Source organism: Piliocolobus tephrosceles, chromosome 7, assembly GCF_002776525.5.
Source record: "Piliocolobus tephrosceles isolate RC106 chromosome 7, ASM277652v3, whole genome shotgun sequence".
In the NCBI taxonomy this organism is placed as follows: Eukaryota; Metazoa; Chordata; class Mammalia; order Primates; family Cercopithecidae; genus Piliocolobus; species Piliocolobus tephrosceles.
Genome location: NC_045440.1, coordinates 41,154,525 through 41,226,271, shown reverse-complemented (window position 1 = coordinate 41,226,271; position 71,747 = coordinate 41,154,525). Strand labels below are relative to the sequence as shown.

Sequence of the window (71,747 nt, the reverse complement as noted above, 5' to 3'; positions counted from 1 at the left end):
GGTTCTTCAGCCCTCTCAATGATTCTTTAGGACATTAAATGTTCAATGAACTACTATTTCATGTCATTCACTATGAAAGAAAAACAGCTGCCAATTTAATTATGATAAAATGCCTTCTTAGGCTGGGTGTGGTGGTTCATGCCTGTAATGCCAACACTTTGGGAGGCCAAGGCAGGTGGATCATGAGGTCACGAGTTCAAGATTAGCCTGGCCAAGATGGTGAAACCCCGTCTCCACTAAAAATACACGTGTTTTGAAAAATTAGCTGGGCGTGTTGGCAGGCACCTGTAATCCCAGCTAATCAGGAGGATGAGGCAGGAGAATCACTTGAACCTTGGCGGCAGAGGTTGCAGTGAGCCAAAATCATGCCACTGCACTCCAGCCTGGGTGACAGAGACTCTGTCTCGAAAAAAAAAAAAAAAAAATGACTGGGCGCGGTGGCTCACGCCTGTAATCCCAGCAGTTTGGGAAGCCAAGGTGGGCTCTACTAAAAATACAAAATTAGCTGGGAGTGGTGGCACATGCCTGTAATCCCAGCTAGTCAGGAGGCTGAGGCAGGAGAATCGCTTGAACCTGGGAGGCAGAGGTTGCAGTGAGCCGAGATCGTGGATTGCACTGAGCAACAAGAGCAAAACTCCATCTCAGAAAAAAAAAAAAAAACAAGGCTTCTTATTACCAGGAATTTTTAACTTATATATTCATCAAAAGTATTTTTAGACTTATTTAGACATAAGGCCTTATCATGTATCACTTGTGGAAACATAAAAATATTATCAAAATAGGCCAGGCGCAGTGGCTCACGCCTGTAATGCCAGCACCTTGGGAGGTTGAGTTGGGCAGATCACCTGAGGTCAGGAGTCTGAGACTAGCTTGGCCAAGATGGTGAAATGCTGTCTCTACTAAAAATACAAAAATTAGCTGGGCATGGTGGCACGCACCTGTAATCCCAGCTACTTGGGAGGCTGAGGCAGGAAAATCGCTTGAGGCAGAGATTGTAGTGAGCTGAGATTGCGCCATTGCACTCCAGCCTGGCTGACAAGAGCAAAACTCGGTCTCAAAACAAAACTATATATATATATAATCAAAATAAATTATACAGTTTCAAATAAATAGAAGGAGGGTATTGAAACTTCCCAAAACAAGGATGTGATAAAGGTTTGAGATGAAGGATATGCTAATTACCCTGATCTGATCACTATACATTCTATGTACTGAAACATCAGCTGGGCGTGGTGGCTCAGGCCTGTAATTCCAGCACTTTGGGAGGCCAAGGCGGGTGGATCACGAGGTCAGCAGATGGAGGCCATCCTGGCTAACACAGTGAAACCCGTCTCCACTAAAAATATAAAAAAACTTAGCCAGGCATGGTGGCACACACCTGTAGTGTCAGCTACTCAGGAGGCTGAGGCAGGAGAATCACTTGAACCCAGGAGGCAGAGGTTGTAGTGAGCCAAGTTTGCGCCACTGCACTCCAGCCTGAGCAACAGAGGAAGACTCTGTCTCAAAACAAACAAATAAATAAAAATAAATAAATAAATTTATGACTAAGTAAAACAAATTAAGTTAAAAAAAAAAAAACAGCAAAATAAAATAAAACAAGGCTGGACGAAGTGGCTCAGGCCTGTGGTCCCAGCTACTTGGAAGGCTGGAGGGGAAGGATCACCTGAGCCTGGGAGGTCAAGACTGCAGTGAGCTATGATGGTGCCACTGCACTCCAGCCTGGGTGACAGAGTGAGACCCTATCTCAAAAAACATATAAAAACAAAATAAAATAAAAACAAATTGCCTAAGGCCTAATGGGTTCTTAAAACTTCTCCCCATTCAGAGTATTTTTTTTTTTTTTTTTTTTTGAGACAGAGTCTAGCTCTGTCGCCCAGGCTGAAGGGCAGTGATGCGATCTCGGCTCACTGCAACCTCTACCTCCCAGGTTCAAGAGATTCTCCTGCCTCAGTATCCAGAGAAGCTGGGATTACAGGTGCCTGCAACCATGCCCAGCTAATTTTTTTGCATTTTTAGTAGAGACAGGGTTTCACTGTGTTGGCCAGGCTGGTCTCGAACTCCTGATTCAGAGTATGATTTTTAAGAGTCCTTAACAAACATTTTTTACCCATACAACATTGTTCTCTGTGTTATTAAGAACTTGGGTGATGCAGCGTTTATTAAAAGAGCCTGGGCAACATAGGAAGAGTCCATCACTACAAATTTTTTTTTTTTTTTAATTTCCTGAGCATGATGGTGCACACTCATAGTCCCAGCTACTTGGGAGGCTGAGGAAGGAGAACTGCTTGAGCCCAGGAGGTTGAGGCCGCAGTGATCGCTGATGGCTCCACTGCACTCTAGCCTTGGCCACAGAGTGAGACCCTGTCTCTAAAAACAAAGATATAAATAAATAAATAATAAAATAATGTTCTACTATTGTCTCCTGAAGTTTCTTCCAAGTCCCTGATAGCAACTATTTAAGTTGTGATAGTAACACTTTCTTGATCTTACTATAAGGTGTTAAGAGAAGATTCTCAGACAAAATCCAGGACTCATGCTCTTTCCTCAAATAGACCTTAAAATGGCTTCTTGGCAGAGCCATCCAGGGCTGCAGTTTTTCATCCTGCCAATTGGAAAATCAACCAAGTTCGCATACATTGATAGCATATGGCAACTGTCATGACTGTACCTGGCCAACAGCAGTGACAAGGCATCCTCTATTGGAAGATGCTTCTGATTTCAAAAGATGTTAACAGTGTAAAAAAAAAAAAAGTGTGTTAAAGAATCAGTGAAACATGGGCATTTCTTTATGTGTGTAAGTTACCCAGATCTGATTTCTGTTCACCAAGAACCTTGACTGGTACACTTCCTAACTTACACATTCAAATTTAACATTCAGAATATATAAGGTCCTAAAATCAAAGTCATTTAGGGACCAGGTGCTCAGGAGGCTCTACAGTGTGCCCACCCCATCCCTTCTCCATTCTACCATCTAAGGCAGGACTCCTGGTTGTCAGCTGGGTCCTCTTCTCCATCTCAAGGGGACCCTGTGAAGCCAGGTCACCGCTCAGCTTGCTCAGACAGATGCCTCAAATGGCCCTGCCAGCTGATGAGGCACAGGGGGTTTGGGCTTCTTACCTACATTCTCATCTAGGGAGTTTTGGGAAAATTTCAATAATTGATCAACTTCTGGCTTGGGACAATTGCTGGATACTGAGTGATAACCATTGACTAGTTCCTCTGTCACTTTTTGTTTGAAACTCTGATTCTTTCCTGACTTTTGGAACGTCTAGAAAAATCATGACTCATGTTTTCCCTTGGGGGCCTGATGGCAGCACTAGGTCAGAGTAAGCCATTTGGACAGCCAAGTGTCTTATGTCCATATCATCTGATACAAGATGGCTGGAGGGTTAGCACTTGCTCATCCTGGGACTGCTGGCCGTACTGCTATGATATAGGACACTGACGATCAAGGCAAAGGCTGTTTAACACTTTAACAACATACTTACAGCTAGGTCATTTGATCGTTCTCACCAATAGAAAGGCAACCACACAGAATGTAATTAATGCATATGCACTGGATGAGATAGCTCATTTTGCTATCATTTTATCCTAAGAGCGATCTAGACAAATGCTTCTGATTAGAAGAGGCTCATGATGCTTCTCCGTGGGTCAAGATTTGTAAGTAGCTCTTCGTTTTTTATTTTTCAGATGGAGTCTCACTCTGTTGCCGGGCTGGAGTGCAGTGGTGTGATCTTGGCTCACTGCAACCTCCGACTCCCTGGTTCAAGCGATTCTTCTGCCTCAGCCTCCCAAGTTGCTGGGATTACAGGCATGTGCCACCATGCCTAGCTAATTTTTTTTTTTTTCTTTTTTCTTTGTATTTTTAGTAGAGACGGGGTTTCACCATGTTGGCTGGGATGGTCTTGATCTCCTGACCATGTGATCCACCCACCTCAGCCTCCCGAAGTGCTGGGATCACAGGTGTGAACCACTGCACCTCACCTCTTCTTTCATTTATTAATCTTCTAGAAATACATGGTGACTATTTTATTCTCATCAGTTCATATCAACAGTAAGAGTAGCCCGGGCATGGTGGCTCACACTGGTAATCCCAGTGCTTTGGGAGGCCAAGGCAGGAGGATTATTCAAGGCCAGGAGTTCAAGACCAGCCTGGGCAACATCGTGGGACCCCACCTCCACAAAAAGTTTTAAAAAATTAGCTGGGCATGATGGCGCACACCTGTAATCTGAGCTACTCAGGAAACCAAAGTAAAAGGATCACTTGAGCCCAGGAGTTTGAGGCTGCAGTGAACTGTGATCACATCACTGCACTCCAGCCTGAAAAAGCCCAGTAAGTATAGTTGCTGTAAGTAACTATGGTTAGGCTGAGTTTTACATTTTCTTAGTGAAAAAGCCTGCTATTTATGAATTTCAGCTACTTAGTCCTCCTTGAACAGATTTTTCTGTAATCTGGGAAGAATCACCTATTGTGTATTAGGTAAATGTGTGCAGATAGGTACTGTATGCAAAGAGGAAACATGTCTGTGTTTTTGGTTTGACTAGGTTGCCCTGTGACAGAATTTTTTTTTTTTTTTTAAAGAAACTGGTAGATAAGAAAGAGGTAAATAGATCTGTATAAAGACCAGGGATTTTCCCGCAAGGTAAGAGACTAAAACCCGGGCCCTTTCTCTTTCTCTCTTTAAAAATAAACTTTTTAATTTCAGAATAATTTTAGATGTATAGAAAATTTGGCCGGGCTCACATCTGTAATCCCAGCACTTTGTTTTTTTTTGTTTTTGTTTTTTTTTTGAGACGGAGTCTTGCTCTGTCGCCCGAGCTGGAGTGCAGTGGCCAGATCTCAGCTCACTGCAAGCTCCGCCTTCCGGGTTTACGCCATTCTCCTGCCTCAGCCTCCGGAGTAGCTGGGACTACAGGCGCCCGCCACCTCGCCCGGCTAGTTTTTTGTATTTTTAGTAGAGACGGGGTTTCACCGTGTTAGCCAGGATGGTCTCGATCTCCTGACCTCGTGATCCGCCCGTCTCGGCCTCCCAAAGTGCTGGGATTACAGGCTTGAGCCACCGCGCCCGGCCAATCCCAGCACTTTGGGAGGCCAAGGCAGGAGGATTATTCGAGGCCAGGAGTTCAAGACCAGCCTGGGCAACATAGTGAAACTCCATCTCTACAAAAAAATAAAATAAAAACAAAAAACTTAGCTGGGTGTGGTGATGTGCATCTGTGGTCCTAGCTACTTCAAAGGCCAAGGCAGAAGGATCTCTTGAGCCCAGGAGTTTGTGACAAGCCTGAGCAACAGAGTGAGACCCTGTCTCTACAAAAATAAAAAAAAGGAGGGAAGGAAGGAGAAAGAAAAAGAAAAAGAGGAAGGAAAGTAGGAAGGGGAAAGAAAGAAAGGAAGGAAGAAAAAAAGGAAGTGAGGGAGGGAGGGAGAAAGAACATTTGTGAAGTTGCTGTATATTTCCCATCCAGTTTCAGTTTCCTTTAATGATTTCAGTTTCCTTTAATGAGGAGCAGGGTAGCTTTGTCAAAACTAAGCGACCAACACTACTACATTACTCTTAACTAAATTCCCAACTGTATTCTGAGGTCACTGCTGTTCCCCTTAGAGTCCTTTTCCTGTTCTGGGAACCCCACTGCGTTCTGTCCTCACACCAGACTTTGTTTTTCACGACCTTGGCAGTTTCAGGAGAACTATGGACTCCTTCCCCTTGGAGACCCAACAGTATCAGAACTTCTTGAGGGACCGAGTGCCGTCTATAGGCAGGGAAAGCCCCAAGGGCTTCTCCAGGGAAGCGCAGTCTGAAGAAGGGAGCCCAGGCCTGGTGAGAGAGAGCCCACCCAGGGCAGTGGGTGAAAGTCCCGCTTCATCTTCCTCCACCTTAGAGGGGTGTGCTTGGGTGGCATCACACCCAGCCAGCGCGAGTGTGAACTCAAGTGCACGACTGGGCTGCAGCTGAGTGAGGGGTCACCGTGCAGTGGCTGTGATGGGGGGTGGTCCTCGCTGTGGGGTCACAGAGGAGCAGGGGCCAGTGCTGTGCTGTGGCTGCCCCAGGGCAGTTAGTACTGACTTGGCTTCCCCACCCCTTCCCCTGCAGGCTGTTTGCACTGCAGCTTTGGCGCCTGCCTGCATCTGATTCTTACTTTGCGACAGGAGCCCAAGAGAAAGATCACGGACTGACGTGCACGTGGTGAGTTGAGTGATCACTCAGAAATAAACATGAGGTGGGGTGATTTAAGTCATCCTGGTGAAACGGGCCGCACAGCTGCCATTTATGAGGTGCCTGCTGCTACACTGCAGCCTTGTGATAACCTCGTGAAGCAAGTGTTAATATTAACCCTCCAGAATCATAGACAAGCTGAGGGGAGACCAGTCCAGGTGACTCCAGAGGGCAACAGCCTATTTGGCAAGAAGCTGACCAGCAGGCCCTACACACGGAAACTGGAGGCTGCATCTGGAGGTCCCTCATTCTAAAAAGGCCATTTCCTAGTATTGGAGGTTCCCATAGTTATGGCTTCACTCAAGTGTTCCCTCTGCACCCCCTAGCCCTCCACATATTATGTTAATATGGGAGGGATGTCCCCTACTGGACGCTTGCATGGTGAGTCCAACTAGCTCAGCCCATTTTGTGTTGCTATAAAAGAATACTTGAGACTGGGTAATTTATGAAGAAAAGAGGTTTGTTTAGCTCATAATTCTGCTGGTCGAGAAGTTCAGGGGCATGGCCCTGGCTTCTGGTGAGGGCTTTTGTGCCACGTCACAACATGGCAGAGACGGTCAAAGGGAACTGGACACCAGTGAAGAAGGGGAAAGCTGAGGAGTCTCCTGGCTTTACAGTAACCCAATCTCATGGGAAAAAATCCATTCCCATGGGAACTAATCCAGTCTCAGAGAGCCAGAACTCACTACCCCAAGAGAAGCAACAAGCCATTCCTGAGGGATCTGGAGCCCAAACATCTCCCACCAGGCCCCCCACCTCTCAAACACCACTACACTGGGGATCCAATTTCAACACGAGCTTTGGGTGGGGACAAACCAACCATATCCAGACCATGGCACTAGCCACCCCTGCCCAACCCAGCTTGTAGGTGGCACAAGGACAGGGAATCTTTGGAGTCTGTGGTCTTTCTCCCTGTGAGTTTCCAGATAAACACTATTCTTCTTGTATACCTCATGGCCCCAGTAATGGGTGGATCTATGACCCTTTTCCACGAAGGACTCACAGAGAGAGGTTCATGAACTTACCCAGGTCTCACAGTTAGCAAATGGGATTTGAATGTGTGTTCCAAATATCAAATTTCCTCATCCTTTTTTTTTTGTGTGTGTGATGGAGTCACGCTCTGTTTCCAGGCTGGAGTGCAGTGGCACGATCTTGGCTCACTGCAACTTTGGCTCACTGCAACCTCTGCTTCCTGGGTTCAAGCGGGTCTCCTATCTCAGCCTCCCGAGTAGCTAGGACTACAGGAGTGCACCACCACACCCAGCTAATTTTTTTTTTTTTTTTTTTTTGAGAAGGAGTTTTGCTCTTGTTGCCCAGATTGGAATGCAATGGCACAATGTTGGCTCCCCGCAACCTCTGCCTCCTGGGTTAAAGCGATTCTCCTGCCTCAGCCTCCCGAGTAGCTGGGATTACAGGCATGTGCCACCACGCCTGGCTAATTTTGTATTTTTAGTAGAGATGGGGTTTCTCCATGTTGGTCAGGCTGGTCTCAAACTCCCGATCTCAGGTGATCCACCCACCCTGGCCTCCCAAAGTGCTGGGATTACAGGTATGAGCCATCACGCCCGGCCAAATTTTTTTTGTTTTTTTTTAGTAGAGACGGAGTTTCACCGTGTTGGCCAGGATGGTCTTGATCTCCTGACCTCATGATCCACCTGCCTCGGCCTCCAAAAGTGCTAGGATTACAGGTGTGAGCCACCACGCCCAGCCTCCTGATTCTTTCAGATGCCATCAGCTGCCCACTGCCTCTTATTTTTGCAAAAAAAGCATAACACAATTTCTTATACTTTACAACATTTCTTCTTTCCAAGCCGGGATGTTGCTGAAATGTTGATATTACACAAAGCACCTAAGTGGCCCTTCAGAACAGCATGAACAGATTAAAGGCCATAGTGAGTAGCTGTGACAAGTGAAATCACCTGCTGTTTTATGCCTTCTTGCCTTTGATAGGTTCTCCAGCAGCAGGGCAATGCCTCTGACCTTTGTGGTCTCCTAGTAGACCTGACTATCTCCTCCTCAGTGCTCCCTTGAGCTGTGTGTAGACTTTTTGTCAGGCTACCTGTAGTATGTTACTGAACTTAGTTGTTTATCTGGCTGGCTGTCTTTTTCTTTTTTCTTTTTCTTTTTTTTTTTTTTTGAGACAGAGTCTCGCTCTGTCACCCCGGCAGTGGCACGATCTCAGCTCACTGCACCCTCCAACTCCCGGATTCAAACAATTCTCCGGCCTCGGCTCCCCAAGCAGCTGGGACTATAGGCATGTGCCACCACGCCCAGCTAAATTTTTTGTATTTTTAGTAGAGATGGGGTTTCACCATATTGGCCAGGCTGGTCTCGAACTCCTGACCTTGTGATCCACCTGCCTCGACCTCGCAAAGTGCTGGGATTACAGGTGTGAGCCACCGCCCCTGGCCATCTGGCTGTCTTTCTCTACAAAACTTGATACTTGAAAAGGAAGTCAAGTTTTATTCACCTTAGTCCCCTACCAGAGTGCACAGCACACAGTAGGCATTCAACAGTTAAACTGTTGAGAAAAGTTATCCAAAACATGGAAATAAGGCAAAGGATGACTGCACGTCCCTTCCATGCCATGCCAGAGCACATCTAATGGGCCCCCTCAAAGACTGTTAAGTTCTCTAAGAAATTGTACCTTTTGTTTAATTTATTATTTACTCTTGATTCAAGACTAACAGTCTTTGAAGTTGCATGCTAACTGGCAGATTTTTGTGAGTATGGATGCATACGATTTATGTTCAGTAAAAGAGATAACTCTAAAGGTTGCAGTTTTATCACCAGTAGGATATTAATCTGTTTCATTTCTAATGGAGCCATTGTATACCAGCATGTCTTTCAAACACTCTGAACCAGCCATTTTTTTTTTGAGATGGAGTCTCGCTGTGTTGCCTAGGCTAGAGTGCAGTGGCGCTATCTCGGCTCGCTGCAAGCTCTGCCTCCCGGGTTCAGGCCATTCTTCTGCCTTAGCCTCCCAAGTAGCTGGAACTATCGGCGCCTGTAACCATGCCTGGCTAATTTTTTGTATTTTCAGTAGAGACGGGGTTTCACCGTGTTAGCCAGGATGGTCTCTATCTGCAGACCTCGTGATCCGCCCACCTTGGCCTCCCAAAGTATTGGGATTACAGATGTGAGCCACTGAGCCCGGCCTGAACCAGCTTTATCATCCTACTGGTACCCTCATGAACAAGTTAAACAATCTTTGACATATGCTCACTTTATATTAATGTGAAAGTCATGCTTTAATTAAAAAAAAAAAATGACCCCAGGCAACATAGCAAGTCCCCATCTATACGAAAAATAAAAATTAACCAAGCATGGTGGTGCACGTCTATAGTCACAGCTACTTGGGAGGCTGAGGTGGGAGGACTGCTTGAGCCTAGGTAGGAGTTTGAGGCTGCAGTGAGCTATGATTGTGCCATTGCACTCCAGCGGGCACAACAGAGACCCTGTTTCTAAAAAATAAGTGAATGAATAAATAAGTAAATATTTTGACAGGTTTTTTTTGACAGTTTTGGAGGCCCCACCAGAATGTTCACGTGGATTTATCTGTCAGAATCAATTAAACTGTGGTGCCCAAGAAATGTACGTCATGGATTGTTTAGCCCTGGGCACATCTTTCTTTAGCTTCCAGAATGAATCCCAAGTGGAAATAGAACTTGTCCTTCATTGACTCTCTGTTTTTTACTTTGTTTATGGTTCTTGGTCAAGTCTGTTAGTCCTTTAATGGTTTGGGCTCTGATCCTTTTCACAGCTGGGTCCAGGGAATGGTGTATCGTGGACCACTGTACATCAGCCTCTGTAAGTAGAATGAGAACATTCTACATTTATATAACTATAGTTTGGACATGGCAAACAAATTATTCCTCAGTGGCAGCAGCAATATCTGACAATCTATTTTATGTTCTGACCATTTGGTAATCTCTGTTGAGATGCTGGTATCTATTCTCTCATGGATAAGACATAACAGATACTATGTTTTTGTTTATTTGTTCATCTACTTGTGACTCCAAATTAATTATGAAGATATCTTGTCATTTAGACTGAGTTTTTGTTTGTTTACTTTTTTGTTTTTTTCTTGTTTTTTGTTTGTTTGTTTGTTTTTTTTTTTTTGAAACAGGATCTGGCTCTGTCACATAAGCTGGAGTGCAGTTGTGTGATCTCCTCTCCCTGCAGTCTCTGCCCCCTAGGCTCAAGTGATCCTCCCATCTCAGCCTCCCAAGTAGCTGGGGCTACAGACATGCCACCACGCCTGGCTTTTTTCTTTTTCTTTTTTTTTACTTTTGTAGAGATGGAGTCTTGCTATGTTACCCCGGCTGTTCTCAAATTCCTGACCTCAAGTGATCCTCCTGCCTCAGCCTCCCAAAGTGCTGGAATTCCAGGCATGAGCCAGCATGCCCGGCCCCTCTTTCTTTACTTCTGACCTGTGACTGATGCTGTAAAATTGAAGCTGTGATAACTCTGGGTATTTGGCTGTAAAGGAGAAAAGTCCTTACTTTTCTTTATGTGTGTGAAATATTTTCCTACCTCTGAAACATATTCAGAAATTAGGTTGACAGTCTCTTAAAACTGGGGTTCTGGCTGGCCATGGTGGCTTACACCTGTAATCCCAGCATTTTGGGAGGCCTAGGCAGGCAGATCACTTGAGGTGAGGAGTTCGAGACCAGCCTGGCCAACATGGTGAAACCCTGTCTCTACTAAAAACACAAAAATTATCTGGTCATGTCAGCACAGACCTGTAGTCCCAGCTACTCAGAAGGCAGAGGTGGGAGAATCCTTTGAACCCAGGAGGTTGAGGCTGCAGTGAGCCGAAATCGTGCCACTGCACTCCAGCCTGGGCAACAGAGTGAGACCCTGTCTCAAAACACAAAATAAACAAATTGGCTGGGCGTGGTGGCTCACGCCTGTAATCCCAGCACTTTGGGAGGCTGAGGTCAGGAGATCGAGACCATCCTGGCTAACATGGTGAAACCCCGTTTCTACTAGAAATACACAAAAATTAGCCCAGCATCGTGGCAGGCACCTGTAGTCCCAGCTACTCGGAAGGTTGAGATGGGAGGAGAACGGTGTGAACCCAGGAGGCGGGGCTTGCAGTGAGCTGAGATCGCGCCACTGCAGCCTGGGCGACAGAGCGAGACTCTGTCTCAAAAATAAATAAATAAATAAACAAACAAGCAAACAAACAAAACAGGAGTTCTCCTCTGATTTGTTTGTAGAGACTGATTAAGCACTTCCATAAATCTACTGTGCCCAGAATTCCCAGCAAATAAACAGAACTTCTAACATGTTAAACACCTTTTAAGAAAGCCTTTTAACTGACGGGCGCAGTGGCTCACACCTGTAATCCCAGCACTTTGGGACACTGAGGTGGGAGGATCACCTGAGGTCAGGAGTTCGAGACCAGCCTGACCAACATGGAGAAACCCTGTCTCTACTAAAAACACAAAAAATTAGCCGGGCGTGGTGGTGGGCATCTGTAATCCCAGCTACTCAGGAGGCTGAGGCAGGAGAATGGCGTGAACCCGGGAGTTGAAGCTTGCAGTGAGCTGAGATTGTGTCACTACACTCCAGCCTGGGCGACGGAGCGAGACTCCGTCCAAAAAAACCCAAAAAACCTGCTAACTCAGAAGCAATTTTCTATAAGAAAACAAGTTCACGTAATCAAGGTGAATCCTTGGATAAATCAGGCTGGTTTAACATCTCATTCAGAGAAGCAAGTCTTTTTTCTTATTTCTGACCCATAATACAGTAGATTATGCATTTATAATGTGAAATGAAGCAATTTTTAAATATTCTCACTGACCTCTCAGAATGCAGGACAAAATATTTCTACTGAATCTTTTAGTAAGAGAATGTATCCCAATTTATTTGGTTGATATACCATAACCAGACAAAACTGCAAGAAAATTACATACTAAGCTCACTCATTCTGAGCTATTAAACAAAATTTATCCTAAAAATGCAGGGAAGTTTCTTCTTGGGAAGAAATCTATAATGTGCCAGGCACAGGGGTGCATGCCTATAGTTCCAGCTACTTGGGAGGTTGAAGCAAAAGAATCAGGAGTTTGAGTCTGGCCTGGGCAACACTTGTGAGACTCCGTCTCTGGAAGAAAAAAACGCAACAAACTATAATGTAACTCACTAGATTAGTAGAATAAAGGAGACCAAATAGAACTGTCATTATCTGCAAGGTCAAAAAGATAGTTTTTGTTTTGTTTTGAGACAGGGTCTCATTCTGTCATCCAGGCTGGAGTGCAGTGGCACCATCTCAGTTCACTGCAACCTCCGTCTCCTGGGTTCAAGCGATTCTCCTGCCTCAGCCTCCCAAGTAGCTGGGATTACAGGTGCATGCCACCATGCCCGGCTAATTTTTATATTTTTAATAGAGACGGGGTTTCACCGTGTTGCCCAGGCTGGTCTCAAACTCCTGACCTCAGGCAATCCGCCTGCCTCGGCCTCCCAAAGTGCTAGAATTACAGGGGTGAGCCACCACACCCTACCAAGAGTATTTCTTAATAAGATCAAGGGCTATACATGGGTGCTGATTTTCACCATTTCTATTCAATACTCAATTAGGTCCTAAATAGCATAATAAGGTAAGAAAAATAAAGGAAATGAGTTTGAAAGGAAATAAAGAATGTCAAAATTCATAGAAAATGATTGTTTTCATAGAAAATCCAAAATAATTACAAATAAAGTGTTGGGGGTTAATGAAATAATTTAACAATGTTGATGGACACAAAATCAAAATTAAAAATGAGTTGCATTAATATAGTACAGTTAAGGTATCAAAAAATTAGTTAGGAAATGTCATTTTGGCCAGGCCCAGTAATGGATTACACCTGTAATCCCAGCACTTCAGGAGGCTGAGGCGGGTGGATCACTAGAGGTTAGGAGTTGAGACTAGCCTGGCCAACTTGGCAAAACCCCATCTCTACTAAAAATACAAGAATTAGGCCGGGTGCGGTGGCTCATGCCTGTAATCCCAGCACTTTGGGAGGCCGAGACGGGTGGATCACCTGAGGTCAGGAGTTCGAGACCAGCCTGGTCAACATGGTGAAACCCCGTCTCTATTAAAGAAAAATACAACAATTAGCCAGACGTGGTGCCAGGCGTCTGTAATCCCAGGTTTTCAGGAGGCTGAGGCAGGAGAATCGCTTGAACCCAGGAGGCTGAAGTTGCAGTGAGTAGAGATCACGCCATTGCACTCCAGCCTGGGGGACAAGAGCAAGACTATGTCTCAAAAAAAAAAAAAAAAAATTCACAGGAAGGGGAACATCACACACCGGGGCCTGTTGTGGGGTGGAGGGAGGGGGAGGGATAGCATTAGGAGATATACCTAATGTAAATGACGAGTTAATGGGTGCAGCACACCAACATGGCACATGTATACATATGTAACAAACCTGCACGTTGTACACATGTACCCTAGAAATTAAAGTATAATAAAAAAGAAAAAATAAAATGCTAATTTTTAATTGTTTACCAGTTAGCAGAAGAAAAAACAAATTAGCCGGGTGTGGTCATCCCAGTTACTTGGAAGGCTGAGGCAGGAGAATCACTTGAACCTGGGAGGTGGAGGTTGCAGTGAGCTGAGATTGCCCCACTGCACTCCAGCCTGGGTGACAGAGCGAGACTCTGTCTCTAAATAAATAAATAAATAAATAAATAAATAAATAAATAAAAGACATGTCATTTTAAAACAATGCACTTACAATGCTTTAAGAATATGAAATAATGAATGAATTTAACAAAAAAAATGCAAGGTCTCTACAGAGAAACTTATAGAACTTTATTCAAGATGACCTAAATAAATTATGTTTGTGTATGGAAAGCCTCAATAGCAAAAGTTCTCAAGTGGATTTCTACGGCCCATGCAGAAGTCCACCAAGGTCATAAAACCATAGAAATAGCGTTACACACCCACCCGAACCGCAAAAATCCAGAAATCAGACCATAGCAAGTAGGGATGAGGATGTAGTGCAGTGGGAACCTTTATGCACTGATGGTCAGCGCATAAATCACTACAACTATTTTGGAGCACAATTTAGAAATGACAAAGACTGGAGATGTGTTTATGACAAAGCAATTGCATTACTGCCGTCTACCTAAGAAATCCAACACTTACACATGGGGACATATTGTGGAATGTTCGCAGAAGCATTATTGGTATTAGTAAAAAACTAGAAATCATCTAAATGCCCATCAACGCAAGTATGGCTGGGCATGGTGGCTCACGCCTGTAATCTCAGCAATTTGGGAGGCCGAGGAGAGAGGATTACTTGAGCCCAGGAGTTTGAGACCAGCCTGGGAAACATAGTGAGACCCCATTTTTACCAAAAATTAAAAAACAAAACAAAACAAAAAACAGGTGTGGCGGTGCAAGCCTGTAGTCCCAACCACTGGGGAGGCTGAGGTGGGAAGAGCTCTTGAGCCTGGGAGGTCGAGGCTTCAGTGAGCTATGATGTGCCACTGCACTTCCAGCCTAGGTCACATGAGACCCTGTTTCAGAGAAAAACAAAATGAGTATGAACAAATAAATGATGGCAGCTCCATAAATAGAATTCTAAACAGCAGTGAAAATGATTATACTGATAAATGTAGATGACTCTCATAAACATGTTGGTTTTAAAAGTAACCTACAGAAGGTTCCATACAATTATATCATATAAATTTTATGCAGAACAATACCACTGTTGCTTAGTGATACATACATATGCAGAACAATTATAAACAAATGTATTGGGATGATAAACATATAATTCAAAGTACGGGATACTTTCGAGTAGGAGGGAGATGCAATTAGGGAGGGGTATGCAGATTTCAAACTTCATTACTAGTTTATTTGTTGGCCAGGAGCGGTGGCTCACACATGTAATCCCAGCACTTTGGGAGGCTGAGGTGGACGGTTCACTTGAGGTCAGGAGTTCCAGACCAGCCTGGCCAACATGGCTAACCCTCGTCTCAACTAAAAATACAAAAATTAGACTGGCAAGGTGGCGTTAGCCTATAGTTCCAGCTACTCGGGAAACTGAGGCGGAAGAATCACTTGAACGAGGGAGGCGGAGGTTTCAGTGAGCCGAGGATCGCGCCACTGCACTGTAGCCTCCCGGCTGACGGAGCAGAGCGAGACTCTGTCTCAAAACAAAACAAACAAAAAACATCGTAAATGTCGATGTGCACACCCCCCAGCTTAAGAAAGAATTTCCTCTGTCGCCCAGGAGGCAGTGGCGCGATCTCGGCTTAGCAGCCTCCGCCTCCCAAGAGTTAAAGCGATTCTCTGCCTCAGCCTCCCGAGTAGTTGGAAATACAGACGTGTGCCACCAGGCTAATTTTTAAAAATTATTTTCACAACAACCTCTAGTTCTAATATACCACATCTTATTCAGAATTTTTTCATTGCAAGCAACAGCCAGTAGGTGGCAGGGGAAGCTTGGTATTTGCTGTGTCTGACCAAAAAAAACAAAAACAAAAACAAAAAACCTTTTCCCCCCCAATCACATAAACCAAAGGCTTCCTTTAAAGTCACTCATCACATGTCACTTTCCAAAATAAAATGAATTAACTAAAACCATTGTTTTCCTTATTCATGCATATTTGCATTCTGGTATTCATTGTTCCTAATAGTAACACTGTGATCTTTTGAAACATTATTAAACTTTCCAGTGGAGCAACTCTGGTTTTTATCCCCTGGTGCCACTACTGCAATGCTTCTGTGAAACAGGCTGCCACCGCAGGTTCCGACAACACGGTTATTGCAGCATGTGCATGGGGGTGCAGTGGGGGAGTGGAACTGCAAAAACGGCAGCCATCTTATGCCTGAGTTCCTTCCCATCTCGCTGGCCTTAGGTGCAGACCGTCAGGCACATTGCTGAAATCTGCTTTCACACTCACTCCCAAGAACGTTCTTCTTTTCTATTGGGGGTGAGGGATGGGGGTGTGGAGGTGGCAAATGCCACATAAATATCTTGCTTTATGTCAAGCAACTAAGCAATACAGACTAGCTTAGCAAAATGATCTGTCTGCATGTTTTCCTAAATAAAACAGCAACCTAAGACATCTTCTATTTTCTGCTTAGGGCGGAATTAGAAAATTATTGCAGGCCCGGCGCGGTGGCTCATGCCTGGAATCCCAGTACTTTGGGAGGCTGAAGCGGGCAGATCACTTGTGGTCAGGAGCTCAAGACCATCCTGGCCAACATGGTGAAACCCCATCTCTACTAAAAATACAAAAATTAGCCAGGCGTGGTGGTGCAGACCTATAATCCTAGCTACTTGGAGGCTGAGGCATAAGAATCGCTTGAACCTGGGAGGCAGAAGCTGCAGTGAGCTGAGATCACACCACTGCACTCCAGCCTGGGCCACAGAGTGAAACTTCCTCTCAGGAAAAAAAAAAAAAGAAAATTATTGCGGGTCATGGTCTGAATCTGGCTGGTGGATTTATTTTGTGGGGCTACTGCCATTTGAAGTGTCTTTTTTAATTGGTCAAAATTAAAATTCAGGAGAGATCACATAGAATTAAGATTTTAGGTTTCTCTTTAAAAAAACAAAAAACAAAAACCAGATATTCTGGCAACGCCTTTCCATGTGGCCCAGTGAGCAGGAACAGAGCTGAGCTGGCCCTGCCTCTGGAAGGGGAGTATGTAGCTGTCTCACCCAGGCCTTGTACTCTTGGCTGTCTGTTGTTTTGCCCTGACAAAGACTCTCTCCTTACCCAAACTCTGGCCAGGCTCCTCTGAGCCCTTTCTCCACTGGACCTCTACGTTGGCCTAGAAAGAGTTGAGCAAAACATTGACCCAGTTTCTAGCAGCTTAAAGCCACTTCTCTAGGATGTCCCCAGAGGAAAAGTGCCTGCCTGAGGAAACTCAAGCTGCCAAAAGAATTACTGACCCCCAGTCTCCGTGGGGACATAGGAGCCTAACTTGAGTAACACCAGGCCCTCATTCTTGCTTTTCATAACTTTTCACTTCCTTCAGTCTATTGAGCCCCTGCTCACTCACTTCACTGCTCCCTCATTCTCCTCTTTAAACCTCCCAGTCACCTCTGTACAAATCGAGGTTGAATTCAACTCATAGTAGACTGTCTCTGTTACTGAAACATCATGGGTTCAGTCTCGGTCCTGCCACAAGCTGCACAGAAAGCCAATGACTGAGACCACCAGTGCTGCCAAGGAAGAAGGCTTAATCCGGTGCTGCAGCCGAGGAGATGGGGGCTCAGCCTCAAAACCATCTCCCTGACCCACTAAAACTAGGGGTTTTTATATAGCAGGAAAGGAATGTAACAATGTGTAAGAAAATAGGAACTCGGAAGGGCCAAGGAGGCGATCATGATGAATTATGGGTCCATCTTATTGTCAAGATGTGGTGATCTGGTGAGTTTCTGTTCCCTGATACTTTCTTTGAGCAGCCTGAAGGTTCATTCCTGAAGAAAGAACTCAGATAAAACAAATGTAAGCTTCAAGCTTTAAGACCAGAAGGGTCCATTTCTATGTCCATCCAAAAAAACTGGCTGGGTGTTGTGGCTCATGCCTGTAATCCCAGCACTTTGGGAGGCCGAGACAGGTAGATCATGAGGTCAGGAGTTCAAGACCATTCTGGCCAAGATGGTGAAACCCTGTCTCTGTTAAAAATGCAAAAATTAGCCAAACGTGGTGGTGGGCGCTTGTAATGCCAGCTGCTCGGTAGACTGAGGCAGAGAATTGCTTGCACCTGGGAGGCAGAGGTTGCAGTGAGCCGAGATCACGCCACTGTACTCCAGCCTGGGCAACACAGCAAGACTCCATCTCAAATTTGCCCCACCCTCTCCACCAACTTAAATGTCAACAAGACTTTTTTTTTTTTTTTTTTTAAGAGACAAAGTCTTGCTCTGTCACCCAGGCTAGAGTGCAGTGGTGCAATCGTAGCTCACTATAGCCTCGACCTCCTGGACTCAAGTGATCCTCTCACTTCAGCCTTCTGAATAGCTGGGATTACAGGTGTGCACCACTACACGTGGTTTTTTATTTTTATTTTTATTTTATTTTGAGATGGAGTTTCGCTCTTGTTGCCCAGGTTGGAGTGCAATGGTGCGATCTCAGCTCACTGCAACCTCTGCCTTCCAGGTTCAAGCGATTCTCCTGCATCAGCCCCCTGAGTAGCTGGGATTACAGGTGCCCACCACCACACCTGGCTAATTTTTCTGTATTTTCAGTAGAGATGGGGTTTCACTATGTTGGCCAGACTGGTCTCCAATTCCTGACCTCAGGTGATCCACCCACCTCAGCCTCCCAAATTGCTGGGATTACAGGCATGAGCCACCATGCTCGGCCCAAGTTTTTTATTTTTAGTAGAGATGGGGTCTTGCTAGATGATTTTTAGTAAAGATGGGGGCCTTGTTGCCCAAGCCTGTCTTGAATTCCTGGGCTCAAGCAATTCTCCCGCCTCAGCCTCCCAAAGTTCTGGGATTACAGGTGTGAATCACTGCACCTGGCTGAATTTTTTCTTAAACACAAGATTTTTGTAGCAGATAATTTAGAATTACCTGTATAAGAAAACATGCCCGTTTGTGTTTCTTGCTTGTTTACTTTTTTTTTCTTTTTTTGGGACGGAATCTTGCTCTGCACCCCGGCTGGAGTGCAATGGTGCAATCTTGGCTCACTGCAACTTCCACTTCGCGGGTTCAAGTGATTCTCCTGCCTTAACCTCCTGAGTAGCTGGGATTACAGGTGTGTGCCACCATGCCCAGTTAATTTTTGTAATTTTAATAGAGACAGGGCTTCACTGTGTTGGCCAAGCTGGTCCTGAACTCCTGACATCAGGTGATCCGCCTGCCTCGGCCTCCCAAAGTGCTGATATTACAGGTGTGAGCCACCGTGCCTGGCCTTTTGCTTGTTTACTTTTTAAGCAACCAGCATGACCAAGTCTTTTATTCTGTTTAATAAATTCACTTTCTCTTTACTATCTCATATTAAGCCCTAATTTTAGATGGGGCTAGACGTGTTATTGTTCTTCTTCCTTCCGTCCTTCTGTTCTCAATAACGCAAGCAACTCAAGGACACGAGATTAGCATTTTCAGTCATTGCAGTTTTGTCTTTTTTTGTTGTTGTTGTTATTACCAATTTTAATTTCAGACCCAAACTTCACTTGATTAAATTTGTTAGAATTTGTTAGAAGCTCTCTTAATGCAGAACTGGGGTTTCCAAATGAGTGTCGCTGATGTATGTGTAAGCCACAGTCAACAAAACAGCCCAAACTTTCTGGTCCAATCCAATCTGGCCCTTGCTGTATAAATATTACCTTAAGACTAGAGGTCTTGAAGTTATTTGATTTGGTGCTTAGCTTTCAAGCTACCATAATCCTGTCCTTTAGCTCGACATTTAAAATGCCATTTCACACAGAAAGTCACTGATACTGGTTAGTGATTCTGGCAAAGTAACCAAGCCTTCAAGTTTTTCTTTCCCCTCCCACCCACCCCATTATTCCAGGTCTTGTCTGAATTATTCAACCTTCTTTCCCATCTTGCCTTTACCATCTCACTGTTTTATGAATAAATATGGTCTCCGTGCATTGTATTTATGTAATAGGTCATTCCCTCAGTCAATTGTTAAAGATATGAAGAATCTATAAAGTAAGACCATGGCTTTCAAGGGGTTACCTTCTGATTTGAGTACTGGTTTGGAGTTTGAATTTCCAAGCCCTAAGTAAGTTTGTTGAAGGTGACCACTGTGGTTGATCTGAAACATCCACTCCACCCCAGATGATTAAGCTCTAACGCCAGGGCGGCAGCCCTGCTCTCTGGCCTGGTGGGTCAATTTTAGAATCCGGTGCATGAATTAGTTCTGACAGTGGAGATGAAGGGGAAGTCAGCCGAGGGAGTCTCTGGGAAAGTTCTCTCTCCTAAGAGAGAGTCACAAGAGAAGAGCTTCTTGTTAAATCTGGTGGATTGGAAAAATGCCTCTCATCCAACAGAAGCTCCATTAAAATGCTATAAAAGGCTGGGTGTGGTGGCTCATGCCTGTAGTCCCAGCACTCTGGGAGGCAGGCAGATCACAATATCAGGAGATCTAAACCATCCTGTTTAACACAGTGAAACCCTGTCTCTACTAAAAATACAAAAAAAATTAGCCGGGTGTGGTGGCAGGTGCCTGTAGTCCCAGCTACTCGGGAGGCTGAGATAGGAGAATGGCATGAACCTGGGAGGCAGAGTTTGCAGTGAGCTGAGATTGCACCAAGGCACTGGGCGACAGAGCGAGACTCCATCTCAAAAAAAAAAAAAAAAAAAAAAAAAAGCTATAAAAGGGATTTGAAACAAGTTCACAAGGGCAAAGATGATGGGAGAAACGGATAACATTTGGAAGCCAGGAGAGAGAGAGGACTGATGATTGACTCAATGAATCCAAGAAGGCAGAAACCTCAGCCAGCAGTGGAGAAAGCCCTAAAGGAAGTCAGGTGGTGTTGGGTACCCCAGAAAGGCCCAAAAACTGGGGCACCGAGCACTTATGAAATGGGGGTGCATGTGGTGATAAAAACGGGAACTTTTCTGAATGTGTGTTCAACAAGCACTAGACCCCAGATCTCGCTTCTTCCTCCAAGCAAAAGAGTACAGTTCATTCTCTCAAGACACTGAGCCAAAGGGACCCAAGCTGGCTGAAGATGAAGATAGGAAGCGGGTACTACGGTGAAAATAGGGAGATAAAGTGAAACGCTTCGTGTTGAGTAAGATCCTTCCCACAGGCAAAATGAGTGAGGCACTTGTAGGCACAAAATTTAAGGGAGCACCAAAGGCTCAGTAATCTAGAGAAATAGTATTCATGCACATCAATCCACATGTTTTTTATTTTCTTTGCTTGTGGTTTCTTTTTTTTTTTTTTCCTGAGACGGAGCTTCACTCTGTCACCCAGGCTGGAGTGCAGTGGCGCAATCTCGGCTTCACTGCAGCCTCCGTCTCCCGGGGTCAAGTGATTCTCATGGCTCACCCTCCCAAGTAGCTGAGATTACAAGCATGTGTCACCGCACCTGGCTAATTTTTGTATCTTTAGTAGAGATGGGGTTTCACTATGTTGCCCAGGCTGGTATCAAACTCCTGACCTCAAGTGATCTGCCTGCCTGGGCCTCCCAAAGTGCTGGGATTACAGGCATGAGCTACTGCACTCAGCCTCATGGTTTCTTCTTTCATCTCTGAACTTCCTTATGTGATCATTTCCCTCCTTTTGAAGTTACTATAGTGAGGGCCACTTTGTCAACTCTTAGATTTCATTAACTCTTTCTGAAAAATGTCTTCATTTCATCCTGTTTTTGAAAGATAGTTCTACTGGGCCAGGTGTGGTGACTCGCCTGTAATCCTAGCACTTTAGGAGGCTGAGGTGGGCTCATCACTTGAGCTTAGGAGTCCAAGATCAGCCTGGGCAACATGGCAAGACACCACCTCTACTAAAAATACAAAACATTAGCCTGGCATGGTGGCACGTGCCTGTGGTTCCAGCTACTTGGGAGGCTGAGGAGGGAGGATCACCTGAGCTCAGGAAGTCGAGGCTGCAGTGAGCTGTGATCAGACCACTACACTTCAGCCTGGGCAACGGGAGTAAGATCCTGTCTCAAAAAAAAAAAAGAAATAGTTTTACTGGGTTTGCAACTCTGGGTTGACTCTTGTTTTTTCTAAGCATTTTGAAGATACTATCTCACCATCTTCTGACATCCATTGTTGCTGTAGAGAAGTTTACATTCAGTCTAAATACCACTTCTTTGTTCATGATTGGTCTTTTCTGCCTGCTTGCTTTTTGAGATTTTTTCCTTTGATGTTATGCAGTTTTACTGTTATATGGATTTCTTTTTCATTATCCTGCTTGGTATATGTAGCCATTTGTGAATCTGATGTCTTTCACAGATTCTACAAAATTTTCAGCCGTTGTCTCTTCAAATTTCTGCATCAACTCTCTTCTTTTTATCCTCTCTTTCTGGAATACTAATAAAATGTATTTTAAACATTGAACTCCTGGGTTAAAGTGATCTTTTCACTTCAAGCTCCCTAGTAGCTGGTGCTACAGATACATGCCACAACACCCAACTAATTTTTTCTTTTATCTTTTTTTGTAGAGACAGGGTCTTGCTATGTTACCCAGGCTGGTCTTAAACTCTTGCCCTCAAGTGATCCTCCTGTTTGACCTCCCAGACTGCTGGGATTATAGGTGTGAGCCACTGCGCTTGGCCATTGCTTCTCTCCTTAGATCAGTGTTTGACCAAGGGTAGTCTGAGAACTCCTGCCTTATGTACCTGGTAAAAATTGGAGTCTTTGGGGCTGAGATACTGGCATTTGCATTAATTAAAAAAAAAAAATCTTGGCCAGGCACAGTGGCTCACACCTGTAATCCCAGCACTTTGGGAGGCCAAGGCAGGCAGATCACGAGGTCAAGAGATCGTGACCACCCTGGCCAATATGGTGAAACCCCATCTCTACTAAAAACACAAAAATTAGCTGGGCATGGTGACGTGCACCTGTAGTCCCAGCCGCTTGGGAGGCTGAGGCAGGAGAATCGCTTGAACCCAGGAGGCAAAGGTTACGGTGAGCCGAGATTGTGACACTGCACTCCAGCCTGGCAACAGAGTGAGACTCCGTCTCAAAAAAAAAAGAAAAATTTCCAGGTGAGTCTTAAACTCCTATACGTTTGAGAACTTTCTAGATTTTAAATATATGAGGATACAGATGACTATTATTTGTCTTAGTAACCTTCTCGCTCTACCCCAATCTCTTACATTAAGTAGATACTCTGTAAACAATTTTAAATGAAAATGGAACATTAAATGTATGCTACCAAAACACAATACATTAGACTGAACCATTAAAAAACGGCCATTTCTGTAGGTCAAAACAGTTGAATAGCAGCAATTTCCTTTAGTGTCAAAAGACAAAATTACAGCAAACTTAGTTTAAAAATCTAATTGGCTTTTATTTGTGATACTTGAATTGGGAAACACTTTATTCCATAAAATAGACCAAGTACTCTGATGAGCTGAGCAGAAGAGCTTGGCTTTACATCCAGAAAAGGGCTGAAGAAAGCAGGAACAGAGAACAAAAAGTGAATTGGTCATTTCAATGTTACTTTCCTTCTAAAGATTAAAGCAGAGAGAACTTCTTTATCATGCCAGTTAAAACTGACCTGTTTAGGGAGTTGGCTAAACAAATCCCTAATCTCCAATCCTTTCTCTCTCTCTGTCTTTCCTGATTTCATGGAAGATCAGATGAATCAGTTAGTTTTGGCTTGGTGGCATGGAACTTTAGCATAAGTGACTCCATTTTGGTTACATCTATTGACCCTAATGCAGGAGCTTAGTCTAAACCAACAGCTTTCTATAATTTTTTTCTTTTCTTTTTTTGAGACAGGGTCTCGGTCTTGCTCTTTCATCCAAGCTGGAAGGCAGAGACACAATCACAGCTCCCTGCAGCCTCAACTTGCTGGGCTCAAGCAATCTTCCTATCTCAGCCTCCCGAGTAGCTAGGATCACAGTTGGGCACCACCATGCCAGGCTAATTTTTGTAGAGATGGGATTTTGCCATGTTGCCCACGTTGGTCTGGAACTCCTGGACTCAAGGAATTCACCCACCTTGGCCTCCCGAATTGCTGGGACTACAAGTGTGAGCCACTGCACCTGGCCTAGATTTTATTCAACAGGTTCAACCTAGTATTTGTTAAAGAAAGTGAAAAACTCTTGCTAATTTTCTCATAATCTAATAATTAAAGATATGTATGAACCATAAGATGTCAAGTAATTAGACTTCTTAGTTTTGAACCTTTTGGAGAGCATATGGAAACCACCTAAACATATAATTAAAGCCTTAAGTTATAAATTCCTGAAGTTCAAACTAAAACATAAAAATGGTTAATAGCATACTATGAGTTGCAGTAGTCTTTAAAATGTTTATTATAAGCCATGAGAGCAATGAACTAAAAAACGAGCACTGGGCTTTAGAATCTTGGTGATAGATGCAGGAGGCAGACAAGGTGGAGGATCCCTGGAGAATGTCTGACTTGCTTGCACACAGGGAGGACAGGGTGGAGCCATGGGGAGCTTGTGCCATTTGCATAGGGGAGGAGCCTGTTCTCTTCAGTTTCTGTGTGAAACTGATTGATTCCTGTGTCCTGAAATGAATCTGTGAGGTGGGGGCCTGTTAGCAGGAACTCCTTCTGCTTTGCTGAGAGGTTTTTTTTTCCCCCTTTTAGCTGAACCCAGATTTAGCTGAACTAAAAAGCAGAAATTCTGCAACACTGGGATGTCTAAAGGCACCAAGAATATTCACTGGGGAAAGGACAGTCTTTAATAAATTTGTGGTGGAAAAACTGGATACCCATATGCAGAAGAATGAAACTAGATACGTATCTCTCATAGTATACAAAAATCAACTCAATATCGTTGAAAGGCTTAAGTGTAAGACCTGAAACTAAAAAACTATTAGATGAAAACTTTGAGGAAACCCTTCAGGACATTGGTTTGGTCAAAGATTTTATGAATAAGACCTCAAAAGTAAGGGCAACAAAGTGAAAACAGACAAATGGGATTACATCAAACTAAAAAAGTTTCCACATAGCAAAGGAAACAATTAACAGAGTGAAGAGACAACCTATAAAAATGGGAGAAAATATTTGTAAACTATTCATCTAAGAAGAGATTAATATCCAGAATATACAAGAAACTCAAACAACTCAACACCAAAAATAAACAATCTGATTAAAAATGGGCAAATGAGCTGAACAGAAATCTTTCACAAGAAAATATGCAAATTGTCAACAAGCTATATGTTAAAATGCTCAAGATTACTAACCATCAGGGAAATGCAAATCAAAGCCACAATGAGATGTTATCTCACCCCAGTTAGGATGACTACTATCAAAAAGATTAAAAAATGAACGCTGGCAAGGATACAGAGAAAGGGTAACTCTTACATGCTGTTGGTGTGAATATAAATTAGTACAGACATTATGGAAAACAGTATAGAGATTTTTCAAAAAACTAAAAATATAACTATTATATGGATACAGGAGATAAAAAAATTACTTAGGCAATTAGTGAGGGTAAGAGAGCCCTCGGTAAGGCTTCTTTTTTTTCAGCAAAAAGCAGCCCCCAAATCATTTCTAACAAAAAGCAGCCTGTAAAATCGAGCTGCAGACATAGATAGGCAAGCTGGAAGTTTGCATGAGTGAATGCCGGCAATTGTGCCAATAGGAAAAGGCTACCTGGGGGCCACTCAAGTTCAACGTGGAGGCTCCACCTTCCCTTTCTCTTTTTTTCTTTTTTTCTTTTTTTCTTTTTTGAGACGGAGTCTCGCTCTGTTGCCAGGCTGGAGTGCAGTGGCACGATCTCAGCTCACTGCAACCTCCGCTTCCCGGGTTCAAGCAATTCTCTTGCCTCAGCCTCCTGAGTAGTTGGGACTAAAGGTGCCCACCACCCTGCTCAGCTAATTTTTGTATTTTTAGTAGAGATGGGGTTTCACCATGTTGGTCAGGCTGGTCTCCATCTCTTGACCTCGTGATCTGCCCGCCTCAGCCTCCCAAAGTGCTGGCATTACAGGTGTGAGCCACCGTGCCCGGCCCACCTTCCCTTTCTTTGTCAACCACACTTACATAAAGGAACAGGCAACACAGGGCCAGCCAGGTAGAGACCCCATCTGCATAATAAAAGATTAGGGTGGAGTGGCCATCTTCTTTGTGCACTCTGCAAATGGCAAACCTGGTCCAACCAATCTCTCAGGCTCTATGTAAATCAGACACCACCTCCTCAAGCTCATCTATAAAACCCTGTACATTTCATCATGGAACTGGAAGACCTACTCAGGAGCCCCAACCTCTCTGCAGAAGAGAGAGCTTTTCTCTTTTGCCTATTAAACCTCTGCTCTTAATCTCACTCCTTGTGTATCTACGTCCTTGATTGCCTTGGCATGAGGCAAAGAACCTCGGTATTACTCCAGATGATTGATGCTGCTTCAATATGATCCAGGAATTTCACTTGTCAGTATACATCCAAAAAAAAGGAAACCAATATTGTTACCAAAACACCAGGGGTTCAGTCTTGATTCTGCCGCTTACTGCAAAGAAAGCCAATCACTGAGACAACAGTTATTTTCAAGGAAAGCTTTGAGTGGTGCAGCAAAGGAGAAGGGAAATCAGTCTCAAATTCATCTCCACCACTGACTAAAATTAGGGGTGTACACAGCAGAGAAGAAATGTAACGATGTATGGGAAGACAGGAACTTGGGAGAGGTGAGGAAACAATAATGATGAATGAAGGGCCTGGCATCTGATTATATGAATATGGTGACATTGTGAGTTTCAGTTTTTTGATACCTTCTGAGAGGCCTGGGGGTCCTTTCTTGAGGAAGGAACTCAAATAAAACAAAGGTAAGTTTCAAGCTTTAACACCAGAAAAGTCAATTTCTATGTTTATCCCCCAAAACTGTCGATGGGACTGTTGGGTCAGTTTCAGTGTGTTGAAGAGACACCTGCACCTCCATGTTTACTGCAGCACTCTCATGATAGCCAAGGTCTAGAATCAACATAAGCGTCAATCAACAGATGCGGGAAAAAGAAATATATACACAATGGAATACTATTCAGCCATAAAAGGAATGAAATCCTGTCCTTCACAGCAACATGGATGAAACAGGAGGTCATTACGTTAAGTGAAATAAGCCATGCACAGAAAGATAAATACTGCATGCTCTCATTCATATGTCAAAACTAAAAAAGTTGATCTCACAGAGAGAGTAGAATAGCATGAATTAGAAGCAGAGAGTAGAGGCTGGGTACAGGGGCTCACACCTGTAATCCCGGTACTTTGGGAGGCCGAGATGGGTGGATCACCCTGAGGTCAGGAGTTTGAGACCAGCCTGGTCAACATGGTGAAACCTCATCTCTACTAAAAATACAAAAAATATGCCAGGCACCTGTAATCCCAGCTACTCAGGAGGCTGAGGCAGGAGAACCGCTTGAACTTGGGAGGCAGACATTGCAGTGAGCCGAGATTGTGCCATTGCACTCCAGCCTGGCTGACAACAGCGAAACTCCATCTCAAAAAAAAAAAAAAAAAAAGTAGAGTAGAATAGAATAGTGGTTACTGGAGGGGATGAGGGTGAGATAGTGAGAGGCTGATTAATGTATAAAATTACAGTTAGATAGAAGGAGTAAGTTCCAGTGTTCCATAGCACTGTAGGATGAGTCAAATTGACAACAATTTATTACATATTTTCAACTAGCTAGACGAGCAAACTTTGAATGTTTCCAACCCCCCAAAATGATAAATATTTGAGGTAAAGAATTTTCTAATGACCTCGATTTGATCATTACACATTGTATACTTGTATCAGAACATCACACTGTACTCCCTAAATATGTATAATAATTATGTACCAATTTAAAATATTAATAAAAGCACAAAAGTAGTAGGAGGTGGGCCGGGCATGGTGGCTCACGCCTATAATCCCAGCACTTTGGGAGGCTGAGGCAGGGAGATCATGAGATCAACATATTGAGACCATCCTGGCCAACATGGTGAAACCCCATCTCTACTAAAACTACAAAAATTAGCTGAGCATGGTAGCATGTCCCTGTAGTCCCAGCTACTCAGGAGGCTGAGGCAGGAGAATCACTTGAACCTGTTGGGAGGCAGAGGTTGCAGTGAGCCCAGATTGCACCACTGCATTCCAGCCTGGGTGACAGAGTGAGACATCATTTCAAAAAAAAAAAAAAAATGTAGGAGGTGAAACTGGCTCAATAGTCCCATAGACAGTTTTTTTTGATAAATATTCTGGTCTTAAAGCTTGAAGCTTATATTCGTTTTATCTGAGTTTCTTCCTCAGGAATGGACGTTCAGGCCTCTCAAAAAAAGTATCACAGAACTGAAACTGACCAGATCACCATATTCAGACAATGAGATGCCCGGCCTCCCATTCATCATGATTGCTTCAGGCCTCTCAAAAAAAGTATTACAGAACTGAAACTCACCAGATCACCATATTCAGACAATGAGTTGCCCGGTCTCCCACTCATCATGATTGCTTCCTTGTGGCTCCCTACTTCCAGTTTCCTCCACATTATTACATTTCTTCTCTGCTATAGAAACCCCTAGTTTTAGTTGGTCAGGGTGATGGATTTGAGATTGAGCTCACATCTCTGCAGTGCAATATCCAATTAAAGCCTTCTTCTGAAGCAGGAATTAAAAGAAATTAAAGAACGAATAAGCAAAAACCCCAATTCCCTTTGAGGAAGAGAAAGAGCTAAAGTCCTTTAAAAATTAACTGCCTGTTTTTCTGTGGCTAGTGAGCCTTATCTCTCCCTTTCCCAGGCATTGTGAAGACCCTGCTTCTCTAGCTGTGCAGCTGCAAGGTCACTAGGTAGATAAACTCAAGTTGTAAAACATATTTTTCCTTGAAAAGTAAGAAATGATGTAACACATGTCTCAATTGAATAACTGTCTTTGTTTCTCGCTTCTGTAATATGCTTCCCCCTGCACAGATCTCCCCCTGCCCCACAAAATGCTTAAAAGGTAACTGGACTCTTTGTTTAGAGCTCAGCCTTTTTGGATGTTAATCTGACTGCACTGATGCACCTAAATAATAAATAATAAGTACCCTCTTCAACCCCTCAGTCTCTCTGATTCCTAAATTATCCCGCTGCACTTCCTTGGCAATACTTGTCCTCTGAATCATCAGCTTTCTGTGCAGCAAGCAGCAAGCCCTCACCAAACCTTGGTGCTTTGGTAACAGATGTCTGGAGTGGATTAATTTAATGCATTTCAATACTCTTCAATTCTTCAAAATATTCTGAAGAAAATACATTAGGCTGGGCGTGGTGGCTTATGTCTATAATCCCAGGACTTTGGGAGGCCTAGGCAGGCAGATCACAAGGTCAGGAGATAGAGACCATCCTGGCTAACACGGTGAAACCCTGCCTCTACTAAAAATACAAAAAATTAGCAGGGTGTGGTGGCACATGCCTTTAGTCACAGCTACTCGGGAGGCTGGGGAAGGAGAATCGCTTGAACCTGGGATGCGGAGGTTGCATTGAGCCGAGATCTTGCCAGTACACTCCAGCCTGGGTGACAGAGCGAGACTCTCATCTCAAAAACAAACAAACAAACAAACAAAATATATATATGTAAATTAGCTGGGCATAGTGGCACATGCCTGTAGTCCCAGCTACTCAGGGAGACTGGGGCAGGAGAGTCACTTGAACTCAGAACGTGATGGTTGCAGTCAGCCAAGATCATGCCATTGCACTCCAGCCTGGGTGACACAGTGAGACTCTATCTAAAAAAAAAAAAAAAAAAAGAAAACAAAAAGAAAAGACATTAAGAAAAAACATTAAAAATAGATTTCGGTGGCTCAAGCCTGTAATCCCAGCACTTTGGGAGGCGGAGACGGGTGGATCACGAGGTCAGGAGATCGAAACCATCCTGGCTAACACAGTGAAACCCCGTCTCTACTAAAAAATACAAAAAAAAACTAGCCGGACGAGGTGGCGAGCGCCTGTAGTCCCAGCTACTCGGGAGGCTGAGGCAGTAGAATGGCGTGAACCCGGGAGGCGGAGTTTGCAGTGAGCTGAGATCCGGCCACTGCACTCCAGTCTGGGCGACAGAGCGAGACTCTGCCTCAAAAAAAAAAAAAAAAAAAAAAAAAAAAAATAGATTTAGGGGTTACAAGTGCAGTTTTGTTACATTAATATATCGTATATTGATGAAGTCTGGGCTTTAAGTGTAACCATCACCCAAATAGCGTATACTGTACCCATTAGGTGATTTTTCATCCCTCATTATTCTCCCAACCTCTCACCTTTCTGAGTCTCCATTGCCTATTTCTGTTATTCCAATCTTTATGTCCATGCATACACATTATTTAGCTCTTACTTATAAGTGAGAACATGTGGTATTTCACTTTCTGTTTCTGAGTTATTTCACCTGTAAATAGTGCTGCAATAAACATGTAAGTACAAGTATCTCTTTTTGGTATAATGATTTTTTTTTCTCTTTGGCTAGATACTCGGTATTTCATTCAGTATTGGGATCAAATGGTATTTCTATTTTTAGTTCCTTGAGAAATATCCATTTTCTTTTCCATAGAGGTTGTAATTTACATTCCCAGCAAAATTGTATAAGCATTCATTTTTCTCTGCAACCTTGCTAACATCTGTTATTTTTTAACTTTTTAATACTAGTCATTTTGACTGGTGTGAGATAGTATCTCATTGTGGTTTTAAGGTGCATCTCTCTCACAATTAGTGATGTTAGGCATTTTTTCATATGCTTCTTGGCTACTTGCATGTCTTCTTTCAGATATTGCCCATTTTTTAATGGGGTTATTTTTTTCTTGTTGACTTGTTTTAGTTTCCTGTAGATTCTGGATATTAGTTCTTTGTTGGATGCATAGTTTGCAAATATTTTCTCCCATTCTGTAGGTTGTCTGTTCACTCTGTTGATTATTTATTTTGCTGTGCAGAAGCTTTTTAGTTTCATTAAGTCCCATTTGTCTATTTTTTGTTGTTGTTGCATTTGCTTTTCAGCTTATAAATTCTTTGCCTAGGCTAATGTCAAGAAGAGTTTTCCCTACATTTTCTTTTTTTTTTTTTTGAGATGGACTCTCGCCCTGTTACCCGGGCTGGAGTGCAGTGGTGTGATCTCTGCTCACTGCAACCTCTTGGGTTCAAGCGATTCTCCTGCCCCAGCCTCCCAAGTAGATGGGATTACAGGTACCTGCCACCATACTCAGTTTTTTTTTTTTTTTTTGAGACAGAGACTCGCTTCGTCTCCCAGGCTGGAGTGCAGTGGCACAATCTCGGCTCACTGCAAGCTCCACCTCCCAGGTTCAGGCCATTCTCCTGCCTCAGCCTCCCGAGAAGCTGGGACTACAGGCACCTGCCACCACGCCCGGCTAATTTTTTTTTTTTTTTGTATTTTTAGTAGAGATGGGTTTTCATCGTGTTAGCCAGGATGGTCTCAATCTCCTGATCTCATCATCCGCCCGCCTCACCCTCCCAAAGTGCTGGGATTACAGGCGTGAGCCACTGCGCCCGTTCTTTCGTATTTTTAATAGAGACAGGGTTTCACTATTTTGGCCAGGCTGGTCTCAAACTCCTGACCTCATGATCTGCCTGCCTCGGCCTCTCAAAGTACTGGGATTACAGGAGTGAGCCACCGTGCCCGGCCCGTTTCTTTCTTTCTCTCCCTTCCTTCCTTCTTTTTCTTCTTTCCTTCCTCCTTTTTTGTTTTTTAGTTGTCTGGAGTCTTGCTCTGTCGCCCAGGCTGGAGTGCAGTGGCATGATCTTGGTTCACTGCAACCTCTGCCTCACGACGAGTTCAAGTGATTCTTCTGCCTCAGCCTCCCGAGTGGCTGGGATTACAGGCGCTGGTCACCACCCCTGGCTAATTTTTGTATTTTTACTAGAGATGGGGTTTCACCATGTTGACCAGCCTGGTCTCACGAGCTGCCTTGGTCTCCCAAAGTGCTGGGATTACAGGTGGAGCCACCGCACCAGGCTCCCTACATTTTCTTCCAGGATTTTTCTAGTTTGAGGTCTTACATTTAAGTCTTTAATCCATCCTCAGCTAATTTTTGTAAATAGTGAGAGGTATGGGTCCAGTTTCATTCTTCTGCACATGGAAATCCAATTTTCCCAGCACTACTTATTGAACAGGGTGTCCTTTCTCTGGTGTATGTTTTTGTCAATTTTCTTGAAGATCAGCTGGCTGTAGGTATTAATATGTGGCTTTATTTCTGGGTTCTATATTTTATTCTATTGATCTATGTGTCTATTTCTTTCTTTCTTTCTTTTTTTTTTTGAGACGGAGTCTCACTCTGCCGCCCAGGCTGGAGTGCAGTGGTGCAATCTCTGCTCACTGCAAGCTCCATTCCCGGGGTTCACGCCATTCTCCTGCCTCAGCCTCCTGAATAGCTGGGACTTCAGGCGCCTGCCACCACGCCCTGCTAATTTTTTTTTACATTTAGTAGAGATGGGATTTCACCGTGTTAGCCAGGATGGTCTCAATCTCCTGACCTCGTGATCCACCCGCCTCAGCCTCCCAAAGTTCTGGGATTACAGGTGTGAGCCACCTCTCAACCCTTGTGTCTATTTTTACACTGTGGTGTTTTGGTTATTACAACCTTGTAGTATAATTTGAGGTCAGGTAATGTGATGCCTCCAGATTTGTCCTTTTTGCTTAGGATTTCTTTGGCTATTCAGGCTCTTTTTTGGTCTCACAAATTTTAGGAATTCCTCCCTCCCTCCTTCTCTCCCTCCCTTCCTGTGACAATGTGCTAGCAGCGCTCACTCTCTGCGCCTCCTCGGCCTCCGCATCCACCCTGGCAGCGCTTGAGGAGCCCTTCAGCCTGCCACTGCACTGTGGGAGCCCCTTTCTGGGCTGGCGGAGGCCGGAGCTGGCTCCCTCTGTTTGCAGGGAGGCATGGAGGGAGGGGCGCCGGCGGGAACCGGGGCTGCACACGGCGCTCACAGGCCAGTGCGAGTTCCAGCGGGCGCGGGCTTGGCGGGCTGGCACTCAGAGTGGCTGGTGGACCCCCGGCCCAGGGCAGTGAGAGGCTTAGCACCAGGGCCAGCAGCTGCGGAGGCTGCGCAGGGTCCCCCAGCACTGCCGGCCTGCACGCACCACGCTCGAATTCTCATCCGGCCTCACCCACCTCCCCGCGGGGCAGGGCTAGGGACCTGCAGCCAACCATGTTCGAGCCCCACCTCCGCGGTGGACTCCCACCGGCCGGAGCCTCCCCTACTGCACCGCCCCCTGCTCCGTGGCTCCCAGTCCCACCTACTGCCCAAGGGCTGAGGAGAGCAGGTGCTGCTTCGGACTGGGGTGCAGCTCAGCCTGCAGCGGGGTGCGGGATCCACTAGGTGAAGCCAGCTGGGCTGGTGAGTATAGTGGGGACTTCGAGAACCTTTATGTCTAGCTAAGGGATCGTAAACGCACCAATCAGCACGCTGTCAAAACGGACCAATCAGCTCTCTGTAAAATGGACCAATCAGTTCTCTGTAAAATAGACCAATCAGCTCTCTGTAAAGTGGACCAATCAGCAGGATGTGGGTGGGGTCAGATAAGGGAATAAAAGCAAGCTGCCCGAACACACCAGGGGCGGTTTGTTGGGGTCATTTTGTAGCTTGTGGAAGTTTTATTCTTTTGCTCTTTACGGTAAATATTGCTGATGCTGGTTCTTTAGGTCCACAATGCATGTGAGAGCTGTAACAGTTACCACGCTCTGTAGCTTCACTCCTGAAACCAGCAAGACCACAAACCCACCAGGAAGAGAACTCGCAACGTGCAGCCTGTAAGAGTTGTAACACTGCAAAGGTATGCAGTTTTACTCCTGTCAGTGACACCAGGAATCTACCAGAAGGAAAAAGCTCCGAACATCTGAAGAAACAAACTGTGGACACACCCTCTTTGAGAACTGTAACAGTCATTGCCAGGGTCTGTGGCTTCATTCTTGAAGTCAGCCAGACCAAGAACCCACCAGTTCCTGACACCCTTCCCTCCCTCCTCTCCCTCCTCTCCCTTGCTTCCTCCATTCCCTCTCTCTCTCCCTTCCCTTTTTTCCCTCTCTACCCTCTTTTCTCTCTCTCCCTTCTTCTTTCCTTCCTTCAGCTCTTGTTGGCCAGGCGTTCACTTCAATCTCTGTCTCCCTGGTTGAGGCAATTTTCCTGCTCAGCCTCCCAAGTAGCTAGCGTTATAAACATGTGCCATGGCTCTTGGCTAAATTTGTACTTTTAGTAGACAGGGTTTCTCCATGTTGGTCAGGCTGGTCTTGAACTTCCGACGTTAAGTGATCTGCCCACCTTGGCCTCTCAAAGTGTTAGTATTATAGGCGTGAGCCACCGCGCCCAGCCTCTTTTTTTTTTTTGGAGACATAGTCTGGCTCTTTTCCAGGCAGGAGTGCAGTGGCATGATCTCAACTCACTGCAACTTCTGCCTCTCAAGTTCAAACAGTTCTTCCTCCAGTCTCCCCAGTAACTGGTTACAGGCGCTCACCATCATACCCAGCTTATTTTTGTATTTTTAATAAAGACGGCGTTTCACCGTGTTGGCCAGGTTGCTCTCAAAACTCCTGACCTCCAGTGATCCGCCCACCTCAGCCTCGCGAAGTGCTGGGATTACAGGGATGAGCCACTGCGCCCAGCCTGTTTTTTCTAATTCTATGAGAAATGATATTGGTATTCTGATAGGAATTGCATTGAATATGTAGATTGCTTTGGGCAGTGTGGTCGTTTTAATGATACTGATTTTTCTAATCCGTGATGATGGGATGTTTTCCCATTCACTAGTGTCATCTGTAATTTCTTTAGTGTTTTGTAGTTTTCCTTGTAGATATCTTTCACCTTCTTGGATAAATATATTCCTAGGTATTTTATTTTTGATAGCTGTTGTAAATGAGACTGACTTCTTGATTTTCTCAGCTTGATCATTATTGATATATGGAACTGTAATTAACTTTCATACATTAATTTTATACCTTGAAACAATTTATTCATCAAATTTAGGAGTCTTTTGGAGGAACCTTTAGAATGTTCTGGGTAAAAGATTCTATCATCGACAGAGATAATTTGACTTCTTCTTTTCCAATCTGGATGCATATTTTTTTCTCTTGCCTAATTACTCTGGCTAGGACTTCCAGTACTGTGTTAACTAGGAATGATGAAAGTGGGCATTCTTGTCTTGTTCCAGTTCTTAGGGGGAATGCTTCAGTATAATATGGACTCTGGGTTTGTTGTGTATGGCTTTTATTATTTTGAGGTATGTTACTTTTATGCCTAATTTAAGATTTTATGAAGGGATGCTGAATTTTATCATTTTTTTCTTTATTGAGATGATCGTATGGTTTTTGTTTTTAATTCTGCTTATATGGTGAATCATATTTATTGATTTGCTTGTGTTGAAATATTTTTGCCTCCCTGGAATAAAATTCTCTTAATTATGGTATATTGTCTTTTTGATGTACTGTTGGATTCACTTTGCTAGTATTTTGTTTAGAATTTTTGCTTCTGTGTTCATGAAGGATACTGGCCGGTAGCTTTCTTTTTCTATTGTGTCCTTGTCTGGCTGTGGTATCAGGATGATGCTGGCTTCATAAAATGAGTTAGGGAGGATTCCCTTCCGCTTGATTTTTGGGAACAGTTTCAGTAGGATTGGTACCAGTTCTTTGTATGTCTGGTAGAATTCAGCTGTGAATCCATCTGGGCTTTTTGTTGTTGAGAGATTTTAAATTGCTGATTCAATTTCACTACTTGTTATTGGTCAGTTCAGGATTTCTCTTTCTTCCTGGTTCAATCTTTTCTTTTCAAATTAGTTTTTGAGACAGGATCTCACTCTGTCAGCCAGGCTGAAATGTAGTGGTGCAATCATAGCTACTGCAGCCTCAACCTCCTGGGCTTAAGCAATCCTTAGAACCCTGAGCAGCTGGGACTGCAGTAATGTGCCACTACTCCTGACTAGTCTTTCTTTTTAAATTTTTTGGTAGAAACAGGGTCTTACTATGTTGCCTCAGGCTGGTCTTGAACTCCTGGCCTCAAGCAGTCCTCCTGTCTCAGCCTCCCAAAGTACTGGGATTACAAGTGAGAGCTACTGTGCTTAGCCTTCAATCTTGGGAGGTTATATGTTTTCAGGAATTTTTTCATTTCCTTCTAGAGAAAATACTTATAAAATAAATGATTGGCTGGGAGTGGTGGCTCACACCTGTAATCCCTGCACTTTGGAAGGCTGAGGTGGGTGGATCATGAGGTCAAGAGATCGAGACCATCCTGGCCAACATGCTGCAACCCTATCTCTACTAAAAATACAGAAATTAGCTGGATGTGGTGGCATGCGCCTGTAGTCCCAGCTATTCAGGAGGCTAAGGCAGGAGAATCGCTTGAACCTGGGAGGTGGAGGTCGCAGTGAGCCAAGATTGCACCACTGCACTCCAGCCTGGTGACAGAGTGAGACTCCATCTCAAAATAAATAATTAATTGAAAACCAAAAGCTTGATACTTCAAAATAAACACAGCGTAAGGTGGAGGTTAGTTCTTAAAATACAGTTTCCATCATGTTTTTTCCTTGTTCAAACCTTTCAGTGGTTCCCTGTTACCCCAAGACCAAATTTATTAGCTTAGTGATATGGTTTGGCTGTGTCATCATCTCAATCTTGATTTGAATTGTATCTCCCAGAATTCTGACATGTTGTGCAAGGGAGAGGTAATTGAACCATGGGGGTCAGTCTTTTCTGTGCTATTCTCATAATAGCAAATAAGACTCATGAGATCTGATGGGTTTATCAGGGGTTTCTGCTTTTGCTTCTTGTTCATTGCCACTGCCATGTAAGAAGTGCTTTTCACCTCCCACCATGATTCTGAGGCCTCTGCAGCCACGTGGAACTGTAAGTACAGTTAAACCTCTTTTTCTTCCCAGTCTCAGGTATGTCTTTATCAGCAACATGGAAACAGACAAATACAGTAAATTGGTACCAGAAGTGGGGTGTTGCTGAAAAGATACTTTAGGCCCAGCATGGTGGCTCACACCTGTAATCCCAGCACTTTGGGAGGCTGAGGTGGGCAGATCATGAGGTCAAGAGTTTGAGACCAGCCTGACTAACATGGTGAAACCCTGCCTCTACTAAAAGTACAAAAATTAGCTGGGTGTGGTGGTGCGTGCCTGAGGAGGCTGAGGCAGGAGAATCACTTGAACATGGAAGGCGGAGGTTGCAGTGAGCTGAGATCACACTGTTGCACTCCAGCCTGGGCAACAGAGCAAGACTCTGTCTCAAAAAAATAAAACAAAAAATTTTTTTCCTGAGTTGTCTAAAACTCGGGGTCAGGAGAAAGGAATGTTAAAGTGTGGCCTGAAGGTGTGACGCTCTCCAGTCCCCTCAGGAAAAAACTTAGAACAAAGAACAGAGTCTGGGTTTAGTTCTCATTCACCCATTATCTCAGGTCCACATGACAGTGGGGTACCATTTTTCATCTGATGAGGATACAGTATTCTGAAAACAAGAGCATATCTTAACATGTTATCTTTTAGTTTTCTGTTTGTTTGTTTGAAGATGGAGTCTCACACTGTCTCCCAGGCTGGTGTGCAGTGGTGTGATCTCAGTTCACTGCAACCTCCGCCTCCCAGGTTCAAGCAATTCTCCTGCCTCAGTCTCCTGAGTAGCTAGGATTACAGGCGCCCACCACCACTCCTGGCTAATTTTTTTTTGTTTTTTGTGTTTTTAGTAGAGACTGGGATTCACTATGTTGGCCAGCAGGCTGGTCTCAAACTCCTGACCTCATGATCTGCTGCCTTGGCCTCCCAGAGTGCTGGAATTACAGGTGTGAGCCACTGCTATCTTTAGTTTTTACAAGGAACCAGAACACCTTGTGACTGTAACTTGGGAAAGTATTATTTAAGTTATTACTATCTCTTAGCTTATTTGGTTGTTTATTTACTTTTAATGCTAGCTACGTGCCTGGAATTTTCTTTGAAGGGGCTCAAGATTTTTTCTTTATTTTCATGTCTTGGATGGGGAGGTCTCGGTAGGCCCCTAAGAAGAGTCCCTGCTTTGTCTCAAGAGGGGCAGTTTCTAGCAGATAGCTATGCAGCCCTTCCTAAAAAAATTGCCTTTATTTGCAACAGAGCTTATTACAAGTATCTAAGAGCATTGTCCAAACCACTAGAGATTTACATGATAAGCAACTAAGAGGAAATGAAACAGACCAGCTAGAAGTTTACCAGGAAGAACCAGGGAAAGAAAGAGCTAAGAAGGCCCCTCCTAGGGTCAAAGCAAGCTACAAAGCCTGGCACCACCCTGACTTTAATTTAATTAAATCATACCATAGAGCAACTTTTGCCCCACTATACTGTCAAAAACAATAGATGAATCAGCCAGCAACTAGTGCATGCTAATATCTGGGTGTCATTCTGGCTGAGTGAGTGACCAGCCAGAGCTTGACTGTGAGATAAGGGGAATAGACAGCCTTTTCTTCTCTTAACTGATTTTTAAAGCAGTTGCAAAAATGTATGTACATAATTGGCACTGTTGGTCCTGTAACAGATAGAAATATAATATATTTGACAATAATAGCACAAAGGCTGGTGAGGACAAAGCTGTGCTAAAGTAAGGCTAGGATTCCAGATGGTCACTGGAATCACAGGAACAAATGGAGAGGAACAGAAATGATAAATCAGAAGGTTAGTATAACAAACTGTAAATGTACACTTTACTTTCTCCTTTTGTTTTCCATAAAAGACATAACATTATATAGCATAATAACTATAATAATGTATTGTTGGGTTTGTAACATATATAGACATCATATGCATACTAATAATAGCATATAAAAAGGGAAGGAACACGTTCTAGATATTTGCTATATGACATTGTGCCCATAGTTAAAAATATGATGATGTGCTCTTAAAATTTTGCTAAGAGACCGGGCGTGGTGGCTCACGCCTGTAATCGCAGCACTTTGAGAGGCCAAGGCGGGTGAATCACTTGAGGTCAGGAGTTCAAGACTAGCTTGGCCAACATGGCAAAACCCGGTCTCTACTAAAAATAGAAAAATTAGCTGGGCGTGATGACATGTGCCTGTAATCCCAGCTACCCAGGAGGCTGAGGCAGGAGAATCTCTTGAACCTGGGAGGCAGAGGTTGCAGTGAGCCAAGTTCACGCCACTGTACTACAGCCTGGGCCACAGAGCGAGACTTTGTCTCAAAAAAAAAAAAAAACTTTTTTTTGCTAAGAGGATTGATCTTGTGTTAAATGTTACACACACACACACACACACACACACACACTAACAAGAAAGAAAAACTCCACAAAAGGACACAAGAAAGCTTTTGGAGAGGATGAATATGTTTATTACCTTGATTGTGATGACGGTATCATGGGTGTATGTATATGTCCCAAATCATCAAATTATTTAATTTATACTGGACACGTGCATTTATAAAATATAAAATATATCTCAATAAAGGTGTTTTTATAACTGAGGAGGAGAAAGGAACAGAGCTTAGAAGTGAATAGAAGTGAAGTTTCTGTATCTCACTTGAAATAAGCTAGTTAAAGCTCTGAAGTAGATAGATGATAAGATGTATATTGTAAGCCCTAGATCAACTATAATGAAAATAAGTGAAAAATGTAGCTTAAAATTCATTAAAAATACACTGGAGGCTGGGTGCGGTGGCTCATGCCTGTAATTCCAGCACTTTGGGAAGCCGAGGTGGGTGGATCACGAGGTCAGGAGTTTGAGACCAGCCTGGTCAACATGGTGAAACTCTGTCTCTACTAAAAACACAAAAAATTAACTGGGCATGGTGGCGTATGCCTATAATCCCATCTACTAGGGAGGCTGAGGCAGGAAAATCACTTGAACCCGGGAGGTGGAAGTTGCAGTAAGTCAAGATTGCACCACTGCACTCCAGCCTGGGTGACAGTGTGAGACTCCATCTCAAAAAAAAAAAAAAAAAGTGCTCTGGAAAAATAAAGACTATAAAGGAGAAACAAAGGAGCAAAAGGGATATGAGACACAGACAACAAAAAACAAAATGGCAGATGTAAATCCAACCATATCAATAATACCAGTAAATGTGAATGGATTAAATAATTCAATAAAAGGCAGATATTGTGAGACTGGATTTAAAAACATGATCCAACTATATACTGTCTACAGGAGCCATACTTCAGATTCAAAGATATAAATAGATTGAAAGTAAAAGAATAGAAAAGATACATTATACAATAAATGATCAAAACAAAGCTTGAGTGACTATACTAGTATCAGACAAACTATACTTTAAAACAAAAATGTTAATTCAGCTAAAGTGGGATATTTTACAAACATAAACTTGCTAATTCATCAGGAAAAATAACAGTTATAACCACATATACACCTTATAACAGAGCACCAAAATACATGAAGCAAAACCAATTAGAAGTGCAGGGAGAAACGGACAATTAACAATAGTTGGAGATTTCAATGTTTTACTTTTTTTTGAGACGGAGTCTCGCTCTGTTGCCCAGGTTGGAGTGCAGTGGCGCAATGTCAGCTCACTGCAGCCTCTACCTCCCAGGTTCAAGCGATTCTCCTGCCTCAGCCTCCTGACTAGCTGGGACTACAGGCACACGCCACCATGCCCAGCTAATTTTTGTATTTTTACTGGAGACGGGGTTTCACCATGTTGGCCAGGATGGTCTCGATCTCCTGACCTCATGATCCACCCGCCTTGGCTTCCCAAAGTGCTGGGATTACAGGCGTGAGCCACTGTGCCCGGCCTCAATGCCTTACTTTCAATAATGGTTAGAACAACAAGGCAGAAGAACAGTAAGGAAATAAAAGACTTGAACAATATAAACCAATGAGACTTAACAGACATCTATAGTACTTCCCACTCAAAAGCATCAGAATATAAATTCTTCTCAAGTGTGCACAGAACATTCTCCAGAAGAGACCATATACTAGGCCATGAAAAAGTCTCAATAAATTTATTAATTAATTTGTTTGTTTATAGAGTTGAAGTCTCAATCTGTTGCCCTGGCTAGAGTGCAGTGGCATGATCATGGCTTACTACAGACTTGAACTCCCAGGCTCAAGTGATCCTCCTTCCTCAGCCACCTGAGTAACTGGGGCTATAAGCAAGCACCTCCATTCCTGGCTAAGTTTTATATTTTTGTGAAGATGGGATTTTGCTATGTTTCCAGGCTGAGAATAAGCATATTATTCTCTCATCCCAGTGGAATTAAATTAGAAATGAATAACAGAAGATCCTCTGGGAAATTCATGAATATGTGGAAATTAATCAACACACTCTTAAATAATCAATGGGTCAAAGAAGAAATCACAAGAGAAATTAGAAAATGCTTTGAGATAAGAGAAAATAAAACTACAACTTATAAAAACTTATGGGATGCAGTTAAAGCAGTACATAGAGAGAAATTTATAGCTGTAAGTACCTATATTATAAAAAGAAGAAAAGATGATTGGGCACAGTGGCTCATGCCTGTAATCCCAGTACTTTGGGAGGCCGAGGTGGGCGGATTGCCTGAGGTCAGGAGTTTGAGACCATCCTGGCCAACGTGGTGAAACTCTGTCTCTACTAAAAGTACAAAAACTAGCCAGGCATGGTGGCAGGCCCCTGTAATCCCAGCTACTCAGAAGGCTGAGGCAGGAGAATTGCTTGAACCTGGGAGGCAGAAGTTGCAGTGAGCCGATGGCACCACTGCACTCCAGCCTGGGCGACGAGAGCGAGACTCCTTCTCAAAAAAAAAAAAAAGAAAAAAGAAAAGGAAAGATCTCAAACTAATAACCTAGTCTTCTCTTCTACTTTAGAAACTGTAAAAGCCCAAAGCAAGCAGAAGGAAACAACACAGATTAAGGCAGAAATTAATAAAATGCAGAATAGGAAAAAAAAAGGAAAATAATCAATGAAACCAAAAGTTTGGGCTTTGAAAACAATCAACAAAATTGGCCAACTTTTAGCTAGACTGACCAAGAAGAAAAGAGAAAAATGCAATTACTAAAATCAAGAATGAAAGAGGAAAACAGTCTCTACTGATCTTACATAACTAAAACAGAATACTTTGAATGCCTGTATGCCAAAAAGTAGATGACTTAGTTGAAATGACAACTTGCTAGACAGACACAAATAGACCTATAAGAACTAAAAAGATTAAGTGCTATGTTTTGAATATGTCCCCTAAAGTTCATGTGTTCAAAAGTTAATCCCCAGTGCAACAGTGTTGAGAAGTAGAGCCTAATAGGTGGTGATCAGGTTACTGATGCCTCATGAATAGGTTAATGTCATTATTACAGGATTGGGTTAGTTATTGCCAGAGTCGACTGTAATAGAATCAAATTTGGCCCACTCTTGCTCTGTCTCTCCCCTGCCCTCTTGCTCTTTTGCCTTCTGCCATTGTATGACACAACATGAAGGCTCTTGCTAGATGTCAGCCCCTCATCCTTGGACTTACCAGCCTCAAGAACTGTAAGAAATACATTTATTTTCCTTATCACTTACCCAGCCTATGATATTCTGTTATAGCATCACAAAATGAATCAGGGCAGTTGGTAATCAAAAAGCTTCCAACAAAGAACAGACCAGGATCAAATCGCTTCACTGGCTAATTCTAACAAATGTTTACTCTCTCTTAATTGATGTGTTTTATCTATTTACATTTTTTTTTTTTGAGAAGGAGTTTCTCTCTTGTTGCCCAGGCTGGAGTGCAATGGTGAGACCTCTGCTCACTGCAACCTCCGCCTCCCAGGTTTAAACAATTCTTCTGCCTCAGCCTCCTGAGTAGCTGGGATTACAGGCGTGCACCACCACACCACTAATTTTTTGTATATTTAGTAGAGACAGCATTTCACCATGTTGGCCAGGCTGGTCTCGAACTCCGACCTCAGGTGATTCACCCACCTTGGCCTCCCAAAGTGCTGGGATTACAGACATGAGCCACTGGTGCATGACCCCGTTTGCATTTAATGAGTTCTTAAAATATCCATTTTACTACTTTTTCCTTTTTTTTTTTTTTTTTTTTTGAGACAGAGTCTCGCTCTGTTGCCCAGGTTGGAGTGCAGTGGCCAGATCTCAGCTCACTGCAAGCTCCGCCTCCCGGGTTTACGCCATTCTCCTGCCTCAGCCTCCCAAGTAGCTGGGACTACAGGCGCCTGCCACCTCGCCCGGCTAGTTTTTTGTATTTTTTAGTAGAGACGGGGTTTCACCGGTTAGCCAGGATGGTCTCGATCTCCTGACCTCGTGATCCGCCCGTCTTGGCCTCCCAAAGTGCTGGGATTACAGGCTTGAGCCACCGCGCCCAGCCTCTTTTTCCTACAGGCTTGAGCCACCGCGCCTGGCCTCTTTTTCCTATTTTTTACTTGCTTGCTCTCCTTTTCCCCTTTGTTTTGTGTTAAATAAGTATCTTTTATTATTCCATTTTATCTCTTTTCTCAGCTTATTAGCTATGTTTTTCTTTGCTTTTTTCCTACTTCTTGTGAACACAAAGCTATGCTTTTTTTGTTATGCAGGTCTAGTGGTTGCCTTAGGATTTATAGTATACACTTTTAACAGATCACAGTCTATCTTCAAGTAATATTACACCATTTTAAATGTAGTGTAAGAACATTATAACAATAGACTTCCATTTTTCCTCTCCTGACCTTTGTGCTATTATTATCATACATATTTTCTAACCCCACAGTACATTTAACATTAAGAGATTTTTCTTGTATTTATTTATTTATTTATTTATTTATTTATTTATTTATTTATTTATTTTCAGACATGGTCTTGCTCTGTCACCAAGGCTGGAGTGCAGTGTTGCGAACATGGCTCCCTGCAGCCTTGACTTCCTGGGCTCAAGTTATCCTCCTGCCTCAGCCTCCTAAAGTGCTGGGATTACATACATGAGCCACTGCTCCCAGCTGAGATTTTTTTTTTGTTTTTTTAGAGATGGGGTTTCGCCATGTTGCTCAGGCTGATCTCGATCTCTTAGGCTCAAATGATCCACCCACCTCAGCCTCCCAAAGTGCTGAGATCACAGGTGTGAGCCACCATGCTTTGCCTCTAGCTGAGATTTTTAAAATAAGAAAAAATATCTTTTATATTTACACACATTTGTCATTCACTAAGCTCTTCATTTCTTTGTTTAGATCCACATTTTTATCTGGTATTTTCTCCTTGAGTAGCTTTAAAACATTTGTTATAGTATAGGTGTGCTGGTGATGACATTTTCCTGCTTTTACATATCTGCAAAAATATTTATTCCACTCCTGCTTGCAAAACAAATTTTTGCTGGGAATAGAATTCTATATTCCTTTTTGTACTTTAAAAATATTGCTCTGTTGTCTTCTGGCTGGGCATAGGTTCTTTCTGGCACCCCTGCCTGGATCCCCCTTCCAGCCCCATTTCTCATTCTTCTCCCACTGACTCAGAGTCCAGGGTGGCTTTGGCATTTGAGAAGGCTGCTGTGCCCAGCAAGGTAGCAGGGAAGCCTGGGGCAGAGTCAAATTCTCACAGAATCCTAAATAACAGGGCAATTTTGGGAGAGGGCTGCATTCAGCATGACTGCAGGGGGTTAGAACTGGTGCAGTTAGAACCTTGTGATTAATATCCCGGTTGTATTCACAGACTGGAGAGACCGAAGGCGTATTTTATCCATAATTAGTTTAACTGCATCTTAAAAATAGAAAACTGATACAACATTTTAATAACTGCAACAAAGGGAAGTTTGAGTTATTATCTTGTAATTGATTTTTAATTTTGCTTTTTTGTGGACAGAGAATGTTCTATATGATACAGATTCTTTGTTGCTTGTTGAGACTTGTTCGTGCCTTAACAAGAGGTCAATTTTTATAAATCCATGGGTGTCTGAAAAAAAAATGTCATTTTGTGTAACTATTTCAGCATCTATCACTGTGCCCAGAACATAGTAGAGTTTATCCTAATGTTGAGTTAGCTTTTTCACGTGAAACACTGTACCTTGTATAGCAACTTTGGAATATCTCTAACATTTTTGCTTTGTGACATACAAATTTATGGGGACACAGATGTCCCAGAAACGTCTAACTCTATAATATCACAGAACCACACTGTAAGTGAACTGCATGGAAATCTTCCTGCAACTCTCTGGAGGAGTGCTCCTCAGATGTATAGTGCTGGCCACTTGCATCAGGATCAACTCTGAAGCTTTAAAAGAATGCAGTTAAATCTGGGTCCCCATGCCAGATCCACTGAATCAGAATTTCTAAGGATGGGGGCCTGTAAACTGATCTTTTAAGATTGCCCAGCTGGGTGTGGTGACTTACCCCTGTAATGCCAGTGCTATAGGAAGCTGGGGCAGGAGGATCACTTTAGGTCAGGAGTTCGAGACCCAGCCTGGGCAACATATTGAGACTGTTTCTACAAAAAGTAAAAAAATTATCCAGGCATGGTGGCTCACACCTATAGCTTCAGCTACTTGGGAGGCTGAGGTGAGAGGATTGCTTGAGCACAGGAGTTTGAGGCTGCAGTGAGCTGTGATCATGACACTGCATTCCAGCCCAGGTGACAGAGGGAGACTTTCTACAGAAAGTTAAAAAATAAAAAAGGCTGGTCGCAGTGGCTCACGCCTGTAATCCCAGCACTTTGGGAGGCCAAGGCAGGCAGATCACCTGAGGTCGAGAGTTCGAGACCAGCCTGACCAACATGGAGAAACCACATCTCCACTAAAAATACAAAATTAGCCAGGCGTGGTGGTCCATGCCTGTAATCACAGCTACTTGGGAGGCTGAGGCAGGAAAATCGCTTGAACCCAGGAGGCAGAGGTTGCAGTAAGCCAAGATCCTGCCATTGCACTCCAGCCTGGGCAACAAGAGTGAAACTCCATCTCAAAAAGTATTAAATAAGATTGCCCACACCCTTGATTCTGATGCGCATTGAAATTTGAGAACTGCTAATTAAGAACCGTCATATCCACAGATTTTCAGGTTTTTTTTTCTTCAAATGAACAAGAAAGTGATATAATTTTTCCTTTTTTGTTGTTGTTTTGTTTTTGTTTTTGTTTTTGTTTTTTGAGACAGAGTCTCGCTCTGTCACCCAGGCTGGAGTGCAGTGGCGCAATCTCGGCTCACTGTAAGCTCCGCCTCCCGGGTTCACGCCATTCTCCTGCCTCAGCCTCCCGAGTAGCTGGGACTACAGGCGCCTACAGCCATGCCTAGCTCATTTTTTGTATTTTTAGTAGAGACGGGGTTTCACCGTGTTAGCCAGGATGGTTTCGATCTCCTGACCTCGTGATTCGCCCGCCTCGGCCTCCCAAAGTGCTGGGATTACAGGCGTGAGCTACCGTGCCCAACCAGTATAATTTTTCTGTAAAAGCAGTCATAGTTTCTGGGTCTTCCTACTGGCTCCAAAAGCCTGTCATTATACCCATCAAAATGTTGTTCTCTGGAAGAAGAAAATTAATGTGCATTACCCCTATGTATTTCAGTAGCTGCTGTTAGTTACGTATTCTAATTAAATCCTCACCACAATCGTGGGATGTGGTGTAGTGGGCTGAAGGGTGGCCCTCCAAAAAAAATGTGCTCACATCCTAACCCCTGGTACCTGTGAATGTGACCTTCTTTAGAAAAAGGGTCTTTGCAGATGTAATTTAATTAAGAATCTAGAGATGAGATTAACCAAGATTACCTGGGAGGTCCCAGAATAACCAGCTTGCTTGTAAGAGACAGAAGAGGAGAAGGCACAGGCACAGAGAAAGCCGTGCAACCACAAAGTCAGAGGCTGGGGTGATTCCAGCCAGGAGCTGGAAGAAGCAGGGAAGGATCCTCCTCTAGAGCCTCCACAGGGAGTGTGGCCTTGCCCTAGCACCTTGATTTAAGACTTTTAGCCTCAGCCAGGCGTGGTGGCCCATGCCTGTAATCCCAGTGCTTTGGGAGATCAGGAGTTCAAGACCAGCCTGGCCAACATGGTGAAACCCCATCTCTACTAAAAATACAAAAATTAGCTGGACGTGGTGGTGCATGCCTATAATCCCAGTTATTCGGGAGGTTGAGGCAGGAGAATCACTTGAACCTGGGAGGCAGAGGCTGCAGTGAGCCAAGATTGCGCTATTGCACTCCAGCCTGGGCAACAGAGCAAGACTCCATCTCAAAGGAAAAAAAAAAGACTTTTAGCCTCAGAACTGTGAAAGAATGACTTTTTGCTCTATGAAGTCACTAAGTTGGTGGTCATTTGTTATAGTGGTCCTAGGAAACAAACACATTGGTATTGTTATTTTCATTTACAATCACAGAGCTGAGTCTACTATAGTAGAATAAGTTTTATTATAATAACTGCTGTGTTCTAGGACAGTGATAACTGAATTGTTTTAAGAGACTTAAAATTTAGGCACATTTCCTTCTACCTTGAAAGGCCCAGAGATGATCGTTAAAGGCTGGAGGGAAATAACAGAAGGTTATTACTGATAGTGGGCTCTCAAAGGTCTGTACAGGAATCATTCTGGCTGGAGCTCTCAGCTCTTAGCTTCGAGATGTTCATAGCACAGCTAGCAAGAGCACAGCCTGGATGGGTGTGGCTGTCATTGGCCACTCTCCCAGGGTTGGAAACTTGCCTGATATTAGGTTGTGGCCTAAGAGGGCACTCTCCCCAGCTCCCACTTCTGTCTGGCATTATGTCCGTTGTTTCAACTTCCTGTATTAATTAGTCTTGGCTTCCTCACCTTGTGGAGTGGAACAAGGGGATCAGTGGTGAATAATGACGCAGGTGGAGCTAACCGTGGCCCATGTCAGTAACAGCTTTCTAGAATATATTGAACTTATAAAGTATTTATGGATTAAACAGCATTTTTGGATCGCCTTAAGGTTAAAGCATAGCTTTGATACAGACGGACCTGCATTGGAATTCCAACTCAGCCACTCAAAAGCTGCGATGGATCTTTAAGCGAGTCACCTTGCCTCCCTTGGTGTCCAACTCCTAACCTGCGAAATCGGGTCTTGCTTTATAGAGCTGCTGTGAAGATTAAAATAGATAATTTGGAGACCCTGGCATGGTGATTGACACATAGGACGTGCTCAGAGGAAGCTCTAATTATTATTCAATGTCTCAACATTTTTAACAGTTTTAACTTTCACTGCTTGACACCATCCCAGGTTCTAAGTCTCTCTTTTTTTCTTAAAATTTAGATGGACAGAAGCTGGGCATTGTAGAGTTAATTTGAGCCTTCCTTATAATTAGCGATTTATTAAATGTTTCTTTGTGGTTTAAAATTAGCATTTAATTTGAATACTTACCCTACTGCTGTTTCATTTTCCCTGCGTGATTTGGACATGTCAAGAGTGGTGGATGTGAAATACTACCGACTAGGGATGTGGAACATGTGAGAGTTAATGACAGTGGATATTTTAAAAAAGCAGATGGGATCATTAAATTATTGATGATGTTTTTTGCTGCAGTGGAGTTATAAATAATGCATGTTTAAAGGGCTATTTCCTTTATATTTCTTTATGGACAACTAAAGAATGTTCTCATTTTGAGTTTAAAGAGAACTGACAGTTGGAGAAAGGTTAACAAAAATGTTCATTTGTGCAGTTTCTATGCCAAAAAACCCTCAAACTTCAAACAAGAGCATAGCCAATTTTGTAGAACCATATCAAATCGTCTTTATTTTCAGAGCAGAATGAAGCACTGGATTTAATTTAGCAAATGGGGGTGGAGGGGAGGCTTGAAATAATTTTTATAATAAAAGTTTCGGCCAGGGGCGGTGCCTCACCCCTGTGATCCCAGCACTTTGGGAGGCTGAGGTGGGCGGATCACGAGGTCAGGAGTTTGAGACCAGCCTGGCCAACATAGTGAAACCCTGTCTGTACTAAAACAAAAATTAGCCAGGCGTGGTGGCAGGTGCCTGTAGTCCCAGCTACTCAGGAGGCTGAGGCAGGAGAATCACTTGAACCTGGGAGGTAGAGGTTGCAGTGAGCCGAGATCGCACCACTTGCATTCCAGTCTGGGATGACAGATCCGTCTAACAAAAAAAAAAGAGAGAAAGAAAAAAGAAAAAAAAAATTTGTATTAAACAGTATCAACCTCTCTTTTTATTTCAGAAAACCTCCAAATTGAAATGAGCTTCTATAAATAAAACAGAAAAGGAAACCCAACAATTATTCCCTGAAGTCTATCAGTTTCCTAATACATTAGCTCTTTAGAATGTATTGTTTGTTTATTATTATTATTATTTTTTGATGCCGGGTCTCATCTCACTCTGTTGCCCAGACTGGAGTACAGTGATACAATCACAACTCACTGCAGCCTTGGCCTCCTGGGCTCAGCGATCCTCTCATCTCAGCCTCCCAAGTAACTGGGACTACAGGCACGCACCACCACACCCAGCCAAGAAGGTATGATTTTTTTTTTTGACGAAGTCTCACTCTGTTGCCCAGGCTGGAGTGCACTGGCACGATTTCAGCTCACTGCTAGCTCCGCCTCCCAGGTTCACGCCATTCTCCTGCCTCAGCCTCCCAAGTAGCTGGGACTACAGGTGCCCGCCACCACACCCAGCTCATTTTTTTTTGGTATTTTTTAGTAGAGATGGGGTTTCACCGTGTTAGCCAGGATGGTCTCAATCTCCTGACCTCGTGATCCATCTGCCTCAGCCTCCCAGAGTGCTGGGATTACAGGTGTGAGCCACTGTGCCTGGCCCCCAAGAATGTATGGTTTTTTAAAAGGGATGGTATAGAGTGACTGGGAACAGATACTGGGGGAAGCTATGAAACCAACTATGGTTGGTTTATTATGAATCTGTGAGTTCCCAGAAGTCATATGCAAAATTCTGTTTAATCTGCATATGTATATGGGGAGGTATAGGATCCATAGCTTCTTTCCTTTTTTTTTTTTTTGAGACAGAGTCTCATTCTGTCACCCAGTCTGGAGTATAGTGGCGTGATCTCGGCTCACTGCAACCTTCACCTCCTGGGTTCAAGTGATTCTCCTGCCTTAGCCCTCTGAGTAGCTGGGACTACAGGTGCACACCACCACACCTGGCTAATGTTTTTGTATTTCTAGTAAAGCCAGGGTTTCACTATGTTGACCAGGCTGGTCCTGAACTCCTGACCTCAGGTGATCCGCCCACCTCGGCCTCCCAAAGTGCTGTGATTACAGGCGTGAGCCACCATGCCTGGCAAGATCTATAGTTTCAATCTGACTCATGGACCTGAAAAAGTTAAGATCCAGTGCTGCTGCTTATTTCCCTTTAAAAATGGCTATGAGGAATGAGGGGTAATGTGAAGTGGGAAATAAGGGGCAGGAGACACCAAAGCTCTTCCAATATTAATCAGCCTCTTTCTGTCCAGGGTTCCATGTATCCCTCCATCTCCCTTCATCCTTTCCACCTCACTAAACCTTGGACAGCACTCTAAAGTTTAAACTGTTTAAACAATATAGCTGAACAAAAAATAATTCCTGGAATGTGAACATGAAGCAGTATCAGGTAACATTAGGAAACGACAGAATGTCTTTAAATTTCGGGTTTTTTAAATTTATTTTTTGAAAACATATTTATTTTTTCCCTATACATGTGTTTGCTTTTAACTTTCATCTCTGCAATTTTCTTTTCTTTTGAGATGGAGTCTCACTTTGTCACCAGGCTGGAGTGCAATGGCATGGTCTCAGCTCACTGCAGCTTCCACCTCCTGGATTCAAGCGATTCTCCTGCTTCAGCCTCCCGAGTAGCCAGGATTACAGGCGAGTGCCACCACACCCAGCTAATGTTTGCATTTTTTTTTTTTTTTTGAGACGGAGTCTCGCTCTGTCGCCCAGGCTGGAGTGCAGTGGCCGGATCTCAGCTCACTGCAAGCTGCGCCTCCCGGGTTTACGCCATTCTCCTGCCTCAGCCTCCTGAGTAGCTGGGACTACAGGCGCCCGTCACCTCGCCCGGCTAGTTTTTTGTATTTTTTAGTAGAGACGGGGTTTCACAGTGTTAGCCAGGATGGTCTCGATCTCCTGACCTCATGATCCGCCCGTCTCGGCCTCCCAAAGTGCTGGGATTACAGGCTTGAGCCACCGCGCCCGGCCAGTTAATGTTTGCATTTTTAATAGCAACGGGGTTTCACCATGTTGGTCAGGCTGGTCTCTAACTCCTGACCTCAAGTGATCCTTAGGCCTCGGCCTCCCAAAGTGCTGGGATTACAGGCTTGAGCCACTGTGCCTGGCCTGATGTTTGCAATTTTCAAAGAGTTTGGAGCAGGATGAAAACCTGTAAATTCAATGACAAATCTCAAGCATTTTTCTGATGATGCGGGCATTCTTTGAATGGAAAATGTGTTTTCTTTATAAGCACTTAAACTGTATCCTTCTTACAAGCTGAGGCTCCAAGATTTACTTAAATATTGTGTTACCTATTTGAACTGGCAAGAGAGTAAATAACAATTACATGCAAAATTGGTAGAGAGAGATTCAATGATTTATATTACTAAATTTAATCACATTTTTCTGATGAGGACAGACTGAGGTAGCTTCAGTGACTTGCCCAATGTCCCCCAGGTAAGTCTCAGGACCAGCGTCCAGCTCTGGGTTTGTCTGACTCCAGAGTCCATATTCTCTCTCCTGCATTCCTTGGCTCTGGGGAGCTCTTCTGCAACCTCCGGACATGAAAACCCCCATCCTCCTGCTCTGCACCCTTGGTATAGTGGCATGCAGTTTGCCTACTCCTAGAATGGAGCAAGCACTGACTTTTGGCGTATTCCAAAGGACTCCTCCTCTAGAGTGGCTTTTTTTTTTTTTTTTTTTTTTTGAGAAAGGGTCTCATTCTGTCACCCAGTCTGGAGTGAAGTGACATGATCAAGGCTGTCTGCAGCCTTGAACTCCTGGGCTTGGGTGATCCTCCCACCTCAGCCTCTCAAGTAGGTGGAACTACAAGTGCATGCCACCATGCCCAGCTAACTGTTTTGTGTATTTTTTGTAGAGACAGGGTTTCACCGTGTTGCCCAGGCTGGTCTCAAACTCCTGAGCTTAAGGGATTTGGCCTCCCAAAGTGCTGGGATTATAGGCATGAGCCACCACGCCTGGTCTTTCTTCAGTTCTTTTTTTTTTTTTTTTTTTGAGGCGGAGTCTCGCTCTGTCGCCCAGGCTGGAGTGCAGTGGCCGGATCTCAGCTCACTGCAAGCTCCGCCTCCCAGGTTTACGCCATTCTCCCGCCTCAGCCTCCCGAGTATCTGGGACTACAGGCTAACTACTCTTTAACCAACACTGATATCTGGTCAGAGACTCAATTAATTAGAAACCCACTGACATGGCTGGGCGCCGTGGCTCACGTCTGTAATCCCAGCACTTTGGGAGGCCGAAGCGGGCAGATCACAAGGTCAGGAGATGGAGACCATCCTGGCTAACACAGTGAAACCCCGTCTCTACTAAAAATACAAAAAATGAGCTGGGCGTGGTGGTGGGCACCTGTAGTGCCAGCTACTCAGGAGGCTGAGACAGGAGAATGGCGTGAACCCGGGAGGTGATCCACCATGCTTTACAATAAAAAATATTTAAATAAATGTGGAAATATCCAGGTGGTATCCATTCTTCTCATTCTCTGACATCTATTTTCTAGTCCTGGATGATCACTGAACTCAGAAAAACAAGGCACTGGAAGCCCTGGAGTCAGAAAAACAAAAACAAAAACAAACTTCTGTTCTCTCCAAGCTGCACTCATTAAGAGAGAAATGAGGATTCATATTGCAGAAAGTTTTCTAACAAGGTTAAGCCTTGATTAACTGGAGAACTCCATGAGTTAGAACAAACTTGTTGGGACCTAGCGTGAACTTTACCTGTAGTTGGAGCTCAGTGAATTCCCCTAAGATTATGGTTGAGATTGTACCACAGAAAGATCTCAGCCACTTACAAGTGCTCGGCCTCCCAGGGTCCTGTCTGCCCCAGCATTTCCTTTCTGCTTTTCTTCCCCTTTCTTGCATGAAGAGACATCTAGGCTGATAGGAAATGTGATGACTCATCTGACATCAGATCGAATCCTTTTTATTTGCCCTTCATGTCTGCCTCAGTCTCTGATCCTGGGAATAACTGTGTGAAGTCCTGGGGATGTTTTGATTTCTCAGAAGACACACACAGATCGCAGTGGGCTTCTGATGATGTCAAGGTTGGATGCATGTGGCTGACTGATAGCTCTTTGTTTTCCACAATCCTTTGCCTAGAAAAAAGGAATCCAAGTGTGTTTTGACCATGCCGACCAGCAAGGGGCAGGGATTCTTTCACGGGGGCTTGTGTCTCTGGCTGTGTGTGTTCACACCTTTCTTTAAAGGTAGGTTTCATTTCTGCTTTATCTTCTATTTCCTTTTTAGCTACATGTATTTACTCTCTTTTCTAGTTGTGCTTGAGAAGATACATTAATAAAAGATTCTATGGTCTGCATAGGAACCACCACTGTTACAACTGCTAATTAATCTATTTGGTTTTTATGCGTTAGGTGTAACAAAAGACGAAATCTGAGGGGTACAGTGGGGAGGAGAGGACCATGAAACATAGTGCAAACCATATTTTATTTTATTTTTCCCAATGAAAATATAAGAAAAATGATACAGTTTTCTATTGATATCTGCTGTGGCTGTATTGAACTTATTTATTGGCAGTTATGTTTAATGTTTTTTCAAAGTGATAATATATTTGTTAGCTGATACTATTACTCAGTCAATGAACTCTTCCATTTTGTAGGTAATCGTGTTCATTTGGGGAAACACATCACATGATTATGCTGAAACGTATCCCATGAGTAAGATCATTCATTTTAAAAGTTACAACTTAGAAATGGACCACTGCTGTTGTGCTGAATAACATCACATTTTTATGCTGTTAGGTTTGCAGGGGACTTGCTTTTCAAGGCTGATGGAGGGTTTATTTGCTATAAAAAGTCTTCAAGAGGAAGAAAATGGGTAATGAGGATTATTTGTTGTCTGCTATGGAGAAATACGTTTATCATGATTAATTACAATGGCAAGAATGATGTTTTACCTTAAATTTGTCCTTCCTGCTAAAACTCTAGCATTTCACTGTTTCCAAAGGCATTCGTCAGGCAACTCTTTCCATTTAGTAATTTAACAGAGATCTTTCCATTCATGTTGCCTGATGAACTTTTCAATCCCTTTCCATTTTTTTTCCTTCAATGTATAAATCCCTTTGGGAAATTTGTGGTGTCCTATGTTAGGTATCAAATTTAAATTCTGTGAGGGAAAATGTAGAGGAGGTAGTAATGAAATCAATTATGTCAAATGAGGACAATAACCCCACTTTTAAAGTTTTCTTGGAAAAATACGAAGAGATATGCATAAAGTTATTGTCTAGAATGTAGTGAATGAAAGTGCTATTATTTAAGAACCAATTTCAACTTTTAAAAATGTTTCAAATGGCCGGGCGCGGTGGCTCACACCTGTAATCCCAGCACTTTGGGAGGCTGAGGCAGGCGGATCACGAGGTCAGGAGATTGAGACCATCCTGGCTAACACGGTGAAACCCCGTCTCTATTAAAAATATAAAAAATTAGCTGGGCTTGGTGGTGGGCGCCTGTAGTCCCAGCTACTTGGGAGGCTGAGACAGGAGAGTGGTGTGAACCTGGGAAATGGAGCTTACAGTGAGCCGAGGTCGTGCCACTGCACTCCAACCTGGGCAATAGAGCGAGACTCCATCTCAAAAAAAAAAAAAAAGTTTCAAGTAAATTTGCCTTAAAAACCTTACATTCTCAGAAATCTCCACAATAACTGAATTTCAAAGTTGATTTCTGTTTTATTTTAAGTTCTGGGGTATATGGGCAGGATGTGCAGGTTTGTTACACAGGTAAACGTGTGCCATGGTGGTTTGCTGCACAGATCAACCCATCACCTAGGTATTAAGCCCAGCATGCATTAGGTATTTTTCCTAATGCTCTTCCTCCCTGGACCCCCTCAAGAAGCTCTAGTGTGTGATGTTCCCCTCCCTGTGTCCATGTGTTCTCATTGTTCAGCTCTCCCTTTTAAGTAAGAACATGCAGTGCTTGGTTTTCCGTTCCTGTGTTAGTTTGCTGAGGATAACGGCTTCAAGTTCCTTCCATGTCCCTGCAAAGGACATGATCTTGTTCATTTTTATGGTTGCATAGTATTGCATGGTACATATATACCACATTTTCTTTCTTTTGTTTTTTTTTGAGACAGGGTCTTGCTCTGTCGCCCAGGCTAGAGTGTAGTGGCATGATCTTGTCTCATTTCAAGCTCACTTCAAGCCTCCCAGGTTCACGCCATTCTCTTGCTTCAGCCTTCCAAGTAGCTGGGCCTACAGGTGCCCACCACCACGCCCGGCTAAGTTTTTGTATTTTTAGTAGACACGGGGTTTCACCGTGTTAGCCGGGATGGTCTTGATCTCCTGACCTCGTGATCTGCCCACTTCGGCCTCCCCAAGTGCTGGGATTACAAGCGTGAGCCACTGCGCCCAGCCTATACCACATTTTCTTTATCCAGTCTATCATTGATGGGCATTTGGGTTGATTCCATGTCTTTGCTATTGTGAATAGTGCTGCAGTGAACATACGCATGCATGTATTTTTATAATAGAATGATTTATATTCCTTTGGTATATACCCAGTAATGGGATTGCTGGGTCAAATGGTATTTCAGGTTCTAGGTCTTTGAGGAATCGCCACATCATCTCCCACAATGGTTGAACAAATTTACACTCTCACCAACAGTGTAAAAGCATTCCTATTTCTCCATAGTCTCTCCAGCATCAACAGATTTCTTGACTTTTTAATAATTGCCATTCTGACTGGCGTGAGATGATACCTCATTGTGGTTTTGATTTGGCGTTTCTCTAATGATCGGTGTTGAGCTTTTTTTCATGTGTCTTGGCCACATAAATGTCTTCTTTTGAGAAGTGTCTGCTCATGTCTTCAAAGTTGATGTTTTAAAAGAACATGACTTGCAAAGACCGTCATGAAATTACTAGTTATTTCAGTTTCCTTGGTGAAGATTCCCCAGCTAAGCGCCTTGCTGGTGTAGATACAGATGTTAGTTGATTCAGTATTTTAGACAAGAAAGGACAGGATTTTCCTGAATTACTGGAAAGGGTCTAGTGCCATCAGTAAGACTGTGAGTTACTTCAGTGACATAAGCCAAGATTCCAAGCCTTGTGTCTACTCCTTTATATCTGCAGTGCCTTAGACTTTAAGAAATGCTCTGACCAACATAATTTTCTTTGATATTACTCTAGTCCTGAAATTCAGGCATTACTCTTTTTATCTCCATTGTAAAGGTGAACAGCTGAGGCATAGAGGGTGGGGTGAGATGGACTCTGGTGGAGCATGCACAGGTGGGGACAACACCAGGATACAGTCATGGGTTGGGACATCCACTCCCCACAGGGCCCGGGAAGAATTGCCTAGAATCTCTGCAGTGGCCAGTGGCCCGGCTGGCTTTAACTCTCCCCTCTGTTTGGCCTCACAGGCTGTGCGGGCTGTGCAACTGAGGAGAGACTCTTCCACAAACTGTTTTCTCATTACAACCAGTTCATCAGGCCTGTGGAAAATGTTTCTGACCCCGTCACGGTGCACTTTGAAGTGGCCATCACCCAGCTGGCCAACGTGGTGAGTGCCATCTGATCAGAGCTTTCCCCAGCATTGTTACGCTTTTGCAGGCGGTAGATGAAGGAATTTTAGAAACACAGATAAACGCAGATCTACAGAGATCTGGCCCTTCAAAGCCATCCATTTGGGAGGCAGGCACTTTTCTCACCAATGCTGTACCTGTCTGTGTGAGGCAGTGTTTTTCCTTGAAGTGCTTTCAGAACCAGTTTATGAATCAAAAAGTTGCAGGGGAGTGAAAGGCAGCTAACCTCATGGGGCACCCATTGTGCACCAGACGCCTGTTAACTCTGTGTGGCCAACATCTTCATCTCACTGCTGAGGAAATGGAAGCTCAGTTAAGTGACTTTCCCAGGGTCACTTAACTACAACTACAAAATGACAAAATTGAGATTTAAATCCAAAGCTCATGCCCTTTTCACTCCACAGTTAAAAAATTGCTTTAAGGCTGGGCGTGGTGGCTCACCCCTGTAATCCCAGCACTTTGGGAGGCTGAAGCAGGCGTATCCCTTGAGCTGAAGAGTTCGAGACCAGCCTGAGCAACATAGCAAGCTCCTGTCTCTACAAAAATGCAAAAATTAGCCAGGTGTGGTGGCACATGCCTGTAGTCCCTGCTACTAGGAAGGCTGAGGTGGGAGAATTGCTTGAGCCCAGGAGGTCAAGCAAGGCTGCAGTGAGCCAAGATTGCACCACTGCACTCCAGCCTGGGCAACAGAGCAGGGAAAAAAAAAAATTGCTTTAAGTCTTCTATGTTATGAGAACGAAAAAATGCAGTTTCCATTTAGCCTTGGAAAAAAAAAAAAGGATGGGAATTTGAGGATCTTAATTTAATTCCTTGCTACCATGTTCAAGGGCAAGTAGGACTGAAGCTCTTTCTTTTGGATAATCTTTGCTCTCCCATTGCAGGGAGAGGAAGTGGCGAGGCCCATACTCTTGAGTCAGCAAGGTTTGGGCTCCAGGGCTCAGACCAAATTCCAGGAAGATGCAGGCTTAAGAAGCAAGGGAGGTCTGAAGTGTCTACAGAGAGGGGCACTGGAGCGTTCTTGAGACTACAGCACACGGAGGGGAGCCCTGCCCATCAAGTCAGCCCCAGCCATGGGTAGTGAAGGGGCCTCCTTCCTCCCAGACTTTGCTCTGTGGGTGAGGTGGCTGTGACTCTTCTGGGTACACCTGGGGAAAGACCCTAATGACAGGCATGAGTCAGACCCCACCACATTCTCCAGTCTATACTTCCCAGTGGATGAAACCAACCCTGGCCCAGTCCTCTGTCTGTGACCCAGGCTTGGAAGTGTGCATGCACTGGCTGAAAAAAATAAAGCCAGATGTTTCCCCTTACCTGGATGCGTCCTCCCATCCTTTAGTGAGTATTTATTTGGTGCCTGTTCTAATCCCTTTCCCAGCTCCAGTAGCTTTGTCCTGGGTCCTGGTTCCTGGTCTCCTGCTAGGCTGGAAGCAGTTCTTGCTATATGCTAGGTTGTTGTGAACTGAGAGCTGAACTGAGTTTCCTCTGAAGTCTGTGAGGGCCACCTCACTGCATGGCATCACTCCATAACCCTGCTGGACACGCCCTTGCAGGAGGTTATTCTGAAGATGGGGGTGAAATGGCTGGTAAATGCAGATTTTGGCATTTACATTTGGTTGCAAGTATCAGATACTAAAAGAAAACCCACAGCCTTTACAAAACAAAAAGTTTATTCCTTTCTTACGCAACAGAAATCTAAAGATTAACAGTCCAGGAGATTAATATCAGTTTCACGGTATTAGTTGTTGCACATGTATGTTCAGTTGCCCAGGTTATGCACCGCACAGCTCCAGGGGATGTCACTCCAACGGACTGTGATTCTAAAGGCATAAACCAGATGAGGCAACAGTGACCAAGGTTCCTTCCTTCTTTCTATTTCACCACCCTTTGTACGTGGCTTCTTCCCTCAGTGTTGCTTCATGGTTCAAGATAACTGCTGTGTTCCCATCCTCACATTCACATTCTTTGCAAGAAACAGAAGGAAGGGAGGAAAAGGGCAAAGTGTACATCCTAGACTTCTGTGACTTCCGTAAGAGTTGTTGCTTTCCATCTCATTGACTACCTCCAGCTGTAAAGCAGACTTGGGACTGCAGGTTTTTAAAATTGAATTTTTATTTCTTGAGATCATTATAGATTGACATGCAGTTGTAAGAAATAACAGAGGATCCCTTGTAGACTCTGTCCGCTTCCCCCACTAATCTGCCTTCCATTCTGAAATCTCATTTCAACAATGTCATACGTAACTGGAATCATAGAGTAGGTAAACTTGTGGGACTGGGTTTTTCCCTCAGCATCATCTTTAGAGATTCCTCCGAGTCGCTGAGTGTACCAGTAGTTCATTCCTTCTTGTTGCTGAGTAGTACTCCAGGGTGCTTTTTTTGTTTGTTTGCTTGTTTTGTTTTGTTTTGTTTGTTTTTGAGACAGTCTCACTCTGTCACCCAGGCTGGAGTGCAGTGGCGTGATCTCGGCTCACTGCAACCTACGCCTCCCGGACTCAAGTGATTCTCCTGCCTCAGACTCCCAAGTAGCTGGGATTGCGGGCATGCACCACTACGCCCGGCTAATTTTTGTGTATTTAGTAGAGATGGGGTTTCACCATGTTGGCCAGGCTGGTCCTGAACTCCTGACCTCAAGTGATCTGCCCACCATGGCCTCCCAAAGTGGAGATTACAGGTGTGAGCCACCACACTTGGACTATGGTGTTTTATTTAACCATTAACTTGTTAAAGAACATTTGAGCTGATTCCAGTTGTTGGTATATTTCAAATAAAGGTGCTGTGAACATTTGTGTACAGGTTTTGGTTTAAATATAAACCTCCATGTCTCTGGGATAAATGCCCAGGAGTGCAATAGCTCTGTGTTGTCAGGTGAACTTGGGGTGGTGGAGAGAAGTGGCACAGCCAGGAAACTTTGTTGCCCCTTCCTTCTGGAAGGCCTCGGGGCCCTCTCTCTGATCCCCAGCTTGGCTCTGGAGCACCAGGGCTCTACCTGGAAGAGTGTTTGTGTCATGCAAAATGACCTTGGCCAGAAAGTGTTCTGGTTTCTTTCAGTGTAGGAGCAAGACCAAGTGCCCCTCGGAGGGATCCAGTGTTTGTGCTGGCCTGGCATGTCTGAAATGACAAAGATAAAGCTTTGGTGTAACGCAGTCCACTTGGCCTTTCTGATCTGAGTCTCCGAGTCTGCTGCTGCTCCAGAAATGAGTTCATTTGAAATCATAACTCAAAGCCTCCTTTGATGCAGCTGCCGTGTCAATGAATTGATTTTTCCAAGAAGGAGGTACGGGGTGATGGCGCCAGGAATGGAGTTGATGCTGCGGGTCTTCGGATTTCTCCAGCAGGGACATGTGATGGCAGTGCCATGCCCATTGGTGGGATCTGGAATTGGATGGAGAGAGTACGACTTGCCAGACAGGTCCTGCTCCATAGGGTCAGCTGACATCTCTGAAGGTGTCCACACCCCCATGGGCCATGTCCATACCACCTGGAGCTTCTCTGAGTCTGTGGAAGTGAGGCTGTGGAGTTGGCTGTTGCCAAATGATCTCAGCTTTCTCATTGTGAGCACAGTGTGCTCATTCAGAGACAAAGCAGGCTTTGGAGGGCAGTTAGGGCTTATACCCTCACCCCCGAGGCCTTCCTGGAACCGAGACTGCAGGGCTAGTCCATTCCTGACCAACACTGAGTGGATTTATTGACACGGCCCCTGCTGGACTCTGCAGATTGCAAGGGGACGCTCATCACCAGAAGGCACTGACCGCAGGCTTGTGTAATTGTAAAGCCATGAATTGGTTGACCAATAGATAAGTACAGATAATTTCTTTGCTTCCTGGAACTCACAGGAACCCATGACTGCAACTCCTTTGCTGATCTTTCAAACCCCGGGGCTTACCCTGTCTTGTCACAGGCCCATTTGAAAGCAGAAGCCTGGCAGGGTTTCTGTTTAGAGTTTTCCAGGAGGGGCAGCAGTGGGGATGGAGTGGGGGAGAAGAGAACTGCAGGGAGGCCACGTGGCCCAGGGCAAGCTGGTGTCTGAGCCTGGCCACGGCTCCCTCAGCCACCACCACTGAGCTCATTTACTTTGGGTATCTTGGGAAGCAAGGTTGACTGAGGAAGACTTGTGAATCTACTGCTGGCCACTGGGGACGTACCACAGCCACCAGGCTGCTGGGCTGTAAAGCTGCTCAAGATGCCAGATGTGTCTTTGGTAGTTCTGCCACTGAGAGGTGGTAGCTTAGGAACTCGTTACATTTGGAATGTCACCTGAAATGCTCTTTCTCCACGCAGCCCTGTCTTCTCGTCATTTAAGTATCTGCTTAAACATTACCTCCTCAAGGAAGCCTTCTTTGCCCATCCCATCTAAAATAGATATGTGTGTTTGAGATTATGTGCACGTGTGTGCATGAGCGTGTGTGTGCATGTGTGTGTGCATGTACACCAATGTGAGTGTGAAAGTATGTGTATGAGTGTGTGACTGTGCCTGAGTGTATGAGTGTGTCCATGTGCATGAGTGTGTGTGCATGAGTGAGTGTGCACTAGTTGTGTGTGCATGTATGAGTGTGTAAGTGTGAGAGTATATGTGTAAGAGTACAAATGTGTATGAGAATTCATTAGTGGGTATATGAAAGTGTGCGTGAGTGCGTGTGTTCATGAGTGTGTGTGAGAGTGTGCATGTGTGTGCGCATGAGAAAATACCATGCGTGTGTGTGCACATGTGAATGTGTGTGCATGAGCGTGAGTGTGCATGAGTGTGTGCGTGTATGAGTGTGCATGAGTGTGTGTGCATATGTGTGTGTGTTTGTGTCCACACATGGACCATTCCCTTCTCCTTTATTTGTCCTCATAGGACTTAATGCTCTCTTATGTTATAGCATAGATCTGTTAGTAATTTTATGTCTCCCCATCTAACAGCTACGACACGTGAAGGCAGGACATTTTCCCATCCTCTTACTGCTGTATTCCCAATATTTATAGAGCACATAGTGGTTACTCAATAAATATTTGTGTAGTGAACGATCGAAGTGGTGGCTTGGCTGGGAGTGAGTAGCAACTGCCAGCTGGAAACTCCATGGTGGCCGAGGCTTTTTTTTTTTTTTTTTTTCTTTTGAGATGGAGTCTTGCTCGGTCGCATGGGCTGGAGTGCAATGGTGCGATCTCGGCTCACTGCAACCTCCACCTCCAGGGTTCAAGCACTTCTCCTGCCTCAGCCTCCCAAGTAGCTGGGATTACAGGCACCTGCCACCACACTCGGCTAATTTTTTGCATTTTTTAGTAAAGACGGGGTTTCACCATGTTGGCCAGGGTGGTCTCGAACTCCTGACCTCAGGTGATGCACCCGCCTCGGCCTCCCAGAATGCTGGGATTGCAGGTGTGAGCCACTGTGCCTGGCCGGCTGAGGCTGACATTTTAAGGTAGAATCCCAGGGCAGGGGTCTCAGGACTCAGAGCCTGGAGAGCCCTGAGGCACAGTCGGGGATGGGAGGCATTTAGGAAACAGGCAAAAACACTGCAGGGTTGGAATCCCCACCGCTATCTGCAGCATCTCCCTCCCTCCTTCCTGCTGTCGCTCTTCTTTTCTTTCCTTCCTTTCATGGAACTAGAAAACTTGATGGGCTGCAGAGATCAGAAGCACTTCACAGAAGAGGTGTGACTTATATCAGCTATGAAAGAGTTTAAAGCCACATTTCCTCTCAAAATCCACAGGGCTGGAGCCAGATGTGAAAATGCTGCATTTCTGCTTGCATGCTGAATGCTTTCACACATTGCCTTTAAGTCTTTCACTGGCGTGAATATGTCAGATTTGGTTCTTTTTAGTTGTAATTTTTGCTCTGAGACTCACCTCTATGGCAAGCACATTTGAGGCTAAAAATATTATTTCTTCTTCGCAGGATGAAGTAAACCAGATCATGGAAACCAATTTGTGGCTGCGTCACGTATGTGCCTATATCATCTGTTGGCTTAATGATGTCGAATGGATAAAACCCATAAGCACTACCTTGTTCCATCTCCAACTGGTTATAGAATATAAAATATTATCCTCTAGGTCATCTCCAAAGCCTAAAGTGCAGCTCTGGTAATAGCTGACTTGATGCATGCTTCACAGGTGCAGACACCTAGTGACAGAGATCCTTCTGACACAGAGATTTCCATCCTTCCTGGTTGCTGCTCTCAGATCTTCCACTTTTCTGTAACTTGAGCTCCTGGGTCTGATGCTTGCCTGCTCTTTGATCCCTGCTTGACCAGGCTTGGAGAAGTCAGTAGCTGAGCTTGGGAGCATGTACATGAGATTCCCAGCAGCTGGTTTTATCAGTCGTACCCCTTCTTCCTTAGGAAAGTCTTGGAGGGGTGCAGTGGCTCACGCCTGTAATCCCAGCACTGTGAGAGCCCGAGGCAGGAGGATCACCTGAGGTCAGGAGTTCGAGACTAGCCTGGCCAACATGGTGAACCCTTGTCTCTAATAAAAATACAAAATTAGCCCAGCGTGGTGGTGGGCGCCCAAAATCCCAGTTACTCGGGAGACTGAAGCAGGAGAATTGCTTGAACCAAGAGGCGGAAGTTGCAGTGAGCTGAGATTGCGCCACTACGTTCCAGCACGGGCAACAGAACAAGACTCTGTCTTGAAAAAAAATAAAAAAACAGAAAGGAAGTCTTAATCGTTTATATAGATTTTGTTAAAAAAAAAAATCCAAAACTTATCATCGTACCCTTGAACTTTTTGATATTAGAAATGGGTTGCCACTCCAGTGTGAGTGTCGTACCTCATGGAATATGGAAGTTAAGCCTAAAACTTTGACCAGCTAACTAATAGTCAATACATAATTATCTAACGAAATATTTGCCTAAATCAGCTTAACTATTTAGCTCTCTGTTCCCCCATGGATAAAATTGTCCAGATTTTGATAGAAACCAAGGCATTCTTCAAATAAGAATGTATTCTTTTTACTTTTTTTTTCAGACGGAGTCTTGTTCTGTCGCCCGGGCTGGAGTGCAGTGGTGCGATCTCAGCTCACTGCAAGCTCCGACTCCCGGGTTCACACCATTCTCCTGCCTCAGCCTCCCGAGTAGCTAGGACTACAGGCGACTGCCACCATGCCCGGCTGCTTTTTTTTTTTTTTTTTTTTTTGTATTTTTAGTAAAGACGGGGTTTCCCTGTGTTAGCCAGGATGGTCTCGATCTCCTGACCTCGTGATCTGCCCACCTCGGCCTCCCAAAGTGCTGGGATTACAGGTGTGAGCCACCATGCCCAGCCGAATGTATTATTTTTTCAAAAACAACTGTTGAACCATCATAAAGTTAACATTGGAAGAAAGATTAAGAAAAAAATTTTTTTTCCAGATAGTCTCACTGTCACCCGGGCTGTAGCACGGTAACATGATCTCATCTCACTGCAAACTCTGCCCCCCAGGTTTAAGTGATTCTCCTGCCTCAGCCTCCCCACTAGTTGGGACTACGTGCCACCGCACCCAGCTAATTTTTGTATTTTTAGTAGAGACGGGGTTTCACTGTGTTGGCCAGGTCTTGAACTCCTGACCTCAAGTGATCTGCCCGCCTTGGCCTCCCGAAGTGCTGGGATTACAGGCATAAGCCACCGTGCCTGGCCAGAAAGTTATTAATAAATTTTAAAAGCCGATTTCTATTTATTTTAGATCTGGAATGATTATAAATTGCGCTGGGATCCAGTGGAATATGATGGCATTGAGACTCTTCGCGTTCCCGCGGATAAGATTTGGAAGCCCGACATTGTTCTCTATAACAAGTATGGGTCTCTGACCACTGTAGCCTCTTTCCAAAGCTGCTGTTGGTGTATTCTGGCCTATAGCAAAGGGAGTGTTACTAATGGTGTCTGACTTGCTTTGCAGTGCTGTTGGTGACTTCCAAGTTGAAGGCAAGACAAAAGCTCTTCTTAAATACAATGGCATGATAACCTGGACTCCACCAGCTATTTTCAAGAGTTCCTGCCCTATGGATATCACCTTTTTCCCTTTTGATCATCAAAACTGTTCCCTAAAATTTGGTTCCTGGACGTATGACAAAGCTGAAATTGATCTTCTAATCATTGGATCAAAAGTGGATATGAATGATTTTTGGGAAAACAGTGAATGGGAAATTATTGATGCCTCTGGCTACAAACATGATATCAAATACAACTGTTGTGAAGAGATATACACAGATATAACCTATTCTTTCTACATTAGAAGATTGCCAATGTTTTACACAATTAATCTGATCATCCCCTGTCTCTTTATTTCATTTCTAACCGTGTTGGTCTTTTACCTTCCTTCGGACTGTGGTGAAAAAGTGACGCTTTGTATTTCAGTCCTGCTTTCTCTGACTGTGTTTTTGCTGGTCATCACAGAGACCATCCCGTCCACATCTCTGGTGGTCCCACTGGTGGGTGAGTACCTGCTGTTTACCATGATCTTTGTCACACTGTCCATCGTGGTGACTGTGTTTGTGTTGAACATACACTACCGCACCCCAACCACGCACACCATGCCCAGGTGGGTGAAGACAGTTTTCCTGAAGCTGCTGCCCCAAGTCCTGCTGATGAGGTGGCCTCTGGACAAGACAAGGGGCACAGGCTCTGATACAGTGCCCAGAGGCCTTGCCAGGAGGCCTGCCAAAGGCAAGTTTGCAAGCCTTGGGGAACCCAGACATCTTAAAGAATGCTTCCACTATCACAAATCAAATGAACTTGCCAACAGCAAGAGAAGATTAAGTCATCAGCCGTTACAGTGGATGGTGGAAAATTCGGAGCACTCGCCTGAAGTTGGAGATGTGATTAACAGTGTTCAGTTCATAGCAGAAAACATGAAGAGCCACAGTGAAACCAAGGAGGTAAATGTGTGTTCCCTCCACCCAGCCTGCTTGCACCCTTCGCAGCCTATGGGCACTCTGGAGGCACAGTCAGACCTTCATTGTGAGTGTTGTCCCTGAGAGGGTCCTGCAGCCTTGCTCTGAGACCTGGCTCTGTTATTGTGTGGTTATGGGTGGACTGACAGGGTCACACCTGCCAGTGGAGTGGGGTCAGGTGCAACAGCCCTAGAGCAAATCTCCACCTCCAGAAATGTGAACTCAAGTAAAATTTGCTTAAAATAAACATTCAGGACCAGGCACGTGGCTCACCCCTGTAATCCTAGCACTTTGGGAGGCCAAGGTGGGCAGATCGCCTGAGGTCAGGAGTTTGAGACCAGCATGACTAACATGGGGAAACCCCATCTCTGCTAAAAATATAAAAATTAACCAGGCATGGTGGCACAGGCCTGTAATCCCAGCTACTTGGGAGGTTGAGGCAGGAGAATCTCTTGAACCCAGGAGGTGGAGGTTACAGTGAGCCGAGATCACACTCCTGCACTCCAGCCTGGATGACAGAGCGAGACTCCATCTCAAAAATAAAAATAAACAAACAAACTCAGGGCAACCTCAGTTAATGAAACCAATAACCTCAGCCTGAGCAACATAGCGAGACCCTGAACTACCAAAAAAGAAAAAAAATTAGCAGGCGTGTTGGTGCATACCTGTAGTCCCAGCCACTCAAGAGGCTGAGGTGGGAGGATTGCTTGAGCCCAGGAGTTTGAGGCTGCAGCCTGGGAGATAGACGACCGATCAGGGTCCTGTCTCAGAAAAAAAAAAAAAAAAAAAAAAAAAGCCCCTGCACAAGAAACAGCGGCAAATAAAAAGGTAGAAAGAGAAAAGCTGCCCCAGAGAGAAGGAGAAATGAGTTCAGAGTAGCGTGCAGCCTGGGGGTGCTGGGAGATGTGGGAGAGGGAAGGAGTGCGTTCGCTCCGGCAGCTCTGGCTCCACTTGTCCTACTTGAGAGGGATTTAGGTGCTGGTGAAATGAGCCCCAGGGATATTTTTAGCATTCACGTACTCTGCTCCTTCCTGCTGCCCAGAGTCTAACTATAGCAGCATGCGCCTCCCTCAGCCTCCAAAGACAGAGCTCAGGAGAATCATGCCAATTTCCCACACCATGTGGGTGACTAGTGGAGGGCATCTGAAACTTGGGCCAGGTGTCTGGGTTTGACTTCAGACTGCAGCTGCTGGCAGCCATCACTTCTAGTGAAAGGATACTGTGAGACCGAAAGTCCGCCCTGTTAGTGTAGAAGGAGGATGCTGTGAATGGCTGTCATGCGATGTGTCACGGGACAAGAGAGCCCAGAAAAATTCACCTTCATACAATTTAAAAGAAGACCCTCTCTCTACAAAAAATACAAAAATTAGAGGGGCATGGTTGCGCATGGCTGTAATTGCAGCACTTTTGGAGGCCGAGGCTGGAGAATTGTTTAAGTAAGGCCAGGAGTTTGAGACTAGCCTGGGCAACATATTGAGACCCCGTTTCTAAAAAACAATTTTTAAAAAATTTGCCAAGTCTTTTGTCCCAGCTACTTGGGAGGCTAAGGCTGGAGGATTGCTTGAGCCCAGGAGTTCCAGGTTTCAGTGAGCCACAATTGCACCACTGCACTTCAGCCTGGGCAACACAGCAAAATCCTGTCCCTAACATTTTTTTTTTTTTAATCTAAGAAACAGCTGCTGTTGACTTAATCACTACCAGTTAGGGCTCTCAAGACACAAGTACAGAGACAGTGGCAGAAGGCTGGAGGGTCAGGAACTGGGAGAAACACAACCAGCTCTCCATGGCCAGCATCCCTTTGAGGTCTGGAGGGCTGCCTATTCCTGATAAAGTGGTTCTCAATCATACCCCATGTCCTGCACCCCCAGCGGTACCCGCTGCCTCAAACTCATTCCTCAGACTTACCATGAAGCCAGACTACCCGGCGTTGCAAAGCATGAGTCCAGCTCTCTGAGCAGCTGCTTCTCAGTAGTGTCTCTTGCAGTTGGGAAAGTCCCTGGGGACCCGCGGAGTCAGGGCTTTGCCGCAGACTCTGCTGTCTGAGGCTCTCACGGAGGCTGTGCACTCGCCCTCTGTAGACGAAACAAAATTTCTTATGTGTCCTATACAGGAGACGTGGATTCACCAAATACCAATATTTGCTTTATTTTTATTTTTATTTATTTATTTTTCGAAATGGAGTCTTACTCTGTCACCCAGGCTGGAGTACAATGGTGTGATCTTAGCTTGCTGCAACCTCCACCTCCTGGGTTCAAGCGATTCTCTTGCCTCAGACCCCTGAGTAGCTGGGACTACAGGCACATGCCACCACGCCTGGCTAATTTTTGTATTTTTAGTAGAGATGGGGTTTCACCATGTTGGCCAGGCTGGTGTCGAACTCCTGACCTCAGGTGATCTGCCTGCCTGGCTAATATTTGCTTTAAAATGTGCCGGAGAAACCTTCTTTGAAAAAGAGGCAGCTTATTGATGAAAAGACGCATGTTTCTTATGATTTTGGTTTTTTAAAACAGCTCTTAATTTTTGTTTGCATTTCAGGTAGAAGATGACTGGAAATACGTGGCCATGGTGGTGGACAGAGTATTTCTTTGGGTATTTATAATTGTCTGTGTGTTTGGAACTGCAGGGCTATTTCTACAGCCACTACTTGGGAACACAGGAAAATCTTAAAATGTATTTTACCTTTATGTTCAGAAATTTACAGACACCATATTTGTTCTGCATTCCCTGCCACAAGGAAAGGAACACAAAGGCTTCCCCCCCAAGTCCCCCATCTGCTAAAGCTGATGGCTAGATGGAAAAAGAGGACTTTCTTGCACCTCAGGAGGCGGAATATCCTCCAGTGTAGCACAGGGGGAGAAGTGAGAAGTGTTACGACGTTAGTACGATGTTAGTGCCCAGATTGGGCAGCACCCACGGCTACAGTATCAGGTCAGTTTTCTCATGTCTGTGTGTTTGGCTTCCAAGGACACGAATGACTTACAATACAGCCTAACTATGTAATTTACATCAAGCCACACTAAGAAATTCTGCTTTACCTCCAGCGGTTGCTGTTTCTCAGTATTATGACATGTGACAGGTGAACTCCGGGAACTGGACCTTGCAACATTTGTGAACTATTTACAATACTTGTGAACTATTGCATCCTTGATTTCTTGTGCATGTCTCTGTGATGTAGCTCACCCCCCTCAGCATTATTTGATACAGATTGTTTGTTTTTTTTAAAAAAAACAGTTTGGCCAGGTGTGGTGGCTCACGCCTGTAATCCCAGCACTTTTTGGAGGCTGAGGAAGGAGAATTGCTGGAGCCCAGGAATTCGAGACCAGCCTGGGCAACATAGGGAGACCCCGTGTTACAAAATTAAAAACAATAGCCACTGTGGTGTTTTGCACCTGTGGTCCTAGCTACTTGGGAGGCTGATGTGGGGAGGATTGCTTGAGCTTGGGAGGTTGAGGCTACAGTGAGCCATGATCACACCACTGCACTCCAGCCTGAGTGACAGAGTGAGACTCTGTCTCAAAAATAAATCAATAAATAAAAGCTTCCAGATAGAGTCTTTCTCAACAGGCTGTATTTGATTAGCATTCATCTGGCAAGAAGCTTGAGTGGAAACCCAGCACTGTGCTAGGCATTGCAAGGGTGACAGCAATGGGTTCCTTCCCACAACCTACAAGTGCTTGTAGCTTCTTAGGAAAAGTAGTAGCTATGAAGACTGCAGGCCAGATGTCATCAGGGGAATGTCACTAGAGCAACCAGAATAGGAGAACATGACGTGACATGGCCAGGCAAGCCTAAAGCAACCACTTTGCTTTGTTGTGGGTTGGAAAAAGTTGTCTTTCTAGTCTTTTTAATTTTTTTTTTTTTTTTTTTGGAGACACTGTCTTGCTGCGACACCCAGGCTGGAGTGTGATGGCTCAATCTCAGCTCACTGCAACATCTGATTTCCCCGGTTCAAGTGATTCTCCTGCCTCAGCCTCCCGAGTAGCTAGGACTACAGGTGTGTGCCACCACACCCGGCTAATTTTTGTATTTTTAGTAGAGATGGGATTTCACCATGTTGGCCAGGCTGGTCTCGAACTCATGACCTCAAGTGATCCACCCGCCTCAGCCTCCCAAAGTGCCAGGATTTACAGGCATGAGCCACCACGCCCAGACGTCTAGTCTTTTTTCATCAGCAGTTTTCATTTCTTCATTGTACTGATACTGAAAATAAAGTTATTTCTTTTCTTTTCTTTTTTTTTTTTTTTGAGACAAAGTTTCACTCTTGTTGCCCAGGCTGGAGTGCAATGGCGCAATCTGGGCTCACTGCAACCTCCACCTCGTGGGTTCAAGCGATTCTCCTGCCTCAGCCGCCTGAGTAACTGGGATTACAGGCATGTGCCATCATGCCCAGCTAATTTTGTATTTTTAATAGAGATGGGGTTTCTCCATGTTGATCAGGCTGGTCTCAAACTCCTGATCTCAGGTGATCTGCCTGCCTCGGCCTCCCAAAATGCTGGGATTACAAGCGTGAGCCGCAGCACCTGGCCTAAGTTATTTCTTTTTTAAAATTTTCATTTACGTTTTTAGTTTTCAGTTGGGTCCAATGCCACATGCATATTTCTTCTATAAGGAATTATAATCTTGGAGCTTTTGGAGCAATTACTTTTCTGAGAGGGAGAAGCTTGGGAATTCTGTTTTATCATACTCTGATTATCTTCTTATTGTATAAATACTATAACACTTTTAAACATGTATTTTAAGGCAGAAAACAATAAATCAAATCTCGCAAAGGAAGTAATTTCATTTGTGCCTTTTCCCTTCTAGTCTTTGTCTGTGTGCAAACACTTCAATTTTACCTTGCAATGCTGTTTCCTTAAAACATAATATCATTAACATTCTCCTTTACAGAGTCTTGAAGTATAATTTTTATGATGGCATAATTAACATTGTGTTGGTACATCGTAATTTTTATGACTACCATGTGAATTCTTCTTTGTCTTTTTTCTGCTGGAGCTTGAGGTTCTCTGTAGGACATTAGGCAGAGGTCTTGAATTTGAATGACTCTATTTTATTTTTTATTCTTTCTTTATTTTTTTGAGATAGACTCTCACTCTGTCATCCAGGCTGGAGTGCAGTGGCACGATGCCAGCTCACTGCAACCTCCGCCTCCCGGGTTCAAGCGATTTTCCTGCCTCAGCCTCCTGAGTAGCTGGGATTACAGGGGCCTGCACCATGCCTGGCTAATTTTTGTACTTTTAGTAGAGATGGAGTTTTGCCATGTTGGCCAGGCTGGTCTCGAACTCCTAACCTCAAGTGATCCACCCGCCTCAACCTCTCGAAGTGCTGGGATTACAGGCATGAGCCACCGCACCCAGCCTGAATGACTCTATTTTAGAGCATTTTTATTCCCTGTAATATTGGTGACTGTAGTACCTACCTTTTATCTTCCTGTCTTTATAGAGGATAGGTTGTTACCCAATACTTTATTTTTTATTACTAAGCCCAATCAATATTTAATTTCATTTACATTTTTTAACTGTGGTAAAATCATATAATGTAAAATTTCCTATCTTAGCCATTTTTAAGGATCCAGTTCAATGGTATTAAATGCCTTCTTTTTTTTTTTTTTTTTTTGAGATGGAGTATTGCTCTGTCACCAGGCTGGAGTGCAGTGGCACAATCTCCGCTCACTGCAGCCTCTGCTTCCAGGGTTCAAGTGATTCCCCTGCCTCAGCCTCCCAAGTAGCTGGGACTACAGGCACGCACCACCACGCCCGGCTAATTGTTTGTGTTTTAGTAGAGACGGGGTTTCATCATATTGGCCAGAATGGTCTTGATCTCCTGACCTCGTGATCCGCCCACCTCGGCCTCCCAAAGTGCTGGGGTTACAGGCGTGAGCCACCACACCCAGCCCATAAGGCCTTCATGTTGTTGTACAACCTTCAGCACCATCCATCTCCATAACTCTTTGTCCTGCAAAACTGAAACCCTGTACCCAGTAAGCAATTACTGCTCCTTCTCTCCTACCTCACAGGCAACCCCCATTCAACTTTCAGTCTCTATGAATTTGACCACTCTGGGTACCTCATGTAAGTGGAATCATATTGTGTTTGTCCTTTTGTGACTGGCTTATTTCACATAGTGTAAACAGCTTCAAGGTGCATCTATATCGTAGTATGTGTCAACATTTCTTTCCTTTTCAAGGCTGAATAATATTGTGTCGAGTGTATTTACCGAACTTTATGTATCCATTCACCTGTCAGTGGACACTTGGGTTGCTTTTGCCTGCTGCCATGAACTTGGGCTTACAAATAATTCTGAGTTGCTGCTTTCAGTTATTTTAGGTATATACTCAGAAGTGAAATTGCTGGATCAGATAGTTATTCTATTTTTTAATTTTTAATTTTTGTGGGTACATAGTACTTGTATATATTTACGGGTTATGTGAGATATTTTTATATAGGTGTGCAATGTGTAATAATCACAGTGGTGATTATTATAAATGGGGTGTCCGTTACCTCAAGCATTTGTCATTTGTGTTACAATCTAATTATACTCTTTTAGTTATTTTTGAATGTACAATTAAATCATATGTTACTAGTCACCCTGTTGTGTTAGCAAATACTAGATCTTATTCAATCTTT

General features: G+C 44.1%; 1 protein-coding gene across 5 annotated transcripts; it reads left to right on the top strand.

Moving 5' to 3' along the window:
* The first annotated feature begins 38,269 nt into the window (after positions 1–38,269).
* Positions 38,270–68,340, top strand: CHRNA6 (cholinergic receptor nicotinic alpha 6 subunit). 5 transcript variants are annotated; one of them, XM_023214441.1, is made up of 6 exons: positions 38,270–38,382; positions 56,121–56,260; positions 62,160–62,204; positions 63,918–64,027; positions 64,131–65,109; positions 67,660–68,340. In XM_023214441.1, the coding sequence occupies exons 1-6, from the start codon at positions 38,352–38,354 to the stop codon at positions 67,789–67,791; spliced, it is 1,437 nt and encodes a 478-aa protein (XP_023070209.1). In that variant the 5' UTR covers positions 38,270–38,351; the 3' UTR covers positions 67,792–68,340. The 5 variants fall into 5 exon arrangements, with proteins under 5 accessions (XP_023070209.1, XP_023070208.1, XP_023070210.1 ...); XM_023214440.1 differs by lacking the exon at positions 38,270–38,382 and adding an exon at positions 52,523–52,957; XM_023214442.1 differs by lacking the exon at positions 38,270–38,382 and adding an exon at positions 53,389–53,425.
* The last annotated feature ends 3,407 nt before the right edge of the window (positions 68,341–71,747 follow it).

Coding starts and splice junctions, on each gene's coding strand:
- CHRNA6 (XM_023214440.1), top strand. CDS start 52,879: ATGCCGACCAGCAAGGGGCAGGGATTCTTTCACGGGGGCTTGTGTCTC. Junction 52,958..56,120: donor GTTCACACCTTTCTTTAAAG/GTAGGTTTCATT, acceptor TTGGCCTCACAG/GCTGTGCGGGCTGTGCAACT. Junction 64,028..64,130: donor GACATTGTTCTCTATAACAA/GTATGGGTCTCT, acceptor CTTGCTTTGCAG/TGCTGTTGGTGACTTCCAAG.